Source organism: Ornithorhynchus anatinus, chromosome 18 (genome assembly GCF_004115215.2).
Source record: "Ornithorhynchus anatinus isolate Pmale09 chromosome 18, mOrnAna1.pri.v4, whole genome shotgun sequence".
In the NCBI taxonomy this organism is placed as follows: domain Eukaryota; kingdom Metazoa; phylum Chordata; class Mammalia; order Monotremata; family Ornithorhynchidae; genus Ornithorhynchus; species Ornithorhynchus anatinus.
In genome coordinates, this window is record NC_041745.1 from 12,273,759 (window position 1) to 12,334,753 (window position 60,995).

Here is a 60,995-nt window from a genome sequence, read left to right on the forward strand (position 1 = left end):
GCCCGTTCTCCCTTCTACCTAGATTACGAGCCCCGCGTGGAACGCAGGCAGTGCCCGGCCTTGTAGCTACCCCGGCTCTTAGTTCAGGGTTTGGCACATAGTAAGCGCGTAAGTATTGGGATGCTTCTTATCGTCGTCAACATCATCATCGGTCAGACTGAGCGGGAGATATTCCGCGTTCAATTTGCTAAAATCGTTTCACTGAGAAAGGCGAGTGTTTCTAATTCGATAAACCATTAGAAGCACCAGAAATCTATAGCGCAGTGACTTAGGTGGCTCCACGGACACTCTCTGAGACTGGAGAAGTATTTCATCGGTCCTGTTCAACCCGTGGTGACGTGTCAGCATCCGAGCTTTTATGAAGGCTCTCTAAAACAAGTGCTGTGTGGCAAAATATGACTTGGGGAGAAATGCTCCGTTGCTCTCCGGCTCGCCCAGGTTTAGGGCTGACGAGCTTACGGCGGGGAAGGAAAATGAGCAGAATTAAGAAATTGAGCCCCCGCAGCTGGCTTGGCATTTCAAGCAACGAACGGCCAAGGAGAGAGATCCCCGTTCCTTTCAGGCTTATATTCATTGGCAAAGCGGATAGCTATTATCCGCAGGGAGAGCTCACGAGATTGATTTTTATTTTGTATTTCTGGTGCGTCGGTGATGGATTGATTGTTGACTCTAATACGGATTCAAATGAATAGCGGCAAATTGCCGAATGTCTACGAGAAGTAATTACGTGTGTGGAAATCGCACCGCGCCCGGCATATCACATCACGTCACACGTAGCTGGATTACAACCTACTGCAGCTGTCCCAGAAATTTAGCTTTAGGTGGTTTTCTCTTCCACAAATGCGAGATGAATCTCGTTTTATATTCTTCTGACTACGGGAGCTAACTTGAAAAGTGAACCACCCTTTGGCATCTCTAAGCGGAATCCTAATGTATTAGATGGGGGGGGCGGGGGGGGAATCTAACTAATCTCTGAATATATGGACCCCCTTGAAGATCTATTTTGAGAGGAACTGCAGGTCCGTGATGTCGTTCGGCGTGGCTCAGTGGAAAGAGCCCGGGCTTGGGAGTCAGAGGTCACGGGTTCGAATCCGGGCTCTGCCACTTGTCAGCTGTGTGACTGTGGGCGAGTCACTTCACTTCTCTGGGCCTCAGTTACCTCATCTGGAAAATGGGGATTAACTGCGAGCCTCACTTGGGACGACCTGATGCCCCTGTATCTCCCCCAGCGCTCAGAACAGTGCTCTGCACGTAGTCAGCGCTTAACAAATGCCAACATTATTATTATTAAATACCTTTCAGGTCTGATAATAATATCCTGTGGGGTGGAGGCTGGTAAGACTTAAGTTCAGGGAAGGGAGAGGAGGAGAAGCAATGTAGTCTAGTGGAAAGAGCCCGGCCCTGGGAGGCAGAGGACCGGCTTTCTAATCCTGGCTCTGCCCCTTGCCCGCTGTGTGAACTTGGGCAAGTCATTTCAGATTTGCCCTCTAGACTGTAACCTCGTTTTGGACGGGAGCGTTTCGGAGCGCTCTCACTAAGCGCTCATTAAATAGGACTGAATGGATTAATTGAATGAACTCCACTTTTCGGGGCCTCGGTTTCCTCAAGTGCAAAAAGGGGATTCGATACCCAATCCCAACACGGGCCCTGAGCCGGAGCGGAAAGGCATCGTCACTTGAAATAGCATGAGCCTTAAAAGTTAATCGGACGCGACGCTATCCCCGTCCCCGAGGCTAAGAGGGAGAGCCGCCGGGTATTGAATCCCCACAGTCACAGTCACTTGATTCTATTTATTTGCTACTGTTTTAATGAGATGTTCTTCCCCTCGATTCTATTTATTGCTATCGTTCTCGCCCGTCCGTCTCCCCCGACTAGACCGTGCGCCCGTCAAAGGGCAGGGACTGTCTCTGTTACCGATTTGTCCATTCCAAGCGTTTAGTACAGTGCTCTGCACATAGAAAGCGCTCGATAAATACTACTGCAAGTCACAACACTCAGAATGGTGCGTGTCGCAGAAACTCGTCGTGAGCAGGGACTCTCCCCTTTTATTGTTGTACCGCACTTCCTCAAGCGTTTGGTCCGGTTCTCTGCACCCAGGAAGTGCTCGATAAATACGACTGAATGAATTGTACGTTCCAAGGGTTTAGTACAGTGCTCAGCACACGGTAAGCGTTCAAGAAATACGATTGAATGAATGAAGCTCATCCATTAACAACCACCATTAAAAAACCAGGGGAGAGGGGAGAGATCATGTCGTGCATCCTCCCGCCCCACGTGTGTACATATTTCTAGACCGTGAGCCCGTCGTTGGGTAGGGATTACCTCTGTTGCTGAATCGCGCTTTCCAAGCGCTTAGCGCAGTACTCGGCACACAGGAAGCGCTCAATAAATATGACTGAATGAACGAATTGCCTCTAGTCACCCTCCCAGTTCGAGATGGCAACCCTTCTGTGCTTACGGACCTCCAGGGGAGAGGTCATCCATTCAGCGACAAACTCCCTCCTGCTGCTGCAGGGGCATTCGTCCGTTCAGTGGGATTTATTAAGCGCCTACTGTGTGCAGAGCACTGGACTGAGCACAACAATAAAGATTCCCTCCCATTCCCCGGCCTCCGATACTCAAGTGGAAATCCTTTGGGGCATTCCAACCTCCTGGTCTTCAGGAAACAGCGCTCCGGCCCTGGAGCGTGGGAGAGCTGGGAGAGATTCCCAATGAATAAATATCTCTCTCCTCCGTCAATACTTTTCTACTCTACTCCCTCTCCCTTCTGCATCGTCCATTCATTTGGATCCGTGTCCTTTAAGCACTTTATAGCCCTCACCTCTCGGCCTCATAATATTGAGGTTTCCAACCGTAATTCTTTTTAATGTTGCTCCTTCTCTAGACCGGAAGCGTCTCGTGGGCAGGGATCAACTCTTACGTATGGTCCTCGGCCGGAGCTGGGCACGACGGGAGTACTCGATAAATATCACTGATCGAGATATCTCTTCATTCATTCATCCGTGCATTGGAGGAGCGGCGCGGCTTAGCGGAAAGAACACGGGCTCGCGAGTCAGAGGCTGTGCCTGCTCATCCCGGCCCCGTCGCTTAGCAGCTGTGTGACGGTGGGCAAATCGCTTAACTTCTCTGTGCCTCCGTGACCTCATCCGTAAAATGGGGGTGAAGACTGTGAGCCCCACGTGGGACAACCTGATGACCTTGTATCTACCGCGGCGCTCAGAACAGTGCTCGGCACATAGTAAGCGCTAAACAACTACCATTATCCTTATTATTATTTATCGAGTGCTTACCGTGTGCAGAGCACTGTACGCTACAACAACAAACAGACACATTCCCTGCTCACAACGAGTTTACAGTCTACTGCCAAGGTAGCTAATAATAATGTTGGTTTTTGTTAAGCGCTTACTATGGGCAGAGCACTGTTCTAAGCGCTGGGGGAGATACAGGGGAATCAGGTGGTCCCACGTGAGGCTCACAGTTAATCCCCATTTTACAGATGAGGTCACTGAGGCGCAGAGAAGTGAAGTGACTCGCCCGCAGTCCCACAGCTGCCAAGTGGCGGAGCCGGGAGTCGAACTCATGACCTCTGACTCCGAAGCCCGGGCTCTTTCCGCTGAGCCACGCTGCTTCCTGACTCCCTAATCTACCACTTGGATGCCTCATTTTGGACAGCGATTCCGATACGCCTCCAGTCGAATAAACGTCACTGAAACCATCCCTTCTTTTTCTTCCAGAAGGAAAAAGCGATGCGGTTAAACCCATCTTGGAATAACAGGAGTCTCCCTGTAGGAGCTAATCTGTTTTATTTTTGTGACCGCGCTTCAGAGCTCCTAACTTGAGAAGCGGCAGCCTTCTGATAGCCCCTGAGGGTTATTTGAAAGTGAAGTGGCATAGAAAGGCGCCGAGGATTTGAGGGGAAGGATCGGAAACCTTCAGTTCTCGGTGTCACGAACTCGGTCGGCGATGTTGCCCTTGGCAGTTGCAGAAGAACCCACTGAGGGTGGCCTGGTGGATAGAGCCCGGGCCTGGGAGTCAGATGTAATTGGGTTCGAATCCCGGCTCGGCCTCCCGTCTGCTGCGTGACCTCGGTCAGGTCACTTCACTCCTCTGTTGCCTCAGTCGCCTCGTCCGGAAAATGGGAATAAGACTGTGAGCCCAATGTGGAACGTGGACCCCGGCCAACCTGACTGCATTTTGCGTAGCTCAGTGGAAAGAGCCCGGGCTTGGGAGTCAGAGGTCGTGCGTTCGAATCCCGGCTCTGCCACTCGGCAGCTGCGGGACTGTGGGCGAGTCACTTCACTTCTCTGGGCCTCAGTTACCTCACCTGGAGAATGGGGATTAAGACTGGGAGCCTCATGTGGGACCACCTGATTACCCCGTATCTACCCCAGCGCTTAGTACAGTGCTCTGCACGTTATAAGCGCTTAACCAATACCAACGTTATTATTTTATCTACCCAGTGCCCGCACGCAGTAAGCGCTTTAAAAATTACCGTTAAAAAAAATCCTCCGCTTGTCTGCTGCGTGGGACTTGGGCAAGCCACTTCATTTCATGGGAAGCAGCGTGGCTCAGTGGAAAGAGCGTGGTCTTGGGAGTCAGAGGTCACGGGTTCTTATCCCGGCTCCGCCGCTAGTCAGCTGTGTGACCTCGGGCAAGTCACTTAACTTCTCTGTGCCTCAGTTACCTCATCTGTCAAACGGGGATTAAAACTGTGAGCCCCACGTGGGACAACCTGATCACCTCGATTCTATTTATCGCCATCGTTCTCGTCTGTCCGTCTCCCCCGATGAGACCGGAAGCCCGTCAGAGGGCAGGGACTGTCTCTATCTGTTACCCATCTGTCCGTTCCAAGCGCTCGGTTCAGTGCTCTGCACATAGTAAGCGCTCAATAGATACTATCGAATGGATGAATGAATCACCTTGTATCCCCCAGCGCTTAGAACAGTGCTTTGCACATAGGAAGCGCTTAACAAATGCCACAGTTTATTTTATTTATCTCTCTGTGCCTCGGTTACCTCATCTGGACAATGGCGTAAGCATATTTCCAATCAGGAGGCCCCAGGAGCACAGATTTTCAAGATTGTCTTATTTGAATCTGGCCCTCTGGTTGCACTGCTTCTGACGTGGAAATTCTCCACACAAATGAGTTTACGTTCATCTGGAATCTGGGGGTGGAGAGCACCCATCGTTGCGACTTTGAGCGGTTGCTTAGTTATGAACCACGTCCTCGGGGAAAACTGATCAGTAAAATGAATTATGTGGAGGACTAGGGCACGAGTTCCTGGAGGACTCAGCATCCAGAATAGGGCAGTCGGATGTCCAAGAAGCAGCCTGGCCCAGTGGGAAGAGCCCGGGCCTGGGAGTCAGAAGGACCTGGGTTCTAATCCCCGCTCCGCCACGCGTCCGCTGTGTGACCTTGGGCAAGTTACTTCACGTCTCTATTCCTCAGTCATCTCATCTGTAAAATGGGGATTGAGACTGTGAGCCCCAAGTGGGACATGGACCGCGTCCAACCCATCTCGAATCTATCCCGGTGCTTAGTGTGGTGCCCGGAGCTTAGTAAGTGCTTAACAAATACCGCGAAAGCGAAAAGGAGTTTAGCTCAGGCTAAGCTCCACCAAAGTGTGACTGCTCCCAGGACCCTTCGGGGATCCATAGGCCGGTGCCAAATGCTAGTCATTCATTCATTCAACAGTATTTATCGAGCGCTTACTATGTGCAGACCACTGTACCAAGCGCTTGGAATGGACAAATCGGTAACCGATAGAGACGGTCCCTGCCCTTTGACGGGCTTACGGTCTAATCGGGGGGAGACGGACGGACTAGAACGATGGCGATAAAGAGAATCGGGGGAAGAACATCTCATGAAAACAATAGCAAATAAATAGAATCGGGGTGATGTTCATCCCATTAACAAAATGAATAGGGTGATGCGACCAGCGCGGTGTAGTGGATAGAGCACAGGCCTGGGAGTCAGAAGGTCATGGGTTCTAATCCTAGCTCCTCCACTCGTCTGCTGGGTGACCTTGGGTAAGTCGCTTCATTTCCTCTGCACCTCTCATCTGTAAAATGCGGATAAAGACTGTGAGCCCTAAGCGTCCAACTCGGTTCCCTTGTATCTACCCCGGTTCCTGACACGTAGTGAGCGCTTAACAAATAGTACAATAATTAATAACATCACTTAATCTAGAGGGATTCTTTTCGGCTCCGTCTGACGGAAACTCGACGTTTAAAAAAAAGGACCGATACTCAAACGTAAAGGTCAGTGAAAAAGAGGTATTTTCTACTTTCCGAAAGCTGCACATGATCGGTCGCCGCCTATCAATGAACAAGTGGTTTGGCAAGGGAACTTCTCTAGGGACACCAAAAATTGAGAAAATCGGTACTATTTTTACAGGGTTGAATACGCTTGATAACGGGCAGGAGCTACGTGAAACCGATAATCGTATCAGTTAATACCTAGTTTATTAGAACATTAACTTACGCCTCAGGCAGTTAACTGACAAACTGTTTTGCTTTCTCGTGTGACCGGTAACGAGCGATTTCAAAGCGATCGTTAATTAAGTCATTTTAAATGACTCGTCGATGCTTTCATTCCATTAGAGTGCAATCTCTTCGGTTTGCCCCTCCTTTTCATCTTTCTGAGCTTTCGCTAGCCAAAATCGTTTAAGCCGAAACGTCAGTGATCCGGCCCGGACGGAGTACGTTGTTAATTATCCAATCTACTTTTGATCCGGGAAAGCTGGACGAAACCAGGTCATTGCAGAGGGGCGGAAGGCGGATCGTCACCGCTGGGAGTAATCCTAGGTAGTTTCCTTAAATTCTCCAGCCCCGTTTTTCCAGCGGTAAAACGTTCTGTGTGCAGAGCATCACACTAAGCACTTGGGAGAGTTCGATATAATGGTAAAACAGAGGCGGGAGACACATTCCCCGTCCACAACGGGCTTAGAGTCTTGAGGGGGAGGCAGACGTTACTAGAGAAGCAGCGTGGCTCAGTGGAAAGAGCCCGGGCTTGGGAGTCAGAGGTCATGGGTTCGAATCCCTGCTCTGCCACTTGGCAGCTGTGTGACTGTGGGCAGGTCACTTCACTTCTCTGGGCCTCAGTTCCCTCATCTGTAAAATGGGGATTAAAACTGTGAGCCCCACGTGGGACAGCCTGATCATCCTGTATCTCCCCCAGCACTCTGAACAGGGCTCTGCACATAGTAAGCGCTGAACAAATACCAACATTACTAGGACTAAATAAATGACGGAGTTAGTGCTGTGGGAATGAGGGAGAGATGAATAAAGTGCAAGAAGGATGGAGAAGGGAGTGGGAGAAGACCTAGAATGTGATCCAGGTTAGTAAAATGGTTGAGATGGTGGGAGAGGGGGATAAGGGCTCTCTTCTATTGCAGTCTTCCAGGTGCTTAGTACAGTCCTCTGCGCACAGTCAGCTCTCAATAAATACCACTGATTGTTTTGTTCTTACTGGTACTCGTTGAGCGCTTACCATGTGCCAGGCGCCACATTAAACGCCGGTCTAGATAGGAGCTAATCAGGTCGGACACAGTCCACGTCCCGCATGAGCTCGCGGTCTGATTCCCCGTTTTTCAGATGAGGTAACTGGGGCACGGGGAAGGTAAGGGACTTGCTCGAGGTCACCGAGCAGAGAAGTGTCGGAGTCGGGATTAGAACCCAGGTCTGCTCTCGGTGCCACGAACTCGGTCTACGATGTTGCCCTCGGCAGTTGAAGAAGAACCCCCTGAGGGTGGCCTAGTGGATACAGCACGGGCCTGGGAGTCAGAAGCAACTGGGTTCTAATCCCGAATCTGTACTCTTTCCACTGGGCCCCGCTGCTTCTCAATTGATTTATTTGATTGAAGAGGGGAGGCCCTTAAAATCTGGAATTTTCTTAGAGGGACCGGACTCGGAAAGCTTGCTCAGGCCCGTAGAAAATAGAGAAATTTAGGGCTTAATAAAGCTGGCCAGGATCCTGGAACCAGATCAATGGTCACAAGCCTACTTCTTTCATTTTATTCTTTTCATAAGAATCATATCATAATGGTACATTCACCGATGCCCCGGTTCTGTTTCTGGAAGGCTGAGGCAGAAGTTGGGAAGGTGTTGTAGCATCATGCAAAAGCCCTGTTCGGAGACATAAATTCTAAAAATATTCATTTGAATTCCAAGTCTGCTGTACTCCGCCATCTGCTTACCGCAGTAGAGAAGCAGTCTAGTCAGATAGAAAGAGCACGGGCCCGGGAGTCAGACGATCTGGGTTCTCATCCCAGCTTACCTTGGGCAGGTGTGACCTTGGGTGGGTCCTTTAACTTCTCTGTACCTTTGTCCCTTCATCTGCAAAACGGCGATTCGATACCTGGTCTTCCTCCTACTTACTTTGTGAGTCCCGCGTGCGACCTGATTATCTTGAATCTACCCCCATTGCTTAGAACAGTGCTTAGCATGTAGTAAGTGGTTAACAATTACCTTTTTTTTTTAAAAAAAAGGGCTGGGAATAGATTCCAGGGCTCCTGACTTCCAGTTCTATGCTCTTTCTATTAGGCCACGCTGCTCCTTCTCAAAGAAGAATCATATCACAATGGTGTATTCAACAATCTCCCAGTACTGCGACAGGAAATGCCGGATTGATTTTGTCTGCCTTTCCCCTGTTTCGGCAGGTGTGACCCTTCTCCCCATTTTTCGTACGTGATTTCAGCGAAACCATCAAGTGAGTTAATGAGGGCTGTTGGGAAAGCATTCTTGTCTATCCCGTTATAGAAAACAAATGTCAGTGCTTCTTAATCCTCTTACCAGAGGAGCCATTTGGGCTGCCTGGCAGTTATTGCATTTGGTTCAATCCATATTCATAGATTTCTGAAATCTGGCAGGATATCCTATTAAGGTTTTAGTTGAATTTGTTTTCATTCTAGTTGCCGCGCATCACGACTTATTTATCCAAAAGAAGTGGTCTCTCCTGCAAGCGATCTGATGTCTGCATTTCGCAGAGAAAGGGCCATTCGGCGATGAGCCCTAAGAGGTCTCGGGGAGGGACACAGTGATACTTGTTGTCGCGTACTCTCCCGAGCGTTTAGTACAGTGCTTGGCACGCAGCAGACGCTCAATAACTACGAGGGAATGAAAATGAATGAATGGAACGCTGGTCTCTTCTGGTCTCGGCGACACTTCCGCCTCGAGCCAATGCGATCAGTCTCGGTGAGGATTTTCAGGAGAAAATCATTTCTTCGGTGCGGAGGGGAGACGGCTCACAGTGACCGGGTTGGGTCTCGCTCTCCATTTTGAGAAGGAATAGCTCATCGGCTAGCCAGAAATGGAAGATCTCTCTCCCTTTTTTCCTACCTTCCCACCCCACAGCAGTTGTATATATCTGTACAGATCTATAATTCTATTTATTTATATGAACGCCTTTTTACTTGCCTTGTTGTGTATATCTCGATAATTCTATTTATTTCTACTGATGCTATCGATGTCTGTTTCCTAGCTTTGAGGTCTGTCTCCTCCCTTCTAGACCGTTAGCTCATTGTGGGCAGGGATTGTCTCTAAAATAAATAAATAAATAAATAAATGGTGGTATCTGTTAAGCGCTTACTATGTGCAAAGCACTGTTCTAAGCACTGGGGGGGATACAAGGTGATCAGGTTGTCCCACGTGGGGCTCACAGTCTTCATCCCCATTTTACAGATGAGGGAACTGAGGCCCAGAGAAGTTAAGTGACTCGCCCAAAGTCACACAGCTGGCAAGCGGCGGAGCCGGGATTAGAACCCACGACCTCCGACTCCCAAGCCCGGGCTCTTTCCACTGAGCCACGCTGTAGCGTTTCCCCAGTATGCAAATGGGAAAAGGGTAATAAAAACGTGGCTTAGCCATAAACCCGAGTGACGGAAATATGAAAACATTCTCTTAGGCCAAGTCAAGAGTGGTCTGTGGCTTTCTACTTCTCTGTATCCCTTCACGGTTCCAAAGCGAGAATTAAATTTGTTCCCTAAGGAAATTGCTTATCCAACGTAGGTGTTGAGCGTAATTGTTTCGGTTAATTTGCGGTCCCTCCGAAATACACCACTTAACGAGTAGGGCTTCTGTAACGCTGACCAAAGCATACTGGGGCATAATGAATTTGGTCCGTATAGTTAGAATCGCTGGAGCTTAGTTTTCCCAACTGGTCTTCGAAAGGATTAATCTAGAGCCGCTCCTCCTGTATCTCTGAGGAGAACGAAACGCTTCTCACGATTCCTCAGTTTTCTGGCTGTCGCTTTTCTGCGGTACTGGCTAAGCGCTTACCACCTGCCAGGCACTGCTCTAAACGCTGCGGTGGATAAACGATAATCGGGTGGGGACACCGTCCCCGTCTAGGGGGGGGTGAACAGTCTCAATTCCCCATTTTACAGATGAGGGGACGGAGGCGCAGAGAAGTGAGTGACTTGCCCAAGGTCACCCGGGCAGAGTTAAGCATTAGAACCCAGGCCCGGGCTCTATCCACTAGACCGCACGGCTTCTCGGTCAAACTTTGAACCGCTTATCTGAACTTCTCAGTTCAAGTACGTAGCTGTATGTTGGGGGGAACTTGCTGATGTTACTAATTACTTTCTCTGCTTAAAACAGCTAATTCTCTCCCAAGCTAAAAGAAGAAGAATCTATTCATTTGAGATGTGAAAAGGAAAGAAGGCTTCTAGGTGATTCTTCTTGGTAATCATCTCTAAACAACCACAACAGTGTTGGGATTTGTTAAGCGCTTACTATGTGCAGAGCACTGTTCTAAGCGCTGGGGTAGATACTGGGTAATCAGGTGGTCCCACGTGAGGCTCACAGTCTTAATCCCCATTTTCCAGATGAGGTAACTGAGGCACAGAGAAGTGACATGCCCACAGTCACCCAGCTGACAAGTGGCAGAGCCGGGGCTCGAACCCATGACCTCTGACTCCCAAGCCCGAGCTCTTTCCATTGAGCCACGCTGCTTCTCTGAAGGGTAGATAGCAACGTAAAATTGGTGCATTGACTAAGGCCTGACACTTTTTTAAACGGTATTCGCTAAGCGCTTACGACGTACCAGGCAATATACTAATAATAATGTTGGTATTTGTTGAGCGCTTACTATGTGCAGAGCACCGTTCTAAGCGCTGGGGAAGATACAGGGTCATCAGGTCGTCCCAAGTGAGGCTCACAGTTAATCCCCATTTTCCAGATGAGGGAACTGAGGCCCAGAGAAGTGAAGCGACTCGCCCACGGTCACACGGCTGACAAGGGGCAGAGCCGGGAGTCGAACCCGTGACCTCTGACTCCGAAGCCCGGGCTCCTTCCACTGAGCCACGCTGCTTCCCTGCAGTGTACTATGTTTAAAACTGAACTGACCTTCTCATCCAAAACCCGTCCCCCGGCTAACTTTCCCATCACTGTAGACGGCACCACCATCCTTCCTGTCTCACAAACCCTTACCCTTAGCATTAGCCTTGACTCCTCTCTCTCATTCGGCCCACATACTCAATCCATCGCTAAATCATGTCGGTTCCGCCTTCACCACATCGCAAAAATCCACTCTTTCCTCTCCATCCAAACTGCTACTGGTGTTGATACGATCGCTTATCCCTCCCCTCCTTGACTGCTATATCGGCCTCCCGGCCTCCTGTCTCTCCCTACTCCAGTCCATATTTCCCTCCGTCGCCCGGAACGGTTTTCAACGAAAAAGTTCAGGGCTCAAGAACCTCCAGTGGTTGCCCATTCACCTCCACATCCAACGGAAACTCCTCACCATTGGCTTTAAAGCACTTTATCACCTCGCCCCCTCCCACCTCACCTCACTCCTCTCCCACCCCAACCCGGCCCGCACACTTGGTTCCTCTAATGCTAACTTCTCACCGTACGTCGATCTCGTCCACCTCGCCGCCGACCTCTTGACCACGCTGTGTGACTGTGGGCGAGTCGCTTCGCTTCTCTGTGCCTCAGTTCCCTCATCTGTAAAATGGGGGTGGAGACCGTGAGCCTCACGAGGGACAACCTCATTCCCCTGTACCTCCCCCAGCGCTTAGAACAGTGCTCTGCACGTAGTAAGCGCTTAACAAATACCAACATCATCATCATTATTATTACCGCTGGCCTGGGACGCCCTCCCTACTCGAATCTGACAGATAATGACTCTCCCTTCAAAGCCTTACTGAAGGCCCATCTCCTCCAAGACTAATCCCTCCTTTCCTCTTCTCCTTCTCCCTTCTGCGTCACCGACTTGCTCCCTTTATTCATCCCCCCTCCCCAAACAATGTACATATCTGTCAGTTATTTATTTCTATTAATGTCTATCTCCCCCTTTAAACTGGGGAATGTGTCTGTCCGTTCTTACATCGAACTCCCCCAAGTGCTTAGTTTCGCGCTACGCACACGGTGAGCGCTCAATAAATACAACTGAATTGAATGAAAGTGCTGGGGCAGACCCAGGCTCATCAGACTGGACCCAGTCCACGTCCCACTTGGGGCCCACGGTCTTTTTTCCCCCGTTTTACAGATGAGCTAACGGAGGCACAGGGAGGTTCAGTGACTTGCCCAAGGTCACACGGCAGACTAGTGTCAGAGTGGGGATCAGAATCCAGGTCCGGACCTGTGATCGATCCACTGGGCCGTGCTGCTCCTCACTTAGGAGCAAGTCCTCTTTTCTCTATTTTGGTTCTGAACTGCACATTTCTGTCATCGTAGGGTGGCTGACTGCTGCACAGACGCTTGCTATTTTAATGGCTCTCCTTCTCTATTCGTTTAGATTAAAACGTAAGCACAGTGAGCCTGAGAAGAATAGGGGGGCCCATGGGGTTGACAGAGAGTGTAGACGGAAAACAACATAAGGGAAAAAGAAAAGTTAGTTTGAGGGAAATGGCTCTTTGGCTGAACACAACGGACACTACCCAGCTGCTCCGAAAGTCAGCTAATATCTGAGTTCCTGTCGGATGCTCTCGTCACGCTGCTACGGAAGAAGTTGTAAAACCATGAATTTCTTCATAAAATCTCATCCAGCAGGTATAAAAGGTGGCTCTAAAAAAAACCACTCCGGGCAGAAACGGCGGCGGGATGGTTTAAGATTAGGGACACGTGTTGCCTGCTTAAAATAATTTTTATTGTGGATTTTACAGCCTGGCCTAGTGGTAAGGGCGCGGGCCTGGCTCTGGGAGTCGGAGGAACCGGACCCTTAGCCCAGCTCTGCCCTTGACCTGCCTAGTGACCTTGGATGAGTCACCTGAACTTTCTGCGCCTCTGTGTCTTCACTTTAAACAATGGAAATAATGCTACCCATCAAGGTACGGGACCAGGTGTCCGAAGACGGCGGTTCCAGTTCCAGTTCCTGTGGGATTTTGGAAAAGTCACTTAACTGCTCTGTGCCTTGGTTTCCTCATCAGTAAAATGGGGACTCGATTCCTCTTCTCCTTCCCCTTTAGACTGTGGCCCCTGAGCGGGGAAGGAACGGCGTCCTGTCTGATACCTTCTATTCATTCATTCATTCAATAGTATTTATTGAGCGCTTACTATGTGCAGAGCACTGTACTAAGCGCTTGGAGTGTACAATTCGGCAACAGATAGAGACGATCCCTGCCCATTGATGGGCTTACGGTCTGATCGGGGGAGACAGACAGGTAAAAACAATAGCAATAAATAGAATCAAGGGGATGTACATCTCATTAACAAAATAAATAGGGTAATAAAAATATACACAAATGAGCGGACGAGCACAGTGGTTCATTCATTCATTCAATTCTATTTATTGCGTGCTTACTGTGTGCAGAGCACTGTTCTAAGCGCTTGGGAGAGTACAATATAAAAATATAACAGACACATTCCCGAGCCACCATGAGTTTACAGTCGAGAGGGAGAGACAGACATTAATATAAAAAAAAAAATGACATATATGCATAAGTGCTGTGGGGCTTGGAGGGGAGATGAATAAAGGGAGCAAGTCAGAAGGGAGGTGGAGAAGAGGAAAGGAGGGCTTAGTCGGGGAAGGCCTCTTGGAGGAGGTGGGCCTTCAGTAAGGCTTTGAAGTGAGGGAGAATCATTATCCGACAAATAGGAGGGGGGAGGTCGCTGCAGGCCAGAGGTAGGACGCGGGCGAGAGGTCAACGCCGAGACAGATGAGATCGAGGTAGAGTGAGAAGGTTAGCATTAAGGAGCAAAGTGGGCGGGCTGGCTCCTAGCAGGAGAGTAGTGAGGTGAGGTAGGAAGCGGGTAAGCTGATTGACTGCTTTAATGACAACGGCGAGAAGTTTGTTGACGGGACGGTCGTCTGGGGGAACCCCTGGGGTAGCCACCGGCTTCTTCTGTTAGCCACTGGCTTCTGACATCACCCTGGAGGCCTGGGCTATAGACACGCCAGCCAGGGTGGCCAGAGGGTCTGTTGCCGTACTCTGATCGGGGGAATAGCAACCCTCGGCGTTACCCCATGAGCCCCGTCTGCAGAACTCCCCCCTGCTTCGCGGTTGCTGCAGTGGAGTTGAAGGTCAATCGATACATCAGTCGATGGTATTTATTTTTTGAAGGTATCTGTTAAGTGCTTTCTAACACGCTAGGCACTTCACTGAGCGCTGGGGTAGATAATAATAATAATGGCGATATTTGTTAAGCGCTGACTCTGTGCCAGGCACTGTACTAAGTCCCGGGGGAATACAAGCAAATGGGGTTGGACACGATCCCTGTTCCACATGGGGCTCACCGTCTTTATTCCGGCAGACGAAGTCAATGAGGCAGAGAGAATTTACGTGACTTGGCCGAATCACCCAGCAGATGAGCGGCAGAGTTGGAATTAGAATCCAGGTCCTTCTCACCCTCGGCCCATGTTCTATCAACTAGACCACGCTGCTTCTGCTTTATCGTGCTTTACTGAGCACCTGTTGTGTTCAGAGCACAGTACTAAACTCTTGGGGTAGGACAACAAAGTAGACAGTATCTCTACCCTGAATCTGTCCCTGAGGACTCCCTGGAGCACAGAGGTGAGTAATTTTCTGTGTGTGTCTGCGTGTAACAGCCCTGGTCTCTCATCTCCTCATCTCCCATTGCCACTGACGTTCCTATCCTTCTATTCGGTTGCTTCTCTTACCTGTAATTTTGTAAATTTTCTGCCTCCCCGATTAGACTGTAAACTCTTTGAGGACGTGGATCATATTTAAAGACTCTATTGTAGTTCCCGAGCGGGGCTCTGCACAAAATAAGTGCTCAGTGAATACCGTTAATTGATTAATTAATCATCTTCAACCCACCTTTTTCCCACCTCTTCCTTCTCCTTCATAATGATGATATTTGTAAGAACTCCGTGTCAAGCACCGTTCTAAGCGCTGGGATAGATACGAGCTAATCAGGTTGGACACAGTCCGCATCCCACATGGGGCTCACAGTCTTAATCCCCATTTTACAGATGAGGTCACTGAGGCCCAGAAAAGTGAAGCGACTTGCCCAAGGTCACACAGCAGGCAAGTGGATTAGAACCCAGGTCCTTCTGACTCTCGGGCCCGCTCTCTATGCACGAAGCCACAATGCTTTCCTCCAACCCTCTTTCATCATCCCCTTCTCTTCGTTCCTCTCGGGCTTCTTCTTGCCCTCCTTTCTCTATCCTCCGTTTCGTTTTTTGTCTTTTTCTGTCTGCCTTTTCCTCGATTTTCCATTCCCTCTGTCTCTCACGCCGTCCTTCTCCGACGCTCTGCCTTTCCATCTTCCCTGAAAGCCCCATCCACTGATGCAATGTGAGCTTGCGTAAATCCGATCGCCTCGCCCATAAATCAAAAGACCGTTTGGTTTCATCCTCCGGAAGGAATTTGCAGCCCATGGGGCCGGGCTGTGAAATGGAATAAAAGAGCCAACGCTGTGGGTGAGCGAATTCCGAACTGAAAACACACTATGGCACAGAATCCTGTCTGGAAGCGGAGGACCGATTTTATGGCTGAAGAAGAGCTCATCTGGCAAGCACTCATTCATTCGGTGATATTTATCGAGCGCTTACTGTGTGCAAAGCACTGTACTAAATGCTTGGGGGAGTCCAGTACAAAAGCGTCGGTAGACAGGTCCCTGCCCACCGAGAGCTCACGGTCCAGAGGAATTATAAGGAAAAGAGAAGTGGAATGTCATTTTATTCCGACGGGGGGCGGGGGGGAGGGTGTCACTAGAAGTCACTGAGAGGGAAGAGCATATTTATTCCCCGAATTATGACAGAAATAGTTGTATTCCCTTTCTGCTGCAAAGAGAAACTCACTTTGGCTTGGCTGGGTGTAGAAGCCTTCTTATCAAAGGTACCTGAGAGTTTTTCAAAATTCCGAGAGACCCACGCCAGGGTGATACCGGAATCCATCAAAGGCAAGGAGCCAGGGAAGTACAGATGAAACGTCTGCTAGTCCCGATAACAGGGTCAGAACGGACCGAGATGGTGTCACTTGCACACTCCGGTGGATCAGAAAACGAGAAGATCTGAGAGCCGATTTCTCTGAAGCTTCCCGAGGCCGGCGTATCCCGCTGTCACGGTCCAGAAAGGACTTGCACCAGGGCCCTACTGGAAAGACCATTAAAACAGGGCTACTGGGAGCCAAAAGTGGCGAAAAGCGGCAGCAGGATCATTGGAAATGAGTAGGTGAGTGCTTAGAGCAGCGCTCTGCACACGGTAAATGCTCAGTGGGATTTGATAGGATAGGATTTGATAGGATATCGATCAAATACTGATCGATAGGCAGAGGTTGGCTACCGTTCACATTCCAGGAGTTGATGATGATGGCATCTGTTAAACACTATGTGCCAAGCACTGTTTTAAGTGCTGGGGGAGATACAAGGTAATCAGGTTGCCCCACATGGGACTCACAGTCTTCATCCCCATTTACCGATGAGGTAACTGAGGCCCAGAGAAGTGAAGTGACTTGCAGACAAGTCACGGAGCTGGGATTAGAACCCACGTCCTCTGACTCTCGAGCCCGTGCTCTTTCCGCTAAGCCACGCTGATTCTCCGCTATCACGGCACAAACACATGAAACAAATGACCGCAAGGGCATCTATTCTTTTCATAGCTACCAATGGGATGTTCCCTAGAAAATAATCGGGGTCTTCGTTAGGCATTTACCATGTACCGAGCCCTGGGATGGACACAAGATAATCGGGTTAGACACAGTCCCCTGCCCCATGAGGGGGATCACAGCCTAAGTAGGAGGGAGACCGGTTATTTCATCCTCGTTTTACCGATGAGGAAATGGAGGCACAGAGAAGTTAAGTGATTTGCCAAAGTGCACACAGCAGCCAAGAGGCAGAGCCAGAATTAGAACCCAAGCCTCTCGGGCTCTGAAAAAGCACCAAAAACTGCATCAGAAATGTCTCAGCAGATGTCACAACCTATGAACAGGTCCCGTCCCTCCTGCTATTTTACAAAGTCCTTATCCAGGCCATGGAGAAATGTTGGTATTTGTTAAGCGCTTACTATGTGCAGAGCACCGTTCTAAGCGCTGGGGTAGGTAATCAGGTTGTCCCACGTGAGACTCACAGGCTTCCTCCCCGTTTTACAGATGAGGTAACTGAGGCTCAGAGAAGTGAAGTGACTTGCCCACAGCCACGCTGCTTCTCTAAAGCAGCAAGAAGGAGTAGATAGAGCAGGGGCCTGGGAGGCGGAAAGTCATGCGTTCTAATCCCCGCTCTGCCACTTATCAGCCGAGAGCCCGTGGGTGAGTCACTTCACTTCCCTGGTCCTCACCTCCCACCTCTGTAAAATGGGGATTGGGACCGTGAGCCCCACGTGGGACAGGGACGGTGTCCAGCCTGATCCGCTTGTATCCGCCCGGCGCTTGGCACTTAACCAATTTGTCTTGTCTTACGCCGTCGAGTCGTTTAATAATAATACTGGTATTTGTTAAGCGCTTACTATGTGCCGAGCACTGTTCTAAGTGCTGGGGTAGACACAGGGGAATCAGGATGTCCCACGTGGTGCTCACAGTCTTAATCCCCATTTTACAGTTGAGGTAACTGAGGCACAGAGAAGTTAAGTGACTCGCCCACAGTCACACAGCTAAGTGGCAGAGCTGGGATTCGAACTAACGACCTCTGACTCCAAAGCCCGTGCTCTTTCCACGGAGCCACGCTGCCGTTTCTGACCCGTAGCGTCACCTCGGACGCCTCTCTCCCAGAGCGTCCCGCTCTCCGTCTGCAATCGCTCTGGTAGGGGATCCGGGGAGTTTTCTCGGTAAAAAACCAGAAGTGCCACCGTCCACACAGTAAACTTGAGTCTGATTTGTCCATCCTAAGCGCTTAGTACAGTGCTCTGCACATAGTAAGCGCTCAATAAATACTACTGAATGAATGAATGACTCTCTCCCGTGCCGCCGCTGCCCAGCACGGGCGAGTTTTGCCTTGTAGCAGATGGCCTTCCCCTCACTAGCCACTGGCCAAGCTAGGGCAGGGACTGTCTCTATCTGTTACCGAATTGTACGCTCCACGCGCTTAGTACAGTGCTCCGCACACAGTAAGCGCCCAATAAATACTATCGAATGGCAGGCCTCTGCTTGACTCTCCCTCCCGTAGCCGAGACTGGTAGAGGACCGGAAACTCTCCAGGAGGTGACTCAACGAATACCATTATTATTATTATAGAAGCAGCAGCATTAAGGAAGTTGGCCGAGCAATATCCACTGTACTGAGCACTTGGGAAAGAAAAACTGGAATATGAGACTCATTCCCAGCTCACAAGGAGTTTTAACTCTAAGGGAGGAGACAGAGGAAAATAAAAGATTAACATGATTAACGTTCTCGTTAAGAATGAATGCACCGAACGGCAGGTGGAATCTTCCTAGCTCAGTCTCAGGGATGAGTTGACCTGCTACCTTCATTCAATCCCTCTGTTGAGCGCTTACTATGTACAGAGCTCTGTACTAAGCGCTTGAATACAGTAGAACAATTAGCAGACACATTCCCCGCCCCCAAAGCCGGCGTCGGTCTCAGCTTTGGGTTATAAAACGGCAGCTTGGGGCAGGTCCAGGACCCGAAGAGGTGAACTGCTTTTCCCAATCTCAGACCTCTTTACGCCTGAACGGGGCAGATGAGAAGCCACGGGGCTTGGTGGAAAGAGCACGGGATGGGAATCAGGAGATCTGGGTTCTAATCGTGTCTCTGCAACTTCCCTGCTGGGTAACCTCTTGCAAGACACTAAGCATCTCTGTCCCTCAGTTTTCTCATCTCTAAAATGCGGATTCGTCACCGGCTTCCCCTTTCCTTTAGATTGGGTCTCTTCTGGTTACTGTTTCTTCCACCGAGCTGCGCGCTTAGTAACCCCTTAATAACGACAACATTTTTTATTATTATTCTCAGCGGCGGCCGCGGCCAGGGACCTTAAACATTGATCACTTTTATGAAGACAGAGCCGATTATTCACGGCTACCTTTGATTCCGTTTACTCTGTGACTCGTTTGTGATCTTCTGAGCGTTCTGGAGTGTCCTGATGTGCTCTGTTGATTGGAAAACAGATTGATAATAATAATTGTTAAAGGTTTATCGTGTACAAAGCACTGGATTAAATGCTGGGGTACTTATAATTCTATTTATTTATATAATAATAATGACGATGATGGTATTTGTTAAGCGCTTACTATGCGCCAAGCCCCGTTCTAAGCACTGTGGTACATTCAAGGCAGTCAGGTTGTCCCACATGGGACAGTCTTCATCCCCATTTTACAGAGGAGGTAACTGAGGCACAGAGAAGTTCAGTGACTTGCCCAAAGTCACCCAGCTGACAAGTGGCGGATCTGGGATTAGAACCCACGACCTCTGACACCCAAGCCTGGGCTCTTGCTACTAAGCCACAGTGCTTCCGTTTCCTTGTTTTGATATCCGTCTCCTCCTTTCTAGACGGTAAGCCCGGTGTGGCTTGCACTTTATTGCTGAATTGTACTTTCTAAGCGCTTAGTGCAGTGTTCTGCACGCAGGAAGCCACTCACTAAATACGATGAATACAGTGCAATTTAGACCAGTCACAATCCCTGCCCCTCGTGGGGCTTACGGTCTAAGTAGGAGGGAATATGTCTCATCCTCTGGACTCTGAGCCTGTCGTGGGCAGGGGATGTGCCTGTCAACTCTTTTGCCTCTTATTCTGCCCAGCACTTAGTACAGTGCTCATATTGAGCGCTCAATAAATATCATCGACGATGACGATAGGTATTTGATCCCCATTTCGCAGACGAGGAAACCGAGGCTCAGAGAAATTAAGTGCCTTACCCGAGGTCACACAGCAGGCAAATGCCCAACAGGGTTGGTAGACATGGAACCTGCCCACAATTGATCGATCGATCGATCGATGGTATTTATTGAGTGCTTCCTGTGTGCCGAACATTGTACTAAGCGCCCGGGAGAGTACGATACAAGAGAGTTGGTAGATGTGATCCCTGTATGACTTTCATCAGAAAATCCAGTCATTTCAAAGGGTTGTGTCCGAAATTCAAACTAATCTCTCCATTCCTGAGCTATCATCTTATTATTATAGCATTTTTCTGGGCGGTTTGAATCTCTGGGTTATTCTGCGTATCTGGGGCCTTTGGGGGTCCTTCCGTGTCTCTGGCTCTCAGATTTTGGGTCAGAGGCAGTTCTTTTGCATTATGCATTGATATTTTAAAGTTCAAACCTTTTTTGATCAAGCGTAGTTAAAATGTAAGTTGTCTTTAGAAGGTAATGCATTTGAATATCCTGTCCTCATTGAGAAAATGTTTCTTAAAAAATGAACTACTTTAAAAAATGCAGAGTTAAGTAACTCCTGACCCTGATCTAAAATAATTCCCGGACCATTTATGGTTACAGAACCGTGTCCCTAAATAATGAATTTTAGAAATAAATATTATTCTAACTGTCTGATGTTAGACATAGGGCAGGATAAAACGAACAGAAGACTACTTCAGTTGAAAACTATGTCTTCGTTCTTGCCGAATGGATTTCCGAAACCTTAAAGAAAACAATATCTTTCAGACCGGAGACCCTCGATATGAGGATCACACACCCCGTCGACCCGAAACGGGGCCCTCGGCTTATACTCGGCCTCGCGTTTTTCTGCTGAATCTCCTCAGCTTCACCTCTGGGGTCCATCCTAAAGGGGGAAATACATGAGGTGGCTTAAGGAAGGCAGCCAGCTAAACAATAATAATAATAATTATGGTATTTGTTAAGCACTTCCTACGTGCGGAGCACTGTTCTAAGCGCTGGGGTAGATACGGGGCGATCAGATCGTCCCCCGTGGGGCTCACATTTTTAATCTCCATTTTTACAGATGTGGTCACTGAGGCACAGAGAAGCTAAGTGACTTGCCCAAGGTCAGCCGGCAGACAAGCGGCGGAGCCGGGATTAGAACCCACGACCTCTGACTCCCAAGCCCGGGCTCTTTCCGCTAAGCCACCCTGCTAAAGCCGTTTCGGGTCGGAATGAATCCGAAGGAAGCAATGTGACCTTGTGCTCAGAGCCTGGGCCCGAGAGTCAGACGACCTTCCATTCGTTCCGTCGAATTTCATTCAATCGTACTTACTGAGGGCTTACTGTGTGCACAGCGTATTTACTGAGCGCATTCTGTGTGCAGAGGACTGAAGTGGGTTGAGGCCTTCTCAGACTGAGCTCCCCTTCTCCCTCTACTCCCTCTCCCGCCCCCCCCCTTCACCTCTCCGCAGCTAAACCCTCTTTTCCCCCCATTTCGCTCCGCTCCTCCCCCTCTCCCTTCCCCTCCCCTCGGCGCCGTACTCGTCCGCTCAAGTGTATATATTCTCATTACCCTATTTATTTTGTTAATGAGACGTACATCGCCTCGATTCTATTTAGTCGCCCTTGTTTTTACGAGATGTTCTTCCCCTCGACTCTATTTATCGCCGTCGTTCTCGTCCGCCCGTCTCCCCCGATTAGACCGTGAGCCCGTCAAACGGCAGGGACCGTCTCTATCTGTTGCCGACTTGTTCGTTGCAAGCGCTTAGTACAGTGCTCTGCACATAGTAAGCGCTCAATAAATACTACTGAATGAATGAAAGTGGGTTCTAATCCTGGCTCCGCCACGTCTCTGCTGTGTGATCTTGGGCAAGTCGCTTAACTTATCTGTGGTCGACTGTAAAATGCCGATTCAATACTAGCCGGTATACTTATTTATTTTTATTGATGTCTGTCTCCCCCTCTAGACTGTAAGCTCACTGTGGGCAGGGAAAGTGCCTGTTTATTGTTATATTGCACTCTCCCAAGTGCTTAGCACAGCGCTTTGCCCATAGTAGGCACTCAAAAACTGCAACTGAATGAATGAATGAATATTTAAATTATGAGGCATCCAACCTGATTAACTTATATCTACCCGAGTGCTTAGAACGGTGCTTGACGCATAGTAAGTGTTCAACAAATACCACAATGAAATGAATAAATAAAATAGAATCAGAAAACAGAAAGGAACTTCGACAGGTCGACTCCGCCGGCCGCCGCCTCTATTAATAATAAAAATGATGATGGTGCTTGTTAGGCGCTTACTATGCGCCAAGCACGTTTCTAAGCGCCGGGATAGATATAAGGTAATGAAGTTGTCCCACGTGGGGCTCACGGTCTTAATCCCCATTTTACGGATGAGGGAACTGAGGCACAGAGGAGTTAAGTGACTCGCCCAAAGTCGCACAGCTGCTAAGTGGCGGAGCCGGGATTAGAATCCACGACCTCTGACTCCCAAGCCCGGCTCTTTCCATTGAGCCACGCTGCTTCTCCAGAGAAGAGACGATTGCACCGGGGAGCCAGATGGCTCTGTATTCTCTTTATAAACTTTTCTCAACCTCGGCTGGAGCCTTAGAATCAGAGAGACACGGAGACGTGAGCGGATTTAGGGTGACGTGCCGTTTAGCCTCGGAAAGAGCCTGGGCTTTGGAGTCAGAGCTCATGAGTTCGAATCCCAGCTCTGCCTCCTGTCAGCTGTGTGACTGTGGGCAAGTCACTTAACTTCTCTGTGCCTCAGTTACCTCATCTGTAAAATGAGCATGAAGACTGTGAGCCCCACGTGGGACGACCCGATTCCCCTGTGTCTACCCCAGCGCTTAGAACAGTGCTCTGCACACAGTAAGCGCTTAACAAATACCGACATTATTATTATTATTATTTAGCCTGGTCGAAAGGAGCAGGGCCGAGATTAGGTTTGGGAAAGACTGACTTAAAACCCATCAATTTCTGCTCCAACACCACCTCACGCCAAATGGTGAAGTCAGGTTTCCCTGCAACTTACTGAGCAATCAGTGGCATTTATTGAGCGCTCACTATGTGCCGAGTACCGCGTAAGCACTTGGTAGGGTGCGATATACGACAGAATCAGCAGACACCCTCTCCCGACATGCAGATAAACTTGTGTGATGCGTGGGATGATAATGACCGTATTCGTTAAGCGCCTACTACGTGCCGGGCCCTGTACTAAGCGCTGGAGTAGATACAAGCACATGGGGTCGGACCCAGTCTCTGTCCCACGTGGGGCTCACGGTCTCAATCCCCGTTTTCCAGATGAGGGAACTGAGGCCCAGAGCAGTTAAATGGCTTCCCCGAGGTCACACAGGAGGTAGAAGACGGGGCTGGAATTAGAACCCAGATCCTTCAATTTAGAACGGAAAGGTGGGTTCACGAAGAAATCCCGGAAGAAAATCGGTCTCCTCACACTGAAGCTGTGCTTACTTCAACAAGGCCATTCTGGATAGGACAGAGAAGGAGAACGAATGATGACATGAACGTGGTATTTGTTAAACGCCTACTACCCGCCGAGCACCGTACTAAGCGCCGGGGGGAGATCCAAGATAATAAGGTCCCCCACGGGACTCACAGTCTAAGTAGGAGGGAGAACAGGTATTGACTCCCCATTTTGCAGATGAGGGAACTGAGGTACAGAGAAGGTAAGTGACTTGCCCAAGGTCACCCAACAGATACATGGCAGGGTCTGGATTAGAACCCAGGCCCGCTGACCACTGGACCACACTGCTCCAGACAGCTACCGTGTAGTGAGCCGAACCTGGCCAAATCAACGCCAGGAGGGCAGAGCGAATATTCTAAAAGATGCAACGAAGCAAAATTTCAGACGAGGCCGCTCTCAACCGAGAAACGGAGTCAATCGCGACAGGTAGACCCGCTTGGCACCCTACGGGGAAGAAAAGAGCAGCGATTTGGGAGCAGAGCTTCGTCTGGATTGTGCGACGAGGAAGCGGAAGTAGAGACCTTGGTACAAATACCGTAATTTAAAAACGAATTAAAAATGAAACCACTATTTGAGCACCCTATTTCCACTGGGCTGGTTTTCAGTCTTAAAAGTCCCGTGCACAAGGCTCAGCCCACCATTCCTGATGGGAAACCATGGTGAAGCTGAGTGGAAAGAGCCCGGGCTTGGGAGTCAGGGGTCATGGGTTCTAATCCCGACTCCGCCCCTTGTCTGCTGTGTGACCTTGGGCAAGTCACTTAACCTCTCTGTGCCTCAGTTACCTCATCTGTAAAAACGGGGATTAAAAAATGGGAGCCCCACGGGGGACGATCTGATGACCCTGTATCTCCCCCAGCGCTTAGAACAGTGCTCTGCACATAGTAAGCGCTTAACAAATACCATAATTATTATTCTTATATCCCCAAGGCATTTAATTATTTAATCTAGGTTTTAATCTGGAAAACTCCCAGTTACCCTTAACTACGTAGCTCATATACTCTACTACTTCCTCCTATCTGTAATTAATTTTACGGCTCTGTCTCTCCAGCTAAACTGTAAACTCCTTGAGGGCAGAAATCCTTTACGGCTCTATTTTTGCGAGCGGGTATTACCTGGCTCTACACGCGGGAGGTTTCTTTAAATACCACCGATTAATTGCCTGGTTGAATCTGCTTCTCATTACACGCCACATAAACAATCAAAATGGGGAGGAGAAAGGATGTTTTGGAAGCAGGAAACGCATAATGCTCCGTCAAAATTAGGACTGTAGGCTTGGACATTGTTTTCAAGCCTATTGATTTTAACTTGAAAAAAGCATCTTTGTTTCTAGTTTGTGTCAAAGGAATAGAGTTCACAGCCTGGGCAGGAAACCTTTCTTCTCCACGCCTGTCACCAAGAGCTTCTGGAGTTAACGACAGATTCCGTATCTCCCTTCTTTACAATCTCAGACCCCACTGCTTCCATCCAGAGAGTGAATTCTCCCTTTTTAAAAAAATAAACGATACGACACCTGTGTGATTTAAACCCGACGCCTCACAATTTGCCTGATTATGAAATTTGATGAAATGCGCTATAAAACAACTTCAACAGTCTCCCCTAACAAAGAAGCAAAACGGGCACTGTGGAGTTCCCTCTCTTTGCTATTTCAGCGTAGCTTAGTGGAAACGTCGCGGGCTTGGGAGTCGGAGGATGTGAGTTCTAATTCCAGCTCCGCTACTTGTCTGCTGTGTGACCCTGGACAAGTCAGTTAACTTCTCTGGGCTTGTTACCTCATCTGTAGAAGGGGGACTAAGACTGTGATCCCACGTGGGACAACCTGATTACTTAGAACAGTGCTCGGCACATAGTAGGCTCTTAACAAACAGCATAATAATAATATTATTATTATTTCCCCATTTATATGCAGTTGTTTTGGTTTTTTTTAACAGTATCCGTGAAGCATTTACTACGTTCCGGGCACTGTACTAAGTCCCCGGCCCACATGGGGCTCACAGTCTTCATCCCCGTTTTCCAGATGAGGGAACTGAGGCCCAGAGAAGTGACGTGACTTCCCGAGGTCACGCAGCAGACGAGTGGCGGAGCCGGGATGAGAACCCGTGACCTTCTGACTCCCGGGCCCGTGCTCTATCCACTGCATCGTTACTGAGCGTTTACCGTGTTGGGAGAGTATAAAACAGCAATAAACAGTCACATTCCCTACTTACAGGTTTTGTAGGGTCCCGAGTTGGGCTGTTCGTGACCCCTCTGTGTTTTTAGAGGGAAAAAGGGCGAACAGAACGGGGCATTCCGGAAACGGGAGAGTTAGCTAGACCGCGGAGGGAATCCGGAGGCCGGGCTGCCGTTTTGGAAGGCTCCAGCTTCGCCCGCCTGCCTTCCACCCACAAGCAAGGGTGAGGTGGCCGCCAGCCAGCCCCGCCCCAAATTACGTAAGCGTCGATAAATGTCTCGTTCCCCAGAGTCCCCGAAGTTATCACTCCGGCTATCAAGGCGCCAATCAGGAAAATCGGGTCATGTGTAACGTGGAGGTGGAGAGAGAAGTTCGGCGCAGTTAAAAGACGGCGCTTTTAATTTCCTTCATCTCCGAGGCGGCTGAGACGTGGAAACGAGCGCCGGGTGCTCCGGGAGACCTCCAGCGACGCGCCGATATACACCGTTCAGTGTCGGCGCGTCAGCCGGATAAATGTATTTTCAAGACAGAGGGCTGACCTAAAATCTTTCCTGGCCCCCACGGCCTTCGCCGTGGTGCTCGGAAACCCGTCCAGTAGTTAGTAAAGCAGTTCCTGGACTTGAGGCTAAACTAATTTTCGGTCGCTCCTACGGTCACCGCTGAGCTGGGCCTACCTCCTTTCCGCGGTCAAGTTGGGCAGCGTTTCCTCGGGCCGGCGGCCGGTCGATTTATTCTCTTTCTCTGGCGAAAGCCCAGGGAAAAATAAGAAATTAAACTCACATTTTTAATTCCGGTAGCATTTTAGAAAGAATTTAATAAAGGGTGATTAATCAAACTGGCCTTTTCTAGTCCATCACCGTGAGGTGTGCTCTTCGCCGTTTCAGGGACTGGAGAAGTGATTTGAAAATGCGTACTAGATGATGTTCTATGGGCGTTTAAGAAAGCATCCATAAATGCGGCCAACGCGGAACGATTTAGAGGTTTCTCGGGCTGATAAAACGCACCGCCTAATACACTGCGGTGGAAAAACAGTTCTGTTCGTCATGTATTCATTTTTAATAGAGTGTCAGTGTTTCTTCGTCTTAAAGGCCTAACAAACTAGAAATTTCACCGAGGTAAAAAAAGATCATCAGTAAACCAGGTCTTTCTCCATTACACTGTAATCCTCAGTTTAATCGTTGCTTCTCGAAGGCAGTTACTGACATGGGTTTAAACGAAAAGATAGCATCAGCATTTTATTTGAAATCCCCCTTCCGCTCAATCGGATGAATTGACCGAACGCAGGCGGTGCGCGGTAGGAGTGGTGATATTTAGTAAGTGCTTCCTGTGTGCGTAGCGCTGTTCTAAACACTTGGAAGAGCACCCTCGCGTCGGTAGTGGTAAGCTAAAGGAGAAGCGGAGAAGCGGCGTGGCTCAGTGGAAAGAGCCCGGGCTTGGGAGTCGGAGGTCATGGGTTCGAATCCCGGCTCTGCCGCTTGTCAGCTGTGTGACCGTGGGCGAGTCGCTTCACTTCTCTGGGCCTCAGTTCCCTCGTCTGTAAAACGGGGATTAAGACTGGGAGCCTCACGTGGGACAACCTGATCACCCTATCGTAAGCGCTTCGCAGATAACAAATACGGTACTCTCCCGAGTGCTTCGTACAGTGCTCTGCACGCAGAGAGTGCTCTATAAATACCAGTGACTGGCTGATGAAGGGAAAGGCAATTTTTGGCTCCATATTCATGGTCATATCAAAAACTCCTCACCATTGGCTTTAAAGGACTCCGCCATCTTGCCCATCATACCTCACCTCGCTTCTCTCCTTCTACGACGCAGCCCGCACACTTCTCTCTGTGTCTCCATCTCGCCTGTCTCGCCGCCGACCCCTCGCCCGCGTCCCGCCTCAGGCCCGGAAGGCCCTCAAATCCGACAATTATTCTCCCCGGCGTCAAAGCCTTATTGAAGGCGCATCTCCTCCGAGAGGCCTTCCCAGACTAAGCCCCCCTTTCCTCGCCTCCCGCTCCCTTCCGCGTCACCCTGATTTGCTCCCTTTGCTCTTCCCCCCTCCCAGCCCCACAGCGCTCACGTCCATATCTGTCACTGAATTTATCTGTATCGATGTCTGTCTCCCCCCTCTCTAGCCCGTAATCTCGCTCGAGCCTGCGTTCTAATCCCGACTGCCGCTTGCCAGCTGTGGGACCTCGGTCGGGTCATTTTACTTCTCCGGGCCTCCGTTTTCTCATCAGCCAGTGGAGGTTAAATTCCTGTCCTTTCTCCTTCGACTGTGGGGCAGGGCCTGGGGTCGATCTGACTAAATCGTACCTACCCCGAGCCTGGCACATAATAAGCATCTAACAAATAACATTATCGTTATTATTCTTACTATGCGGTGCCAGGAAAGACCTACAAACTTCAGGATTCTCCTGCTGATATTGGGATACCCGGTCCCTTAAATCACGATATTTACTCCTTGGTCCCCTTCATTAAATTCTTAGCAACTTAACTTGGTTTTTTTTAAGCGAAGAATTGATGGGATGACTGAAAAACAAAATAAAAAAAAAAAACCGGAAGTGTTCAAATTAGCAGACCTCGATGACTTGCGTCGGGGTAATTAATTGGCTGAAGTTCTCAAAAGAGTATCATTTTGAGGATTCTGAAGAGAAGTGTGTATATTGGAAAAGAGAAAACCTGTGTCCTTTAAAACTCGGGATGATAGTGGAAATAGCCACCCTAGCAAAATAATTAGCAACATACTTAAAGTCCCTGAAATAAGCTTTCCTAATTTTAATGACAGAAAAGGATTTCCATATCTCTATTACATAAAGACAACACTGATTACATATCAAATATTGAAAGGCATCGCATTACTTACTTAGCAAAAATGGTTTTCCATAGCTCTTCGTGCAAATGTAGAAAATAAAAACTCCAGCAACATTCAGTGTATAGATAGTACACAGATCATTTTAATAAGAGGTGCTCCCAGATAAATCCTCGCTCCGACACTGACCTGCTCTGGGACCTTGGGCGTATCGCTTAATCGCTCTATACCTCAATTTTCCCAACTGGAAAATGGGAATAATAATACTCGATTTTTCCCTCCCACAGAGAAGCAGCGTGGCTCAGTGGAAAGAGCCCGGGCTTTGGAGTCAGAGGTCATGGGTTCGACGCCCGGCTCTGCCACTTGTCAGCTGTGTGACTGCGGGTGAGTCACTTAACCTCTCTGTGCCTCAGTTTCCTTAAAACCTCTTCTCCCTCCAACTCAGACTGTGATCCCCATGTGAGACAGGGACCGTGTCTCATATGATTAACTTTACCCACCGCAGACGTTAAAACAGTGCTGGGTACAGGGTGACACTTAACAAACACGATACGAATTATTATGCAACAGGAAAGCAGTGTGGCTGGCCTAGAGGGAAGACCACGGGCCTGGGAATCAGAAGACCAGGGTTCTAATTCTGGCTCCACCACTTGCCCGCTGTGTGACCTTACACAAGTCACTTCACCTCTCTGGGCCTCAGTTATCTCATCTGTAAAATGGGGATTAATCCCTACTCCTACTGAGACGAGCCCCATGTGGGACAAGGACTGTGTCCAACCTGATTATCGTTTGTATCTACCCCAGCGTTTAGTACAGTGCCTGGTACAGAATAAGTGCTTAACGAGTACCATTAAGGAAAAAAAAAAAAAAAGGAAAACAAGGGGTAAGATTCTGAAATGTACTAATCTCACCAGGTTTCACATTGGTCACATTCCTTGATTTTTCCCCTGTTCTCCTCTCTTCATCATCATCATCGCTGGTATTTATCGAGTGCTTACCGTGTGCAGAGCGCTATACAAACTGCTTGGAAGAGTACAGTACAATAGAGCTGGTAATAATAACTCTGGTATTTGCTAAGCGCTTACTATGCGCAAGCTCTGTACTAAGCGCTGGGGCAGCAGCATGGCTCAGTGGAAAGAGCCTGGGCTTCGGAGTCAGAGGTCATGAGTTCGACTCCCGGCTCTGCCCCTTGTCAGCTGTGTGACCGTGGGCGAGTCGCTTCACTTCTCTGGGCCTCAGTTCCCTCCTCTGGAAAATGGGGATTAACCGTGAGCCTCACGTGGGACCACCTGATGACCCTGGATCTCCCCCAGCGCTTAGAACAGTGCTCTGCACATAGTAAGCGCTTAACAAATACCAACATTATGATCATTAGATACAAGCTCATCAGGTTGGACACTGTCCCTGCCCCACACGGGGCTCACAGTCTTAATCCTCATTTTACAGGTGAGGTAACTGAGGCCCAGAGAGCGGCTTGCCCAAGGTCACACAGCAGACAAGCGGCGGAGCCGGGACTAGAACCCACATCCTCTGACTCCCAAGCCCGGGCTGTTAAACTAAGCCGAGAGACACATTCCCTGCCCACAACCAGCTTAAAGTCTCTAGAATCTTTTTACCTGAAAACCTGAGATACGGAGCTAATGTCTCATCACGTGCAGCGTGTCGGTCGACCGCTGAAGACGGCTCCTAAACTGAGTTGCCACTGACCTCATCAGATCTGGTTACCCGAGTCGAGGCAGCGCTAAATTCCTTGAAATGAAATTGGCTTCCCGCTGGTCCTCCCCGTGGCTGGACGGTGAGTGTGAGAAGAGGCCACCCGGCCCGGGATCAACGACCATTCGTGGGACTTCTTACGGGCCCCAGCACCGTGCCTTAGTAGTTAAAATGTTTAAGAGAAGGATAATGATCAAATTATTCCCACCTCTCAGCGGAAGAGCCTGGGCTTCGGAGTCAGAGGTCATGGGTTCGACTCCCGGCTCTGCCCCTTGTCAGCCGTGTGACCGTGGGCGAGTCGCTTCACTTCTCTGGGCCTCGGTTCCCTCATCTGTAAAATGGGGATTCACTGTGAGCCTCACGTGGGACGACCTGATTACCCCCTATCTCCCCCGGAGCTTAGAACAGTGCTCTGCACATAGTAAGCGCTTAACAAATACCAACATTATTATTAGACTGTGAGCCCGCTTCTGGGTAGGGATCGTCTCCATCTGGTGCCGAATTGTACTTTCCAAGCGCTTAATATTCATTCATTCAATAGTATTTATTGAGCGCTTACTATGTGCAGAGCACTGGACTAAGCGCTTGGAATGAACAAGTCGGCAACAGATAGAGACGGTCCCTGCCCTTCGACGGGCTTACGGTCTCATCGGGGGAGACGGACGGACGAGAACGATGGCGATAAATAGAGTCGAGGGGAAGGACATCTCGTAGAAACAATGGCGACTAAATAGAATCGAGGCGATGTACGTCTCATTAACAAAATGAATAGGGTAATGTAAATATAAACAGTTGTTCTGCACACAGTCAGCGCTCATAAATACGATTGAATGATTGAGACAGATGATTGCTCTCCCCCACTTGGAAGCCTTTTTGAAGGCCCCTCTCCTCCGGGAAGCCTTCCCTGACTGAGCCCTCCTCTCCTCTTCTCCCACTCCCTTCTGCGCCGCTCATATCTGCTCCTTCTTTTCTCCACAGCACCTACGTATATGGATCGGTAATTTACTTATCTATCCATTCATTTATTTATATTAACGTCTGTCTCCCCCTCCAGACTATGAGCTGGTTGATGGCAGGGCACGTCTCTGACGTTAGAACCCACTCTCCCAAGTGCTTAGTACAGTGAGCCCTCAAATACATACAATTAATAATAATAAGAGTAGCTGTAATTTCAGCAGAAGTAGGAATAGCATTTATTGAGCACTTAATGTGCGCGGGACACTCATTCCATCAATCGTATTTATTGAGCACGGTAAACGGGCGCATTCCCTGCCCGCGACGAGCTGACAGTCTAGAGGTGGAGATAGGCGTTAATACTATAAATAAATAAATAAATTACAGATAAGGACGTGAGTGCTGTGGGGCCGGGGGTGGATAAAGGGAGCTAGTCAGGGCAACGCGGAAGGGAACGGGAGAAGAGGAAAGAAGGGTTTAGAAGGGGAAGGCCTCCTGGAGGAGGCGAGCTTTGAATAAGCCTTCGGACGCACGAGGATTTGAAGGGGTGGGCTGAGTCGTAGTAGGGAATCGGTGAGGTAAAGTAGGAGGCTTCATTTAAAGTGCTCGACGTGGTGGCGCTTCGGACGAAGAGGAAAGGGTGGTTTCTGACGATGTCGTGGAGGTCGAACCGACAGGATCTGGCGACCGATCGAGCGGATGGGTTGGACGGGAGAGATGAGTCGAGGATAACGCCAGTGTAACGGGCCCGTGAGGCAGGGAGGATGGCGGCGTTGTCTACGGCGTTGTCCCTTATGAGAAGCAGCGTGGCTCTGCGGAAAGAGCCCGGGCTTGGGAGTCAGAGGTCGTGGGTTCGAATCCCGGCTCTGCCACCTGTCAGCTCTGTGACTGTGGGCGAGTCACGTCACTTCTCTGCGCCTCAGTGACCTCATCTGTAAAATGGGGATGAAGACCGTGAGCCTCGTGTGGGACAACCTGATGACCCTGTATCTACCCCGGCGCTTAGAACGGCGCCCCGCACATAGTAAGCGCTTAACAAATACCACCACTGTTATTATTACGGCGATGGGAAAGTCAGCGGGAGGACTCAGGTTCGGTGGGAAGATAAGGAGTTCTGTCTGGGACGTGGGACATCCACAGAGAGGCAGGAGGAAATGCGAGACGCCGGAGACGGGGAGAGATCGGGTCGGGAGTTGGAGATTTGGGAATCATCTGCACAGAGATGGAAAGTTGAAGCCACCCGCTGGGAAAGCTCCCGGGTTCAAATGAAAGTGACCAAAGAGCGATAAAGAAAGGCGATGCGACAACAAAGCAGGTATATTTCAGCCCTTCATCAACACCTCAGCAAAAAAACACCGCAGCTCCGTAACATTCATGCCATTCCTATTTTTATTGCTCTCCGATCGACTCGAGTGCTGATGGGGACAACTTTACTCTGAATTTTTTTCTTTCGATAAGACCGGGTTAGACCTTCACTGTTCTTTGAGGATGATTTTTGGCAGGGGAGAATCGTTACAAAAGGTCTGCGGCGACCATCTGTTATACACCGACAATTTTAGTGCAGCCGGTCGTGGCCGGTTTAATGATCTTTCGGACTCCGTTGCCCGTTTCGGGTAGTGAACTGCAAACTGATGAGGGTACAGAAATGACTGTCATAGAAGAAGTGCAAAAGTGAAGACAGACCGGAGAAGGCATAATTCCGCCATCCCCATCTTGGAATTGGGTTGAGAGGGTCCGTTGGAGAATGGGATGGGTGAAAAGAGGAGAGTTTCCTAAAGAGGGACCGCGGAGGCAAATGAAAGAATAATAATACTCATGATTGGCGTGTCCGTTGAGCACTCATTATGTGCCAGGCACTGTACTAAGCACTGGGGTGGATACAAGTCGGGTCGGACCCGACCCGGGTTGGGGCTCACGGTTTCAATCCCCATTTTACAGATGAGGTAACCGAGGCCTCCAGAGCCGGTCTGCACGGTCCGAACAGTGAAGGGCAGATTCGCTTTCTTCATCATCGCTCATTTCGGCTTTCGTGAGGGATTCCTGACTCAGCCTCTCACGGAATCAATCAGGGGTACTTACTGAGCGCTCACCGTGTGCAGAGCACCGTACTAAGCGCTCGGGAGGGTACGAAACAGCAGAGTTGGCAGACACATTCTACGCAGAGCAGGGACCCGTCACCCTGGTCGGGGGGAACCTTAGTGGGGTGAAAGAGGGAGAGATCAGGATGGTGAAGGGAAACAAGTCCGTCTCTATTTTAAATTTAATTCTTGGACGTGTTTTCTCCTCTACTGAAAGCGACGCTCGAGGGGGAAATCCGAGAGAATTATTCTCATATGTAGAGGAAATGAAAACAAGGGTCTTCTCCGCTACTCGAAGACAGAATGTAGGAAGCCCTCTCTCGTGCTTGTCATGGGCCTTTAATGGGGGAAGCTTTCTAAGATGGAGAATCGATAGCGTAAAAGAACATCTTGTTAACACTGCTGGCTTCTCTCAGCCTATTTTTAGGTGATTCGACAAGGCCGCGGACGGTAAAAAATTCACAGGACAGCACAGTCACAGCTACGTTTGAACGAGAAGGCTTAAAAGCGACTATCAACTCACGCCGATCTGAACACGGCACCTCTAGGAAGCTTTCTTAAACCCAGCCTAATTAGCAACTCGTATCGCTTCAAAAACCAACAAGTTGATACGAGGAAAGTATGATGTGGAGGCATGCTCTGCGAGGACAGGGGTATGAGAATATAAAAGTTAAGCTGACAATATTTGTGTGTTTTTTGCATTTGCCTTGCCACAGCAATTTTCGCCTGCCCGCAAACATTTTTTGAAAAATACCATGTTTTACTGTGGTTTGGAGACGGGGCAAGTTCACGTAAACGAAACTGAAGAGAATTCAATGTTTTCCTTACCTTCAAACATTATAAGAAATCATGGCCAGTTCTACGCAGGCAAAATGAAAGCAATAGATGATGATTAGGGTGCTTGTTCAGCACTTACTATGTGGCAAACACTGTTCTAAACACTGGGGCATCCACACGTTAATCAGGTCGGACACGGTCCCTGTCCCACATGGGGCTCCCAGTCTAAACGGGAGGGAGAACGGGGACTGAATCCCCATTTCATTTACTTATTGCTACCGTTCTCGTCTGTCCGTCTCCCCCGATTAGACCGTAAGCCCGTCAAAGGGCTGGGACCGTCTCTATCTGTTACCGATTTGTACATTCCAAGCGCTTAGTACAGTGCTCTGCACATAGTAAGCGCTCAATAAATACTCCTGAATGAACTTTACAGCTGAGGAAAACTGAGGCAAGGAGAAGTGAAATGATTTGCCCGAGGTCACCCAGCAGGCAAGTCTGCCTAACCTGATTTCCCTTACCTAGCCCAGGGTTTTGACCAGCGTTTGACACAGGGGAAGAGCTTAATAAACATTATTATCCGTACTGTTACTGTAATTATTATCATCGGAGCCAAGTTTAGATTAGAGATGGGATGAGATCGTGGAACATTAGAGGGGCGACGTGGGTGGGCTGAGTTGTAGCGGGAGATCAGCCAACTAAGGTAGAAAGCGGAGAGCTGAATAAGTGGTCTTAAAGCCGATGAGAAAGACCCTCTTTTTGATGCAGAGTTGGATGGGCGACCAAAGGAGGTTTCTGAAGAGCGAGAAGATAAAAATAAATAAATGTTGGTATTTGTTAAGTGCTTACTACGTGCAGAGCACTGTTCTAAGCGCTGGGGGAGGTACAGGGGAAGGAGGTTGTCCCACGTGAGGCTCACAGTCTTCATCCCCATTTGACAGATGAGGGAACCGAGGCACAGAGAAGTGAAGTGACTTGCCCACAGTCACACAGCTGCACAGGATCTTTTTTTCTTAAATCGTCTAACAGAGTGAGGTACGGACTGGAGTAGGGAGAGATTTGAGGCGGAATGTACAGCTAGGAGGCCGATAAGTGGGATAGGAAAAGTGCTTTGCTCAGTGTGGGAGCATTTCGGATAGAGAGGAAGGGACAGAAATTCTAGAGATGGGAAGACAGGACCATCAGGAGTCGACGTAGCCGGGAAGGTTGGAACCCTGACTGAAAGATTTCTGGTCATCGTCATCATCCACAGAAGGATTTATTGATAACTGTGTGCAAGAGCACTGTACTAAGCGCTTGGGAGAGTAAAATGTAACAATAAACAGACACGTTCCCTGCCCACGACAAGCTTACGGTCTAGAGGGGGGAGACGGACGTTAATACAAATAATCGTATTTATTTGATTTAAAGTGCTGGGGGGGGGGGTTGAGGGTGGGGTGCCTACTAAATGCCCGAAGGTCACAGATCCAAGGGCAGAGGTGATGGAGAAGGAAGAGGGAGCCGGGGAAAAGAGAGTTTAATCGGGGAAGCCCTCCTGGAGGAGGTGTGACCTCAGTAAGGCTTGGAAGATGGGGAGAGGGGTGATCCAGCGTATATGGAAGGGGAGGGCGTTTCGGGCCAGGGGAGGGATGTGGGAATGGGGGCGGTGGGGAGACAGAGATGAAAATGTCACCTGGTGGGTTAAATTTAGTCCGGTTCCACCTCAGATCTTAGAAGAATCTTAGACGACCGTGACCTACATCTTAATGCACCTGGGTTCAACATCCATCTGCGTTCAGCTTGGATAGCTTAACTTCTCCGTGCCTCGGTTCCCTCCTCTGTAAAATGGGGATTAACTGGGAGCCTCACGTGGGACGACCCGATCACCCTGTATCTCCCCCAGCGCTTAGGACCGTGTTCTGCACAGAGGGAGCGCTTAACAAATACCAACGTTATCACGGATGGGTTTTCTCTAAGCTGTGCTGGTGAATTTTAGGCAAAAAATCGGGCTCTCTGATCTGAACATCCTGTTCCGGACCGTAAGCTTGATGTGGGCAGGGAATGTGTAATAATAATAATAATGTTGGTATTTGTTAAGCGCTTACTATGTGCCGAGCACCGTTCTAAGCGCTGGGGTAGACACAGGGGAATCGGGTCGTCCCACTTGGGGCTCACAGTCTTTATCCCCATTTTACAGATGAGGGAACTGAGGCACCGAGAAGTTAAGTGACTTGCCCAAAGTCACACAGCTGACAAGTGGCCGAGCTGGGATTCGAACCCAGGACCTCTGACTCCAAAGCCCGTGCTCTTTCCACTGAGCCACGCTGCTTCTCTACACCGACTGTGCTGTAATGTACTCTCCCAAGCGCTTAGTACATAGAAGCGGCGTGGCTCAGCGGAAGGAGCCCGCGCTTGGGAGTCGGAGGCCGTGGGTTCTAATCCCGGCTCCGCCACTTGTCTGCTGTTTGACCTTGGGCAAGCCACCTTAACTTCTCTGAGCCTCAGTTCCCTCATCGGCAAAATGGGGATGCAGGCCGTGAGCCCCACGTGGGGCAACCTGATTACCTCGAATCTACCCCGGTGCTTGGAACGATGCTCGGCACATAGTGAGCGCTTAACAAATACCATCATCATCATCACTAATAATAATGTCGGTATCTGTTAAGCGCTTACTATGTGCAAAGCACTGTTCTAAGCGCTGGGGTAGACACAGGGGAATCAGGTCGTCCCACGTGGGGCTCACCGTCATAATCCCCATTTTACAGATGAGGGAACTGAGGCACAGAGAAGTGAAGTGACTTGCCCACGGTCACACAGCTGACAAGGGGCAGAGCTGGGATTCGAACTCATGACCTCTGACTCCAAAGCCCATGCTCTTTCCACTGAGCCACGCTGCTTCGTTATTTTTAAGGAATGAAATCCCTCACCTTTCTCTCCTTTCCCAATCCTGAGAGAAAAGGGGAAGGAGCGGAGGCTAAGGACAATGCCCTGAAGTCTCGGTTGTCAACACAAACAATACCCATCAGCGTGGGATGAAAATTATGCGGCCGGACAAAACGTATCGCAGATGTTAACGCATCTGTGGATTTCCCCAACCTTCCGTGAGTTGTCGCATTCCCTGAAGCAATATTTATGTTCTCTAGGTATCGAAATGACTAGGAAAACACCGCTAAAATCACATTAAAACGAGGACCGTATTCCTCATCGGAGCCGAAGAACCTGGCGACAAGCGAAACGTAACGTGGGCACAGTGTAAAATCTTCTTCCCGAGGCATACGAGGAAGAAACAGTTCTCCAACAGCTTTGAAGTTACTTCTCTCTGACAGTTTATTTCGGTCCCTTTCCTCACTCATGCATTCTGCAACGTCCCCCAATTATTGACTATGTCTTAGCCATGATTCACTGGCGGGAGATTGATTATCACAATCAGCCGCTGAAAAGCAATTTTCATCACCAAGGCCGTTCCTTTTCCCACTTGATCAGCAGCTCTTCCGCAAGTTGTTAGCAGACACAGTTCTGGGACCGCTTGTTAGCAAAACTCTCTCGTTCGACAAGAAAGGCCGTTTCCCCGGTGAAAGACGATCTTTGAAGGTTTCTCGCCGACTCGGAGGAGCCGGACCGCTGGGGAAAGCATTCGTTCGATCGTTGGTTCGTATTTTCTGAGTTTATAACCGCACCCGCCTTCAACCCACTGGGCATCACCTCCCCTGACGGACCAGTCGATCAGACGATCCTGGTTCCTGAGCACTTACTGTGTGAAGAGCACCGAACGACGCACTTGGGAAGCGGCGTGGCTCAGCGGCAGGAGCCCGGGCTTGGGAGTCAGAGGTCGTGGGTTCGATTCCCGGCCCTGCCACTTGGCAGCTGTGTGACCGTGGGCGAGTCACCTCACTTCTCTGGGCCTCCGTTACCTCGTCTGGAAGATGGGGATTAACCGTGAGCCTCACGTGGGACAACCCGATCACCCTGTATCTCCCCCAGCGCTTAGAACAGTGCTCTGCACATGGTAAGCGCCTGTGGAAAGAGCAAGGGCTTTGGAGTCGGAGGTCACGGGTTCGAATCCCCTCTCGGCCACTTGTCGGCTGTGTGACTTTGGGCAAGTCACTTACCGTCTCGGTGCCTCAGTTACCTCATCTGTAAAATGGGGAGGAAGACTGTGAGCCCCACGTGGGACGACCTGATTCCCCCGTGTCTACCCCAGCGCTTAGAACAGTGCTCGGCACAGAGTAAGCCCTTAACAAATACCAACATTATTAACAAATACATTATCACGGCGTATCAGATGATCGAAGCCCTTCGGAAATCTCATCCCCGGGTAATTTTTCGTGTCCCAGATCACGTCCTCCTAAATCTAATCGGTCGTCTACGCCTCTGGGCATTCTCCTGGGCAGCCCCACAGTGCCGGGGGACATTTAGCTAAAAAAGTGCTGGGCCCGCTCCAGGCCCACCATGGGTAGCCCAGCAGCTAAGGGAAATAAGAGCAACCGGGGATCGGGGTAAGGTGGGAGAAGCCAGGACTCCCGGACGAAAGTCCCGCGTTTTTTCCACCGGCCCCGTTCCGCTTCTCAAAAGGAGTGCTCCATCATGAGGATTTAGATTCGAAGGGACACAGATTAGACCGTAAGCCCGTCAGAGGGCAGGGACTGTCTCTATCCGTTACCGATCTGTACTTTCCCAGCGCTTAGTACGGTGCTCTGCACATAGTAAGCGCTCAATCGATACTATTGAATGAATATACAGCAACGTCAAGCATCTTTTTAAGATGGTGAGGTGCCTCAGCGTGGCCTAGTGGAAAGAGCCCGGGCTTGGGAGCCAGAGGACGCGGGTTCTAATCCCGGCTCTGCCGCTTCTCTGCCGTGTGACTCTGGGCACGCCACTTAACTTCTCTGTGCCTCCGTTATCTCATCGATCAAACGGGAATTAAGACCGTGAGCCCCGCGTGGGACAGCTTGTATCTACTCCAGAGCTCAGATCAGTGCTTGGCACATAGTAAGCGTTTAACAAATACCATAATAATTATTATTATATCTGTGTCTCATTACGGATATTAATGGCGTATCTGAGAGCGTACCTCTCCGATACGTATCTCTTAGAACAAAGAGGCTTCCCACCCGTTCATTATCCTCCAAAGAATAAACATACCGTGACTCCAAGGACTCTTCAAATATCACCCTACAGTTTTTACATTAGAATGGAGCACATCTCCACTAAGTGTTAAATTAAGCACCTCTTTAATCCTTTTTATTAGATTTAAAGCTATCTAATCTCTTCTCTCACTTGACAATCTCGACACATTGATCCCTGCTGCTGAAAAAGGGCAATATTCAAAAGAATACTTCATCTCTCGCCCCCCGTAATTTGAGAGGCGGGTCCTGGGGGTGGAACGGATCTTAAAGAGCATCAGTCATTCGGTTCCAGCGGCGGATTTCCAGGTACCGAGACAATATCGTATAAATATTCATTTCCCGTTTCCTCAAGAGACAAACAAACCCCTGGGTGGGTTGACAGAAGTTCATAGAGCCTGCACGTGTTTTAGCCGTTGAAACTTTCCTCTGTCGAGTTTAGAAAAGCAGCACGTGACGGGTTGAAAGAGCACGGGCCCGGGAGTCAGAAGGCCACGGGTTCTAATCCCGGCTCCGCCGCTGTATCATCACGGTATTTGTTGAGCGCTTACTACGTGCCAGGCACTGTGCTAAGTGTTGGGGTGTAGATCCAAGCAAATTGTGTTGAACGCAATGGTGACTACGGTCTTCAAAGGCGCTCAATCCGCGCGCCTGTACCGTGTTCAGTGGCTTGTTGTTTCCGTCGGTTAAGTGCATTTTAAAAAGAGAACACGAAGAGAAACGATCAGTCGGTCAATCGTACTTGTTTACTTATTTATATTATTGTCTGTCTCCCCCTCTAGAACGTAAGCTCGTCGTGGGCAGGGGACGTGTCTGTTTATTGAGATACTGCACTCTCCCAGTAGTAATTTTGGTACTTGTTAAGCACTTACTACGTGCCAGGCACTGTTCTAAGCACAAGGTAGTCGGGTCGGACGCAGTCCCCGTCCCACCTAGGGCCCGCACTCGTAATCCCCATTTTCCAGATGAGGTAACCGAGGCCCAGAGATGTGAAGCGACTCGTCCGAGGTCACACAGCCGACAACGGGGCAGAGCGGAGATTAGAACCCATGAGCTACTGACTCGCAGGCCCGTGTTCTATCCACTGAGCCACGCTGCTTCTTCACGAGGGCTCAGTACAGTGCTGTGACTGTGAGCCCCACGTGGGACAACCTGATGACCCTCTATCTACCCCGGCGCTTAGAACAGTGCTCTGCACATAGTAAGCGCTTAACAAATGCCAACATCATCATTGATGTCTGTCTCCCCCTCTCGACCGTAAACTAGTTTGGGCAGGGAACATGTCCGCTAATTCTGCTGCAACCTAAAAGTGCTTAGTATTAGTACAGTGCACAATAGATATGAGAGATTGATTTTGTAGTCTCTGATTCTAAAGTCGATGAAGAATGAAGGGCCCTGGTAGCCGGCTATTTTATGCCGTTGTTTAATTCCCGAGAGACTTGAATTTCTCCCGCCGATTACGCAGAAGAAAGTGAAATTACGATAGAGGTAGAAATAAAAGAAAGGATCTGAGTGACGGATAATCAGCCAAGTGGATAAAGCACAGGCCCGGGAGTCAGAAGGACCTGGGTTCTAATCTCAGCTCTGCCATTTGCTTGCTGCGTGATCTTGGGCCAGTCACTTCACTTCTCTGGTCCTCGGTTCCCTCATCCGTGAAATGGGGATTAAGTCTGCGAGCCCCATGCGGGGCAGGGACCGTGTCCAACTGTGTCCACCCCGACACTTGCCCAGCACATAGTAAGTGCTTAATAAATATCACAGTTATTATTATCGTTATTAAAAAATATTCATCTCGAAAAAGGGCGAAGAGAAGAGAGTGAAAATGCAGATAGCTCATTATCACGGCAGGTCCGAGCCTGCAAGGAAGCGAACGCTGTGGACGATCTTCACGCTACTGGAGGAACCACGTGGTAAATCTGCAGTGTGTTAATCTGCGAAAATCTCTGGGCAAACCCTGTCCTTTTCCACCAGTTAAAACATTGGCTTTTGAGCTGAAGTCTCTGATGACCCGAGAGCTCTGGGAAATAGCAGGTGCTTCTTGCTAGGTGGAGGTGAGATCTTACTGCCTGTAACGAGGACCGGGATACTCTAGAAACCTCTTCAAAACAGAAATGTTCCCCATTTTTCATCACGCCAGTCAAGAAAACTAAACCGCAAGACAGAATTTTCTTAATACGGTGGCCTCTGTCTGCAGAGTTTTTATCTTTGACCCTGAAGTGGGTGATAATAATAATTGCGGGATTCATTAAGCTCTCACAACGTGCACCGTATTAAGCGCTGGGGTGGATACGGGAAAATGGGGTCCCTGTCCCGTGTGGGGCTCACAGTCTCAATCCCCGTTTTCCACTGAGGTGCAGAGAAGTGAAGTGACTCGTCCAAGGTCACACAGCAGCGGACAAGTGGCAGAGCTGGGGTTGGAACCGAGGTCTTTCTGACTCCCAGGCCGGCACTCTATCCATTAGACCACTCTTTCGCCCTGCTAGACTGGAGGCTGTCTACTGTACAGAACGCTAAAGGTAAACCATTGGCAGCTGTCCTCATCTTTTAATGTGTGCAATCGCTCCAGTTTTTCTAAAGACTGGGAAGCCAATTCAGAACACCAGGTATAGATAAATGAGCGAGGGAATATCCCGGGACAGTCAGATTCTTGCTGATTTCTTCATCTCATCTTTTTACAGCACTCAAAAATCAAACAAAAAGTGCCCCAGAAGACCAAGCCACAGCATGTTCAATTAATCACCATTATCCTTTCTCCCTCTTCCACATCAAATTCAGATGAAAAAACCCACCATCTAACCAATAACCAAACGAGGTAGGGGAAATTACCAAGGCACAAATGAGAGGTAAAACACCAAACGGAGACATTAGGGAATTAGAGCAAATAAGACGGAAACCCATGCTGAGAGACGAATGTGAGAGAAAAAAACAAAACAAAAGGGTAAGAACAAATAAGCAGGCAAACGAGCCGAAGGAGGGGAAAAAAACCTCCTCCTTTTTATCTGATTTTCTTTTCTATAGATGGCATCCATCACTGTGAGCGAAGAAAGTCGAGAGGGAAAATAAAAATAGGTAATGGAGAGAAATAAGATGTAACATTCTTAGCAATTCTAAGTTACTTTTATCTTCAAAGCTCTTTTAGAAACATCTACCCGTCCCTCCATGATTGCTGTGAAGTAGCTGTTGCCGATCATTATTATTATTCTATTACCTATAATATGATTGGTATTACTAATAACGTTATTCCTACAGCACTCACGTACACGTCTTTAAATTACATATTGTAAATGATTTATATTAATGTCTCTCTTCCCCTCTGGACTGTAAGCTGCCTGTGGGCAGGGCAAGTACCTGCTACCTCTGTGGTACTGTGCAGAGCATTTAGTACAGTGCTCTGCACATAGTAAGCACTCAATAAATACCATCGATTGACTGATTTACCACCACTACTGGGTTTGAGACCAAAGATATGCATCAAGAATAGTACCAGAAGGGAAAGGTTGTGATATCTTTCTTTTATTCCGGTTTCCAATTCTTGCACCATCTCCAAGGAGGTTTTCTGGCCTGTTTAGGAGCTTCTAAGGAAATAGAAAGAGAGGAGTCGGGGGTGGAGGGGAAAGGGAATGAGGGAGGGAATAGGAAGGAGAAGTGCTATTTTTTGATGCTATTATTTGATGCTACTGATGCCTGTCTTCTCGTTTTTTGTTGTCTGTCTCCCCCTTCTAGACTGGAGCCCGTTGTTGGGTAGGGATTGTTGCCCAATTGTACTTTCCAAGTACTTAATACAGTGCTGTGCACACCGTAAGCGCGCGACAAAGACGACTGAATGAAGTGGAAAGAAACCGACAGGTCCCGGAGTCAGGAACCTGTTCTAATCGCAGCTCCGCCACTTTCTCGCTGCGACTTTCCGACGCCTCAGTTTCCTCATCTGAAAAACGGGGACTCCCTACTTGTTCATTCATTCAATAGTATTTACTGAGCGCTTACTATGTGCAGAGCACCGTACTAAGCGCTTGGAATGAACAAGTCGGCAACAGATAGAAACAGTCCCTGCCCTTTGACGGGCTTACGGTCTAATCGGGGGAGATGGACGGGCGAGAACGATGGCAATAAATAGAGTCGAGGGGAAGAACATCTCGTAAAAACAATGGCAACTAAATAGAATCAAGACTAAATAGAATCGATACTTGTCCTCCCTCAACCTCAGACCGTTAGCCCCACGTGTGACAAGGCGCTGCCTCCGACCTATCCTGAATCTTAGTGCAGCGCTTAGCGCAGAGCAAGTGCTTAAATCAATACCACGGTGTTTTCTAAAGGATTTCCTCTTGCAGCTCTTGAAATGGACATTGCATTTCATCGCTGCCGAATATATTAAAACAGACATCTGACCCTTCGAGCTAACTGGAAGCCAGAAGAGCGTGGCTACTCAAGTTCTTTAAGGTCCTCGTCTTAGCCCCTGGCTAAGAGTCCTGTCTTCTGAAAGAGTCCAAATGGCGAGGAAGAGAATTGTGAGATCGGGACCTAGTACAGAAGCCGTATCTGGCTTTTCTAGCCAGCGCGTCCAAATTTACGGCGAGCCACTTCCCCGTTCAATGAAGAGTTGATGATGATGATCTCAATCGACTGTATTGAGCGCAGAGCACTCTACTAAGCGCTTCGGAGAGCATAAGATAACAGAGTTGGTAGACACATTTCCTGGCCACAGGTTAACAGTGTAGAGGGGGCGACAGACACCGAGCGATATAAATAAATAAAATACAGAGCTACTGAGGGAGGGTGAATAAAAGGAGCAAATGCAAGTGAAAGGGTGATGCGGGAGGGAGTGGGACAAGAGGAAATGAGGGTTTAGTCGTTATACTAAAATTATACCGTTATATTAGTAGTATAATTCATATATAACAAGATAATTACGATATAAATATCCAATTAAACCTAATAATAATAATAATAATAGCAGCTCTTAAGAGCCGGTTAAGATAACAGCCCCCATCCCCCGGGGCCTCACAGCGTGAACGGAGGGAGAACGGACATCGTAACCCCGTTCCCGTCTCGTCTTATGCCGCCGTCTCCGACCCAAAGCGACACCGCGGACGCACCTCTCCCAGAACGCCCCGCTCTCCGTCAGCAATCGTTCCGGTAGCGGATCCAGAGAGTTTTCGACCCTCTCCCGTGCCGCTGCTGCCCGGCGAGGGTGAGTTTCGACTCGTAGCAGTGGCTGCCGCTCGCCAGCCACTGGCCGAGCTAAGAACGGAACCGACAGGCCTCCGCTTGGACCCGCCCTCCCGTAGCCGAGACCGGTGGAGGACCGGAAACTCTGCAGATGCGACCTGAGAGGGGAATCCCCAGTCCACAGAGGAGGAAACCGAAGGACGGAGAAGTTACGAAACTCGCCCCGCGTCACAGGACCCAGGTTCTCCGACTCCCGGGCCCCGGCCTCTCTCGCCGGGGTCTCACCGGTCTTCGAGGCAACGCTCACGGCGGCCGTTGCGGCGGGGAGAAGGGGAGATGGAGGGATCGCCGAGCGCGGCCAGCCCGAGGGCTTTATACGCCAACTGGAAGGCCGAAGACATCCTTTCAAGACACCGGGAACCGCGGCTTCCGTCGGTAGTAGGGGACCGCGGTGGACTTTCGGCAGAGAGCTCAGTCGAGCGAGCGAGAGGGCGGTGGTATTGACTGAGCACTTACTGTGTGCAGAGCACTGAACTAAGCGATCGGGAAAGGACGTTACGACCGAGTCGGAAGACAGGTTCCCCGTCCGGTGTCTCCCCGCTGCTTGGTATCATGCCCTTCACAAAGCGCTCAATAAATACCACTGATTGACGTGTCTGCCGGGTGACCTTGGGTAAGTCACTTCGCTTCTCTGGGCCTCAGTTGCCTCATCTCCGAAATGGGGATCGAGGCTGTGAACGCAGCCCGGAATGCAACAATTGAACAATCAAGTTGCTCCCCTAGGGCAGAAGCTGCTGGAAAATCGAGATACCAAGAGACGGTCACTACGTATCAGTCTATTTATTGAGCGCTTACTAGGTACAGAACACTGTACTAAGATAAACTTACCAGCTTGACAAAGGACGATCCTCACAGGCGCTCAGCGTCAGACCTTCTTAATCATCGTCGTCATTTGTTGAGCGCTATGTGCCCAGCACTCCACTAAGCGTCACGGTAGGTTCGAGATGATCAGGTTGGACGGAGTCCCTGCCTCACGCGGAGCTCAGAGGGTGAGTAGAAATTGAATCGCCATTTTACAGATGAGGAAACTGAGGTACAGAGAGGTTAAGCGACTGACCCAAGGACATTCAGCAGGCACGGGGCGGAACCGTGATTGGAAAGCGGGTCCTCTGACTACCCGGCCCGCGTTCTCCGCCACTTGGCTGCTGCGTGACCTTGGGCAAGGCGCTCCACTTCTCTGGGCCTCAGTTCTCTCATCTGTAAAATGGGGATTAAGACTGTGAGCCCCATATGGGGCGGGGACTGTGCCCAACCTGACAAAAATCCGTATCTCCCCCAGGACTTACTACAATTCCAGGCACATAAGTAAGCACTGAACAGATACCAAAATTATTATTGTTAGCATTATTATTTCCATTAGGACACGCTTCCCAAGTCCTGCTTAAATCTTTAAACTCATATTTGCATGAATGGGAACTTATACACGACAGCGTTATCCTCTCCTAGGCACTGGGTGGGGTGGGGGACTTAATAAATGCTGCTGCTATTACTACCATTAATTACCGCTATTATTATAACTACCACTGAATTAATATAAAAGACTTTTGGGCCTCTTTACTAGCTTCAACCTAGAGCGGCCATTTTGACTGACGCAGCCCCAAGCTTTCCCCGCGTCAATTATTATATTTCCCAAGTGTTTAGTACAGGGCTCTGACCACAGTAAACGCTCAATAAATACCACCGATGGACTGAGATTGACTGAATGGCAATTTTCTAAGCAACAAGCAGAATGAGATCCATCTCTTTAATGTCATCATTTACTCTGTAGGAATTGAAAATGTAATTTTATCAAATACTGAAATATTTTCTAATGTTGGTATTTGTTAAGCGCTTACTATGGGCAGAGCACTGTTCTAAGCGCTGGGGGAGATACAGGGGAATCAGGTCGTCCCACGTGAGGCTCACAGTTAATCCCCATTTTCCAGACGAGGTCACTGAGGCCCAGAGAAGTGAAGTGACTCGCCCACAGTCACACAGCTGACAAGGGGCAGAGCCGGGAGTCGAACTCATGACCCGTGACCCCGAAGCCCAGGCTCTTTCCGCTGAGCCACGCCGCTTCACGAGGACTAACAGGCCAATAACAGAGTAGATTTCATGTTTACCATATTTCAATCATATTTATTGAGTGCTCGCTGTGTGCAGAGCACTGTACTGAACACTTGAGGATGCAACGATTAACAGACATATTCCCTGGCCACGACGAGCTTACAGTCTAGGGGAGGAGACAGAAATTAATATAAGTGAATGAATTTCAGATAGGTACCTCGGTGCTGTGGGGCTGGGAGAAGGGGGAAGCGTAAAGGGGGAAATGAAGATGACGCAGACGGGAGTGGGAGATGAGGAAAAATAGGGCTTAGTCTGGGAAGGAGATGTGGCTTCATTAAGGCTTTGAAAGGGGGGGAGAAACTAATTGCCTGTCGGATGGACGAATGATAACCGTTCTTTTTCACCCTTAAAACTCTCGCTTCTTTTCCGGGAGACATTTTCTGTTCATGACGACGGCCTGAAAACAAATTTTAACAAGCCCGTTGCATTTCAGTCTTCACAGTCACCCCTGAAGAGTTAGGGATGGTCCGTTGATTATGCAAGGTGTTGAAATCGGGTTTAATTACGTGTTTCAAGAACAGAACTGGTGCGCGAGGAGGTGGGTTCCGATCCCGGCTCCGCCACTTGTCTGCTGTGTGACCTTGGGCAAGTCACAAGTTCTCTGGGCCTCAGTTCTCTCATCTGTAAAATGGGGATGAAGCCTCCGTGAACCCCACATGGGACAACCTGATTACCTTGTATCTACCCCGGCGCTTAGGGCAGTGCTTGGCACATAGTTAGCACTTAATGCCATCAGCAGCAGCATCATTATTCTTATTATTAAAGTGAAATGCTAGGAAATGGACTTCAACTCTTTCAGGGTTAAGGAGAACAGTTATCACCCCGAGCTACATACAGAGTGACTCTTCTTTCCCAAATGCCTAACTTCCTATTAGAGGAATATCTGCGAATCCATCAGAATGTCTGCCCCACTTCTGAATTAACTCCTCAGTTTAATAGCGCTAATAATAATAACTGCGGTATTTCCTAAACGCTTACTCTATGCCAGACACCGTACTAAGCGCTGGGGAGAATACAAGCAAATCAGGTTGGACACAGTCCCTGTCCCTTGCGGGCCTCACGATCTCAATCCCCATTTTACAGATGAGGTCACCGAGGCCCAGAGAAGTGATGTGAATTGCCCAAGTCACAGAGCAGACAAGTGGCGGAGCCAGGATTAGAACCCACGACCTTCTGACTCCCAGGCCCGTGCCTTATATTGTGCACAGGTTATCGATTTGAAGCAGCGTGGCTCAGTGGAAAGAGGCCGGGCTTGGGAGTCAGAGGTCATGGGTTCAAATCCCGGCTCTGCCACTTGGCAGCTGTGTGACTGTGGGCAAGTCACTTCACTGCTCTGTGCCTCAGTTACCTCATCTGGAAAATGGGGATTAAGACTGTGAGCCTCACGTGGGACGACCTGATTACCCTGTATACCCCAGCGCTTAGAACAGTGCTCTGCACAGAGTAAGCGCTTAACAAATACCAACATTATTATTATTACCCCTCTGTCACCACTTGTATGCACATGTATAATTTATTTCAACGTCTGTCTCCCCCTCTGGACCGCGAGCCCGTTGAGGGCAAGGGAACGTGACTTCTTACTCTGTTGTAGCGTACTCTCCCAGGTGCTCAGTACAGTGCTCTGCACAGAGTAAGTGCTCATTTAACAACATCGACTGCAAAGCACCATGAAGCCCTAGATCTTCCTCATCTGTAAAACGGGGATTAAGACTGTGAGCCTCAGTGGGACAACCTGATGCCCCTGTATCTCCCGGAGCGCTTAGACCAGTGCTCCGCACATAGTAAGCGCTTAACAGATACCAACATTATGATTATTAGATACACGGTGACCGGATCCTCGTTAATCAGGCAAACGAGCTTGGCATTTTCCACCTTTAGGTTTCAGTGGCTTTCCAAGTTTTCTTGGAAACTTCTGTTTTTGTATTTTCTTTTGCCCCTGAATTCAATTTGTGACACTGAGTAAAACTTGATTTGGATATTACCCTGTTTGGAGGCTCTGGTTTGGCCATGATTACCGGGTCCTTTACAGAGCTATCAACTGGATATTGGCTGGGGTTTCTAATCCCACACCTGTCGCGCGATACTATAAATACAAGGTGGCCAGCTTCGGTCCCGGTCTGGGGCGATGCGGTTCGGATTTTTCAATCTCAACCTCATGGAGCAAAAGCCTCAGAGTCTAACAAAGCGAGGAAAAAAAAAAGAGCTTTGGACATTCTTCTAGTTCATTCCCATCTGTGTCTGGAGTTTGCTCTTTTGCATCAAATTCCGGGAGGTAAAATGTCTAATCTATTTTACATCTAGGCTATAAAACAAAGTATCGAAGCAGCAAAGCCTAGTGGAAAGAGTGTGGGCCTGGGAGTCGGGAGACCTGGGTTCTAATCCTGACTCCACCATGTGCTTGGTGTGTGACTTCGGGTGAGTCATTTAACTCCTCTGGCTCAGTTTCCTCATCGGAAAATGGAGATAGAAGACCCGTTCTCCTTCCCCTTACGTTTTTGGGTTTGGGTTTTTTATGTCATTTTTATGGTATTTGTTAAGCGCTTACAACGTGCTGGGCGATATACTAGTGCTTTATTTACACAGTGACCGTGTCCTATCTGATCATTTTGCATCTAATCCAGGACTTGGTACCGTAGGAAGCGCTTAAGTGTTACCGCAACTATTATTATTATACCATAATATTATACAATAACAATAATAAAATGCTAGAAGTGATGGTTATTCCTTTGCAGTACACCATCATACACCTGACCTTTCCTTGAATAGATCTGCACTGACAAAGATTTCTCCCGTGATGTCGGTCTACTAATCTACCACACGCATAGTCATTTTATTCTATTTAGTTGCCACTGTTTTTACGAGACGTTCTTCCCCTTGACTCTATTTATTGCCATCTTTCTTGTCTGTCTCCCCCGATTAGACCGTAAACCCGTCAAACGGCAGGGACCGTCTCTATCTGTTGCTGACTTGTTCATTCCAAGCGCTCAGTACAGTGCTCTGCACATAGTAAGCGCTCAATCAATACTATTGAATGAAATTGTATTTCGACTCTGTAGCTTACGACGCATTTTTCTGATTCTTACGGAATCCCGTGGCCGCGCTCCACCAGGCTCTATGATCCCGGGCTCATTATTCAATTTCTATTTTATCCCAACCTTGCTGCTCTTCTATCTTTACTGTTTTACTGCCTACTCCAACTACTAGGATTTTACACCCAAACCAGGGATGTGCTCTCTGAGTGTTTATCCGAGAAGGACATTAAAACCGCCGATTTCAGTAAGAAAATTATTTAATAGATACACTTACGCATTTAATTCAGAACGCGACAGAAAAGAGTTAAGGACCGTGTATAAACAATATGGAATATCATAACTACAGGACTCGTATTTGAAAATGGATAGAAATAAACCTAAATGGAACAATTTTATGCACTGATGTTAATAATTATGTTACTGATGTGAATAACAGTTACCTTATCCGTAAAATGAGGATTAAGGCTTTGAGCCGCACTTAGGACAACCTGATTACCTTGTATCTACCCCAGTGCTTAGAACAGTGCTCTGCACATAGTAAGCGCTTAACAAATACCAACATTATTAATAATCTGAGAAATACGCTCTATTAGCATCAAATACTACATCTTCAAAGCTCTGCTGTTCACGAGTACTTGGGTTTTTTTTGGCAAAGCTTGAGGCCGATTCTCAAGCGCATCACTTTACCGACGTCGCTCCGATTTCTGTATGTATAGAAGCAGCGTGGCTCAGTGGAAAGAGCACGGAGCTTTGGAGTCAGAGGTCATGGGTTCGAATCCCGGCTCTGCCACTTGTCAGCTGTGTGACTGTGGGCGAGTCACTTCACTTCTCTGGGCCTCAGTTACCTCATCTGTAAAATGGGGATTAAGACTGTGACCCCCACGTGGGACAACCTGATTCCCCTGTGTCTACCCCAGCGCTTAGAACAGCACTCTGCACATAGTAAGCGCTTAACAAATACCAACATCATTATTATTATTATTATATATAATAGGGTTACATGTATTTTCAGATCTCCTTTAGAACCTCTGATCGCCGCGAAACGTTTTTTGCCAATGGAAAACAGTTTAAAAACAGATACAAACCAACGTAGAAAAACAGGCAGGAAGATTCAGACCACAGGGTTCAGACGGAAGAGTAGCTTGGATCGTGGCCGAAACGCGACTCCATTCCGTGGAACCCCACCGGCATCTGGAGCGCTCGTTGCTATCCAGTCCTGCGGAAGGGGCCCATCCGAAATGATCCGCACGTGGTCGGTGAGCATCGGGCCACCCCAATCCCATCGGAATATCCATCAAGAGGAAGCTACCCTGGTCCTTTCTGACACAACACTTGATGCTTCTGCTTTCAGCACGCCTCTGTGAACTGCCTCTTGGGCCAAGACGCGACCAGAAGACAAAAAACAATCCGTCCAGAGCTAAATGCGGCCAGGAGTCCTCCTGCCAATTTTAGAAAGGAATTTACAGTTCATCAGTGTCCGATGATAATGAGGGAAGCGGATGACACCCAGTCGGGAGGGATGTTATGATGACCCTCTCCTTGTAAAGACTCTTCCACCAACAAAAGCGAGGGATCGGATTTTTCCCGAGACACGGTGGATAAAGTGGTTTTTCACAGATTCGTATCAATCACGCATCAGTGTGCTCTTCCCCAGCCTTTTCAAGGTTTTACAGTCTCTCGTTTCACCGGCCAAATTAGTTTATTCCTTTCAAAGAGCGGGCCCAGCCCGCTGCACTACATCATCCTGAATATTTCAGGGGAAACAGAAGCTGATTCTGCAAGGCTCTAAAAATCCAAATGACCTGAATAATCCAAGGTCGCAAAATACTCGGGCCTGAGATAAACTCCCTGTGCTCAGGGATCGCATCGACTACGTCTATTATACTGTATGTACCCGTGTGCTTAGTACAGTGCTCTGCCCAGAGTGAGCAGTCGATAAATAATAACGTTGGTATTTGTTAAGCGCTTACTATGTGCAGAGCACTGTTCTAAGCGCTGGGGCAGACACAGGAAAATCAGATTGTCCCACGCGAGGCTCACAGTCTTCCTCCCCATTTTACAGATGAGGTAACTGAGGCACAGAGAAGTGAAGTGACTTGCCCAAAGTCACCCAGCTGACAAGCGGCGGGGTCAGGATTCGAACCCATGACCTCTGACTCCCAAGCCCGGGCTCTTTCCACTGAGCCACGTTGATAAATCCTACCCACTGGGGTCTTGCAGGTCAAAAAGCACTCCAAATATATAGCAATTCAAAGGAATTCAAAGGGCATTTGGGGAACATCAATTATGAGCTCGGTTGAGCTTGAAGACTAGGGTAGCATTCGCTCATTCAATAGTATTTACTGAGCGCTTACTACGTGCAGAGCACTGGACTAAGCGCCTGGAATGGACAATTCGGCAACAGCTAGAGACGATCCCTGCCCGATGATGGGCTCACAGTAGTGATAGAAGTAGCCTGGGGGAGCGTGGCTCAGTAGAAAGAGCGCGGGCTTGGGAGTCAGAGGTCACGAATTCTAATCCCGGCTCTGCCGCCAGTCAGCTGTGTGACCTCGGGCAAGTCGCTTAGCTTCTCTGTCCCTCAGTTACCTCATCTGTCAAATGGGGATTAAATCTGTGAGCCCCACGTGGGACAACTCCATCACCTTGTATCCCCCGGCGCTTAGAACAGTGCTTAGCACATCGTAAGGGCTTAACAAATACCACAATTTATTTTATTTTGGTGGACACACTGAAGCTTGGGAGTCAGCAGGAGCTGGCTTCTAGTCCCGCCTTTGCCACTTAAATCTGCTGCGTGACCTGGAACAAGGCAGTTAGCTTCTCTGTGCCTCAATTACTTCGTCTGTAAAATGGGAGTAAAGACCGTGAGCCCAATATCGGGGGGGGGGAGAAATGCGTCCAACCTGATGAGTCTCTATCTACCCCAGGGCTTAAAACAGTGCTTGGCACATCGTAAGCGCTTAACAGATACCAACATTATTATTTTGGGCAAGTCACTTCACTTCCCTGTGCCTCAGTGACCTCATCTGTAAAATGGGGATGAAAACTGTGAGCCCCACGTGGGACAACTTGATCGCCTTGTATCCCCCCAGCGCTTAGAACAGTGCCTGGCACATAGTACCGTGGCTCAGTGGAAAGAGCCTGGGCTTGGGAGTCAGAGGTCATGGGTTCGAAGCCCGGCTCTGCCCCTTGTCAGCTGTGTGACTGTGGACCGGTCACTTCACCTCTCTGTGCCTCAGTCATCTCATCTGTAAAATGGGGATGAAGCCTGTGAGCCTCCCGTGGGACAACCTGATGCCCCTGTATCTCCCCCAGCGCTTAGAACAGTGCTCTGCACATAGTAAGCGCTTAACAAATACCAACATTATTATTACTATTATTAGAACAGCGATTAGCACACAATAAACTCTTAACAAATACATCATCATTATGATTATGAATTGCCTGAGCGCTTAGAAGAGCGCTTGGCACACAGGAAGCGCTTAACAAGTAGCATCACTATTAACATTACCTGAGCCAGGCTGCGTAGGCCGCGGGGGGGGGGGGGGGGCGCGCGCGGGCGAGAAGGAGGACGTGCGCGCGCAACACGTCGAGAGCTCGCGCGGCCCTCGGTGGTGGGGGGGGGGGGAGGTGGGCGGGAACGAGGACGTGCGCGCGCTGCCCCGCGGGTCGGGACGCGGACGGGAGGGAGGGTCCCGGCCTGCCCCACCAGGGGCGGAGACGCCGCTGAGGGCGGCCGCTGATTGGCCGGGGAAGATGACTGACAGATAGGCAACCAATGGGAGGGCGGGGCGGGTTAATGGAGGTAAAAGGACGAGCGGACATAAAAGGCAAGATTGGTAGGGAGCATTCATTCATTCATTCATTCATTCATTCATTCATTCATTCATTCATTCATTCATTCATTCATTCATGCGTCCTAAGCCCTTGGGAAGGTTCAATACAACAATAAAGAGTGAAAATCCATGCCCACAACGAGCTCACGGTCTGGGACGGGGAGGAGACAGATATACCAATAAACAGACTTCAACACAAGCTGAAGCAACGTGGCCCAGTGGAAAGAGCCCGGGCTTGGGAGTCAGAGGTCATGAGTTCGAATCCCGGCTCTGCCACTTGCCAGCTGGGTGACTGTGGGCAAGTCACGTCACTTCTCTGGGCCTCAGTTCCCTCATCAGCAAAATGGGGATGAAGACCCTGAGCCTCACACGGGACTGCCTGTTTACCCTGTATCTACCGCAGTGCTTAGAACAGTGCTCTGCACATAGTAAGCACTTAACAAATACCAACATTAACACAAATAAATAAAATTGCTGATATATACATAAGTGCTGGGGGGGTATTAATAATAATTGTGGTATATGTTAAGCAATTACTATGTGCCAGGCACTGTACTGAGCGCTGAAGTTGGACACAGTCCCTGTCCCATGTGGGGCTCACAGTCTCAATCTCCATTTTACAGATGAGGTAACTGAGGCCCAGCACTAAAGAAAAGCGGAATCAAAATCGATTGATTGTGGGAAGGAGAGCTGCCCCATCCCAGAACATCTGCTCCAGCCTGAGCAAGGACTTGAAAATCGACAGGAAACCTTTGGAATTTTTAGAATGTTGAGAATGGCACCGCTGAGGCTGCAGTTGTGACTTCCGTTGGTCTGGGTAGTCAGAATCCTGAAATCCTGCTGCTTCTTTCGTGTTTGCCATCGTCTACAACTTTCGTGTCTTCAATAGTAAAAATAATAGTTGTGCTATTTGTTAAACACTTACAATGTGCCAGACACTGTACTAAGAGCTGGGGTAGATACAAGATAACCAGGTCAGACACAGTCTCCTCAAGCTTAATAGGTCCAAAAAGAATTCCTCATCTTCCCACCCATATCCTCTCCTCCCCGGACTTCCCCATCCCTGTAGACGGCAGCCTCATTCTTCCTGTCTCACAAGCCCAGAACCTTGGCGTTATCCTCCACTTCTCTCTCTCATTCAACCCACATATTCAGTCCATCACTAAATCCTGTCGGTTCCACCTTCACCACCTCGCTGAAATCCCCCCTTTCCTCTCTATCCAAACTGCTGCTGTGTTAATCCAATCACTTATCGTACCCCACTTTGATTACTGTACCATCCTCCTGGCTGACTTCCCAGCCTCCTGTCTCCCCTGACTCCGGTCCATACGTCACTCTGCTGCCCGGATCATTTTTCCTCAAAAACGTTCAGGACGGGTTTCCCCGCTCCTCAAGAAACTCCAGTGGCTGTCCACCCACCTCTGCATCAAACAGAAACTCCTCACGATTGTTCAATCATTCAATTTTATTTATTTAGTCTTAATCTGGGCAGAGCACTGTACTAAGCTCTTGGGAGAGTACATTACAATATCCAGTCACATTCCAGCCCACGACGAGCTTACAGTCTACAGCGGGGGAGAGAGACATCAATACAAATAAAGAAATGATGCTGGTATTTGTTATGCGCTTACTACGTGCAGAGCACTGTTCTAAGCTCTGGGGTAGATACAGGGTTGTCCCACGTGAGGCTCACAGTGAATCCCCATTTTACAGACGCGGGAACTGAGGCACAGAGAAGTGAAGTGACTTGCCCACAGTCACACAGCTGACAAGTGGCAGAGCCGGAAGTCGAACCCATGACCTCTGACTCCGAAGCCCAGGCTCTTTCCACTGAGCCACGCTGCTTCTCTACAGCAAATAAAATGACAGATATGTACAAAAATGCTTAGTACAGTGCTCTGCACGCAGTAAGCGCTTAAGAAATACGATGGAATGAATGTAAGAATGAAATCGGCTTGGGAGGAATGAAGAGAACAAGTTGGGGAAGAGCAGGTGAAGAGAGAAAATAGATAAAGGAGGGCAAATTGGCAAGGGCATCGAAACCGACCGTAAGGAGTTATCGTCTGACGTGTGGCCAGGCGCCAATGGGGGATTTTGAGGAGAGGAGAGATTTGGGTCCAGTGACTCTTTAAGATGCTGATTCTTGCAGCATTGTTTAATAGAGAGGTGGAAGGCTCAGGGCAGGAGGAAGAGCAAAAAGACTCTTCCATAGCCCAGGTGGGGTCGGATCAGAGCAGTTTGGGCGGATCCAGGAGACGTTGCGTAAGACACACAGAAACCCGGTGAAGTTTTGTCCAATCCATCCTCATAGTGCCAGATATCACCATTATTTTCTTATTCCAAGAAAGAGTCCCTGTGTTCATTTGTCTGCGGGTGAGATGACACGATTTATAAAAGAACTTGAGATTGAAATATGGAAAGAGGTGGAACGACGGTCAGCGTGAAAATATCCCTCTAAGAGTTTTCCAAAAATCTCCTGGAAGGGGAAAAAAAATGCATCCCAGAAGAAAGCACACAGTTTTTTTCTTTTTTTATGAGTTATCCTAGAGGAATGCAGAACAAATGAGTGTGCATCAAAAAGCAAAGTGTTAGTAATAAGTCATTCGCTTCCAAAAAAAAAAAAAGAGTATTTGTTACTTTGACTCATTTCAGCTTTGTGAGCCTCAAGAGTATGTCTAGAATGTGTTTTCTTTCTATTAGCTTCACCCTAAGCTGGAAAACTTGCAAACGTAGCTTTACAACAAACTCGCTTTTGGTGACAGATTCACTCGTCCCCGCTCTCAGGAGTGAGGCGAGAGGAGTTTGTATGGATTCAGTCAATGAGGAAAAAAAAAAATCTAGTCCTCTTTACAGACACATGGATGTGAAAAGTAAAGAGTACCTGGAGCTGGGAAAGACGCAAAACGCTATGACAGAAGATCCAACCGGCACTGAGGAAAAGCGTGAATAAGGAATGAGTCCCTGTTGAACGCATTTGGGAATTTGTGATATTTTGCTTGATCATAATTGGCAATATTCGGTCGTGAGCTAACAAAGGGCGATCAAACCCACAGTTGTGTCCTGTTTCCTGCAGGACAGAGATGTCAAAACAGAGACTCGTGCCGTCAATCATTTTTGCTCTAGGACAAACGTGGCCTATCGGTTTTTGCAAAGGCTACCCGTTTGTCTAAGTAACTGTAAAGAACTGCTACCAATTAACCCTCTTCCGTCTTTTGTAAAAATAGTTCAATTCCTCTTCTCCATATACCTAAACTAGGCCGTTTGTTGCGTTTCCTCTTGTTTCTTATGATTAATCATGAAAAGTAAAAGTAGCTTTCTTTCAGGTGGTGTTAACTAGTCTAATTTCTTTTCTCCCTCCTACTTAGTCTATGAATGTCACGTATTATTATTATATGATGGTATTTAAGTACTTACTATGTGCCGGGCATTGAACTAAATGCTGGGGGAGATACAAGGTAATCAGGTTGTCTCACATGGGGCTCAGAGTTTTAATCCCCATTTTACAGAGGTGGTAACTGAGGGACAGGGATGTTAAGCGGCTTGCCCAAGGTCGCACGGCAGACAAGTGGAGGACCTAGATTTAGGACCCATGTCTTGTGACTCCCAAGCCTTTGCTCTTTCCACTAAGTTACGTTTATTATTACCTATTATCATGGTACTTGTTAAGTGTTTACTATGTGCTTTTCTAAGCGCTGGGGCAGACACAAGTTCATCAGGTTGGACCCACAGTCCCTGTCCCATGTTAGGCTCGCACTCTTAATCTCCATGCTACAGATGAGGTAAATGAGGACCAGAGAAGTGAAATGACTTGCCCAGAGTCACACAGCAGACATGTAGCAGAGTGGGGATTAGAAGCCACGTCCTTCTCCAAAACGAAAAAGTGAGACAGAGACTGCTTCTTGTCTCTACCCCAACCCTATAGTGCTCGGCATATAGTAAGTGCTTAACGAATTAATAAATACCACGATTATTATCGTCATTCCTCTTATTATTGTATTAATAATAACAAAGCGGGCAGGCCAATTGATTTTACAGACCATATTTGACTAGACTTGATACACAGCTTGGCCTAGTCCAGCTGGTGACGGGGAATCGGGTGGGACATCTTCAGCTTGCCCTTAAAGGACCAGAGGCAGAATGCGGATCTTTAGCATTTAGTACAGTGCTCCGCGCACAGGAAGCGCTCAGTAAATACGATGGATTGATTGATCTTTGGGGATTGGTTAACTTTCTGGGCAACCTAATTTTCTTAGAAGACTCAGTTCTGCCATATCGTGAATTTGCACTACCTATCTTGGCTAGGACGCGTGTAGAGGGTTAGCGTAACTCTCCTAGGAAATAGTGTGCTGGAAGAAATGGTTTGTGTGTGTGTATTCGTACACACGTGGAATACAATGAGTAATCCAGTGTATTTTTATCTGTAATACGGAATTTTCCTGCCTGCATCTCCCTCGGTGTAGGAGAATTGCTATAGTTGCAAGACTGCTGCCAAACACTGAATAAAAGTCTATTTTATATATATATATATATATATTTGGTCAGTCAATCGTATTTATTGAGGGATTATGGGACGCAGAGCACTGTACTAAGTGCTTGGGAGAGTACATTGTGACGATAAATAGACACATTCCCTGCCCAAAATATAGATTCTTACAGTCTATAAGACGTAGTCATTAATAAAAATGAATAAATTACAGGTGTGCACATAAGTGACGTGGGTCTGGGAGGAGGAATGAATAAAGGGGGCAAATCAGGGCCATGCAGAGGGGAGTGGGAGAAGAGGAAAGAAGGGCTTAGGTAAAGGCCCGTTGGAGGAGAGGTGCCTTCAATAAGGCTGTGAAGGCGGGGAGAGTAATTATCCGTCAGACATGAGAAAGGAGGGCGTTCCAGGCCAGAGGCAGGACGTGGGCGAGGGGTCGGCGGCGAGATGGACGAGATCGAGGTACAGCGAGAAGGTTAGCATGAGAAGAACAAAATGTGCTGGTTGAAGGGTAGCGAGGTGAGATAGGATGGGGCAAGGTGATTGAATGCCTTGAAGTCAATGAGTGCAGGGGTGCATGGGCTCCCGTGGGAGTTTCTTGGGGAGCGGGGAAACATGGCCTGAGGTTTTTGTAGAAAAATGATCCGGGCAGCAGAGTGGAGTATGGTCTGGAGTGGGGAGAGGCTGGAGGGTGGGAGGTCAGCAAGGAGGCTGATAAAGTAAACCAGGCAGGAGAGGATAAGTGATTGGATTAACATAGGAGTGGCTTGGGTGGAGAGGAAAGGGTGGATTTTAGCCATGTTGTGAAAGCCAAAGTGCTTACTCTGTGCCAGGCACTATTCTAAACACTGGGGTGGAGACAAACTGATCAGGTTGGACTCAATCCACGTCCCACGTGGGGCTCACAGCCTTGATCCCCACTTTACAGACGAGGTAACTGAGGCACGCAGAAGCTAAGTGACTTGACGACGAGATTTGCGGCGGAGCCGGGATTGGAACCCAGGTCCTTCTGACAGCCAGGCCCGTACTCTATCCACTAGGCTTCGCTGCTTCTTTGTTCCTCTTTACCTTCTCCCGTGTCTGTACTGATTAGCTCCGTTTTGGCGTGAAAGCACAACGCGATTCACGGAGGAGATCGTTAACAGTGCTCTCCCTCGCCACGCTGGCGGCAGACATTTTTGCCCTTCCGGAGGGAAGGACAATTAGCCACCCCCCAATTCGGCGATGTCGCACTGCTGTGATGCACGTCGTCGTAATATTTTTTGGTTGTTTATGGTATTCGTTGAGCGCTTACGATGTGTTCTAGATACGAGCTAATCAGGTGGACACAGTTCCTGTCCCACATGGGGCTTGCAGACTTAATCCCCATTTTCCATATGAGGTCATATGAGGCATGGAGAAGTGAAGTGACTTGTCCAAGGTCGCACAGCAGACAAGTGGCAGAGACAGGAATAGAAACTAGGCCTTTCTGAATCCCAGGCCCGGGCTCTATCCACGAGGCCACGCTGCTTCCAAACATTAGATTTTGCAGAAGTGTGATTCTCCGACTCCACTCCCCTCCCCCTCAGTGGCCACCCTGGACAGCTCGGCTCCGACGGCTACGGATCACTTCCGTCCTCCCGCCCTCTTCGTGTCGACGATCTAGATGTAAATGGAAGGTAGTGGTGCCCGGAGGAAATGAAGTGGTGACTTTGCCCGGTGTTATACAGCAAAATTTAGGGTCACGGAGGTCAGCGGTCATTGCGTTCCTGTAGACGGGTAACGGAGGAGTGATTGTCATGCTTGTGTTTTCCTGCCGGGATTAAAGGGACTATGCTTTTCAAGATCATAGATGCAATGCTTTTTTAAGAAAAAGAGTGGGAAATAAATCTTCCCCATCGTGGCCAGCGGCAGAGATGGTTGCGGGGAAGAGTCCTCCCTCAGGTCTGGAATTCCCTTCCTCTATCATATCCGACAGTCCACCACTTTCCCCTCCTTCGAAGCCGGACTAAAATCGCACCACCTCTGACAATCTTTCCCTGACTAAACCCTTATTTCCCTTCCCCTTGGCATCACCCACGCGCTTGGCTGTTTACCCCTTAAGGACGACTTTTTTCATTGGTATTTGTTAAGCACCTACTACGTGTCCAACGGCGTTCTAAGCGATGGGGTCTCGTCTCCTCCAAATGCCGTCGAGCCGTTTCCGATCCATAGCCACTCCAGGGACACGCCCTCTCCAGAACGCCTCTGCCATTACGTCGTTCTTCTATGTGTCCCCGTAGAGTTTTCTTGTAAAGATATGGAAATGGTTTACCACTGCCTTCTTCCGCGCACTAAAAAAAACTCGAGTCCCTGATCAGCGTTTCGATAGCTCGACCTTTGGCTCTTTCGCACGCCGCTGCTGCCCAGCACAGGCGAATCGACTTCATCTGACACTTCGGCTTAGACGTCACCAATCCGGGTAGCCCTCTAAGGCACAGCTCTAAACTTCATCGGCATATGTGAACTCTTCTGCCTCGAGAAGGCGTCGATAGGACAGAAGCTCTGGGTAAGTCCAAGTTACTTGGGCCGGCCCCAGTCCCTGTCCCGTATGGGGCTCGCATTCTAAATAGGAAGAACAGATGCTTAATCCTCACTGTGCAGGAAACTGAGGCACAGAGAAATGACACGGACTTCCCCAAGGTCACACAACAAGCAATAGGCAGAGGCGAAATTAGAACCCAGGTCTTTTGACTCTCCGGCCTGTGCTCTTTCCACTAGGTCTCGCTGCTTCTCTCTGATACTCCCAACCCCACAGCGCTTATGGCTATGTACTATTTCCACTATTTAGAATTTACTTTAAATGTCTACCTCCCCCGTGGGACCCGTATGCTCCAAGAGGGCAGAAATGGTGTCGAGTTCTTTCCCAAACGATCAAGTGCTCAATAAATACCGTGGATCGATCGATCATTTAATAGAAAAATCCTTAAACCTTCTACACCAGCCTCTCCTTTCCTCTTCCCATGGCTGCTAGGCCTTTTCTCCAAGCACTTGAATAAACATCAGAAATATTCTGCTTTTAAGGAGGAGGGAATGGTCCACGGTGCCAAAGACGGCAGAGAGTTCAAGAAGGATTAG

At 48.9% G+C, this 60,995-nt stretch overlaps 2 long non-coding RNA genes across 3 annotated transcripts; one reads left to right on the plus strand and one right to left on the minus strand.

Moving 5' to 3' along the window:
* Positions 1–6,594: 6,594 nt before the first annotated feature.
* LOC114805491 lies at positions 6,595–34,030 on the plus strand. Its single transcript, XR_003753473.2, has 3 exons — positions 6,595–6,807; positions 8,545–8,710; positions 33,763–34,030. It is a non-coding gene; the product is annotated as an uncharacterized LOC114805491 (long non-coding RNA).
* LOC103170222 lies at positions 16,129–51,544 on the minus strand. 2 transcript variants are annotated; one of them, XR_005661063.1, is made up of 3 exons: positions 50,672–51,544; positions 19,357–19,423; positions 16,129–16,501 (listed from the first exon to the last, which is right to left on the minus strand). It is a non-coding gene; the product is annotated as an uncharacterized LOC103170222 (long non-coding RNA). The 2 variants fall into 2 exon arrangements; XR_486035.4 differs by lacking the exon at positions 50,672–51,544 and adding an exon at positions 26,479–26,604.
* Positions 51,545–60,995: the final 9,451 nt, after the last annotated feature.